The 54,652-nt window shown below is 45.0% G+C and overlaps 1 protein-coding gene across 1 annotated transcript; it reads right to left on the bottom strand.

Annotated features, from left to right (window-relative positions):
- Positions 1 to 817: 817 nt before the first annotated feature.
- NTSR1 (neurotensin receptor 1 (high affinity)) lies at positions 818 to 54,429 on the bottom strand. Its single transcript, XM_017815188.1, has 4 exons — positions 53,703 to 54,429; positions 16,031 to 16,232; positions 5,614 to 5,704; positions 818 to 3,251 (listed from the first exon to the last, which is right to left on the bottom strand). Exons 1-4 carry the CDS (start codon positions 54,369 to 54,371, stop codon positions 3,002 to 3,004), a joined length of 1,212 nt encoding a protein of 403 aa, XP_017670677.1. The 5' UTR covers positions 54,372 to 54,429; the 3' UTR covers positions 818 to 3,001.
- Between the last annotated feature and the right edge of the window lie 223 nt (positions 54,430 to 54,652).

Genomic DNA, 54,652 nt, shown 5'->3' with positions numbered 1-54,652 from the left:
TGTGACTTACATTGCTCAGCTCAAGGTGGTCAGATTTGGCCAGTGGAAGAGGTAGCTTTGAGCTGCAATCTCAGATTAAGGCCTTGGACCCAGCTCTGCTTTCCTGTTAAACTGAGGGACCAGAGCTGTAGAAGTCAGCAAACCACTTGAATAAATCCCCTAAATTCCCCCAGGTCTTCAACACTTGAGTGGCCCAACAATAGTGAGAGTTTAAGGTCTTATGATAAGTACATTTTTAATCCAGCTTTTTCCCATTGTCATGTCAAACCAAAAATAAACCTACCAGTTTCTCTGAGCTGTGATCAAGTATTCTGTAAGCTGCCAGTGTATCTTGGTAATGAAAATCAAAGCCAAGCATCATGTGTGAAACAACAACTTTTGTACAGTGTTTTCTAAGATAATCAAGCACATTTCAGCAGGTTGGTGTTGAACAAATCTAGTAATAGTGTTTAATATATCAAAAGCAACGGAGACATGCAGGGTGTTAAATTGTAATGAAAGTCAAAGCAACACACAGTTCCAGCTTCTGTGGGAAGTTTCAGAAACCACCTCCCAGATGTTGACTCTGTTTAGAGGTGAAGTTAAAAAATCTGAGTTCTGTCCAGAAATATTCGAAGTGTCTTGCCTGGAAGGCCAACACTGTGTGACATTGGCTTCTCTTCCTCTCAAGGAAGACTCTTCCCCTCTCCTGTTCATTGTACCAGGACTTTCCCACAAGGCAGTATGAACAGGCCTAAAGATTTCTTTTCCAGCCTGTCCAAACAATTTCTAACAAAGACACAGATAACATTTGCTGGTTTATCCCAGATTTCCTTCCAAAGAGAGGCCTCTTTTTTGCCTTTTTTTTTTTTTAATTTATTTATTTGTGTCCCACTACCTGTTTTCCTTGTCAAAGAGGAGTCAATAGTCCATAAGGAACAAAAGTGCTTTGTCAAATATAATCTCTGCCCTCTGTTTGGTACAACCAGGACAAGAAATCAAAAGAAGGCATGACAGAACAGAGCTTGCAGTTTGGTTGAATCAGAAGAAACTAAAGCCCCACTGATTTCTATTTTGAGCCCTTTCTTTTGGAGTGGTTCTGTACCAGACATTAAAATCATCTCCCATCCCCGGCTGGTGTGGTTGGAGTCGGTTGATGGTCTACCATGGTAGCTCTGTACAACTGCCAGGTTACAAAATGCCTCAGAAGTAGTCAGTCATCACCAACAACTCACAGGAAATGCCCCATGGGTGTTTTCTCTATGTCCTGAGCCCAACAGGGCCTAAATCACAACTCCAGGGAGTTGGGCTCAATGATCCTTGTGCATCCCTTCCCACTTGACATGTTCTATGATTCTATGATACAACATCTGTAGAAGTCACCAGCACCCAGTGATTCAGTAACTGGTCTCCATCATTTTGTGACAGTTCACTGGGGCCAGATCCACACCTCCAGCACTGAGATTTCTGTTAGGTGCCAGGGGTGATCGTTAGTTGAAGAGTGACATGGGATGGGCAAAGCCTGGAAAGCAGAATCGAGCCAAGTGACTCTTCTACTTTGTCATCATAAAGAGACAAGTCCTGCTCTCCTAATGAACTGTGGTGTGAAAGGGGCCACAAGGTCATCAACAGCAAAGGTTGCACAGGATGATAGGTTGGTTCCAGGTTTGTGCACATCTGGTGATGTGACAGCAGGGAAAGCCCTTCAACTTGTCCCAGAGCTCTGTGATTTCTGGTACTAAAGACTCTGGAGCAACATGCTGTATCACATAGTTAAAGGGCTGTTAGAGGTGGAACCATATGGGAGAAAAGTTCATGCCACCTATCGTGAACTGAGAAATTTCTTGTTCCTCTGGCTTGTTAAAAAAGTTGTTTTAGAGTTAAGACTCCTCAGGTTAGACCTTCTTGTGTTCTCCATTTGCACTACCTGAAGATTTTGGGTACAGATCAGTGTGCCAACAGGTCTGGCAGTAAAAAGAAATAAAAGAAAAGGTAAAACAAGAAGCCCTGCTGCCTACAGCTGCTATAACCTATGAGACATCAGCTTTGTGAAAATGGTGAGGAAACAGGTAAAACTGGAATAAGAATGGGAAAAATCTGAAGGTCTCACAGAATTGGAGCAGATTGCTCTTACCTCAGCAGCCTGGAGCACTCATGACCTTGAAGTTTTCTCACCTCTTAATGCAGGCCAGCAAACTGTTCTCCGCCGTAAAAAATAGGATTTGACTGGATAGAAAGAATAAGATTTTCCATTTCTGTTCATTTTCAGCACTCCAGCTGGGCACAGCCTCTGCATTCTTGACTTTGCCAGAGACTCTGCTATTTATTGGTGTTGTGACACCAAAACCAGCAAGAGAGGGCGTTTGCTGTGCCAGGCACTATGGATGCCCTAAAGCCAAAGGTGCCCCCCATTCCCCAAGGCCACAGCCACCCCAGGTAAGGCATCACCTGTTCTTATTTGATTTCAAGGAGCCAGAGTGGCTCTCTTGAGCACCTTGGTCATATTACTCAAAGTGTAGATATATTTCTAAAGTAACCACCTGGCTCCCTGAGCTTTCACTCCTTGTCCGTTGAACATCCCATAGATGAGCATGTCCATTCTCCAAAAACATCCCTCTCTGTTCAAAACTGCTTTCTCCTCATTGGGTTCTCTGCTCGGTGCCACCAAGAGATGTGATCTCAAACCCTTGGATGTGAACACGGCAACTCTGCACTGAGAAAAGGATGAAATGCAGTACGGTTTTGCCTAAGTTTAACATATTTTGGCTTCCCAGTTAACACCACATCTGGATTTATGCCAGACTGAAGTTACAATATGTGTAGACATTACTCACAAGAGGCAAGGCCAATGCTTTAAAATAACCTCAAAGTTACTGGCGGAACAAAGCCTATTTTTCCAACAAAAATGACTTTGCTAAACACATTTGTGTTATGTGAATTTGGAGACCATGCACGAGAGTCACAGAGGCCTCTCTCAAGTTTTGACTCCACGATGAATTGCATTTCCCTTCCTCCTTTGGCTTCAGTATGTGGTCTCCCTTGTGACCTGGCTGGAAAATGTGTGGTTGCTGGAGATACTGTTGGATTTCCTGGTGAAGGCCAGTCGTTTCTTCTTCTTCCTCCATGGCAGGCACACGAGTGTGAGTGTAGAGAGGAAGATCTGACGGAAGTTTGCCGACACCAGGTTGTAGAGGATGGGGTTGATTGCTGAGCTGACGTAGAAGAGGACATTTGTCAGCATGTAGAAGTAGTGGTAGAAGTTGTAAAGGAAACTGGAAGAACAGATGAAAGATAAATTTCTGAGTGTGGAGAGCTGAAAAAATTCAAAGGCACAAGGTAAAATGTGCACACGTGAGAAAAACATGAGCTGCTTTTCAGCCAACCTTTCTAGGCTGGGCACATGAACTTACCAGTGGTGTATAAGCCACCAAAAAGCATCTATATCTTGAACTGGAACTGGTCAAACATAGATCAAATGCTGCTATGAAGATATTACTCCAATCACTACTAGTTAAAAACTTACTGCCCTGGGGGCAGAGATGATATTTTCCTCATGTGTTCATTTTGTCTTTGAAAATAGACATTCTGGAAACTGAGCAGCCAGATGGAAATTTGTTTCTGTGTCACACATATACATTAGCCTGACTTTTTTGGCTGCAGTTCTGGTCTACAGAGCTTTTAGAAAAGCCAAACCCCCATGATAGATGCAGCTCTGTCCTCCATCTCCCGGCAGTGAAAGCAACATCAGCTCATTTGGTGGGTCCTTGGTTTGGGATTTGTCTGTAATCTGGGATAGCATTCCCTGTTCTGGGGGCAAGTTGATACTAGCATATTTTTGAAACACATCCTGACCACCACAATATAATGTTTTCAACCAGAACGGATTGAAAATGCTTAATTCCCTTTTTTCACTTTTGAAAATATCTTTCCTTGGGACAACTGAGATCAACAGCCCTGAGCTGGTAAAGCATTTACAAACAGTGTGGGTCTCATTTTCAGGAAGATGTTGCTCAGAATCATTTGTCTTGGTGGAAATTGCAGACCTCTGTGCTAGCCTGAGCAGTGTCTAACAAAAGATAAATAGACATGTGCTGGACTTCATCACCCATCCCTCCACATCCCCTTGGCACTGCCAAGGACTACACGGCCCATCCAGCTCTTACAAGCAGAGTTTCTCCATGTAGTTGTGAAGAATTAATATAGGAAAAAATTCTGTTCTTCAGGGGCAAGGCACATGCATTTATAAATGAATATGTCAACCTGCTGCAAACTCTCAGTTAACCACCAGACTGATAGTTCACCGTTCAACGTGCCTGCAGATTCAACGTTTTCCTAAAATTGCCCTTGGCTTTTAAAAAGAGAAAAAAATAACATGGGAATGCAACCAGGATGCATAAATTCACACTAACTGCAGACAGACTTCTCTACCCCTCTTGCTCAAAGCAAATGCAGTCATTACATAATTGAACACTGATTTAAGTGCTTTTCATATAGGAGAGCAAAGGAGAGACAACAGTTTGTCCCAGTATGGGCTTAGAGCTCTGTTTTCATCACTGAAGATAGATTTTGCATTTTACTATGGATGGATGTACAGTTCCATTCAGTAGACTGCTATATCCTAAATAACTGGTTTTTGGTTTGGGAGTTTGTGACATTTTGATGTCTCATAGTTGCTCTGTTTTTTAGTATTGCAGATTATTTTTCCTTTTCCTGTTCACTGCAGGAAACAGACCCGATCCCAGGGAGAACAGGGATGTAACACCATGGCAGGACACACACAAGTGCATCCCATGGCATCTCAGGTTCCCCAGACAGCATTAGTGTTAAAGTGCATATTTAGAAAGAATAACCAGTTTGGTTGTTGGTTTGCTGAGGAACCTGGCCTGGTGCTGCAGAAAGGGAGCTTCTGGGGTGCCCTTGCACATCTGTGAACAGCACACGTGTGTTCAGCACAGGTGTGCACATATCCCAGAACTCTCTGACAATCTGGGCATTTTCTAATCAGCAGCATCTGCTGGTATTTAATTCTGATCCACTCCCTGCAAAACACAGTAAATAACCTGCCCCAGCCTCAGCAAGCAGCACAGTTATTCCTCCACCTGTGTGATCTCTCCTGTCACTGAGGAAATGTGGCCTCATGGAGCTAAATCATATGTTGATGGGAGGTGATCCATCTTACGGCCGGGGATCGATATCTCCGGCACAGAGACAGAAATCCACTTGGGATGTATAAAACCCCCTGTCCAAATGTCATTTCATCAAGGGCTGTCAGAGGTGAACACCCCTGGCTGTGTCCAACAGGGGTGAGCCTGTGGTTGCAGCCCACAGGAGGAGGAGGGGCTGATGATGAATTTTGGTTCAAGCTAATGATTCCTTCAGCCCTGTCCGGGGGATTGATGTGGTAAAACTAAGAGTCTTAATCTGGCTGGTAAACACTGAGAAATCCAAAAGAAAAAAAACCAAAACAGCAATGAGGGGTTTGAGGCTTTAACCCCTGGCATGGAGAACACCTTTGCTCCCAGATCACCTCCTCCACCTCCACATCCGTGGGTGCCCCAGCAGCTCCAGCTCCAGCCTGACCCTCCCAACCCCATCCTGGCATGGGAGGACCTTCTCCCCCACGTTGTGACTCACTCTGTCCAGTGGCTGGAGGGGACGTAGCAGAACATGAGGCGCCGTATGTGGTAAGGGAGCCAGCAGACCACGAAGGCGATCACCACAGCACCTGCAAGGTATGGAAAAAAAAGCCCATTGCTTTGTGAGCAATTTATCATCAGGGTGAAAAAGGACCTGTCCGCGTGGGTGTTACTGCTGTAAACTGTTTTCCTAAAGCCCCAGTTGTTCTCCTGTTGCCGTTGTGCAAAGAATTTAATAACCCCGAGGGACAATCAGCCTGCAAAATCAAGCATAACAGGAGTAATAGAAAATAGCAAAAGCACTGGGGCAGCGGCGTGGTGAACGACGGAAGGTGCAGATGAAGGACTGGTTCAGATGCCTGGCTCAGACACCAGCTTAAATGAAACTCTATTCACGTCTGTCCCCTGTGTTTCATGCCCTTGTAGCACTGGCTATCTTGTCCAAAGTACTCATAGAGACAGTTAGTGTGTGTTTTTCATCCAGGTAGACAGAGAGCCAGGGACATGATAATCCCATTAGCTTGTTACATGGAGCCACTGGCTGCAGTCCCCACGGTGCTGAGGATCATTAAACAGCCTCAGGAGCTCTTTCTGGTGGCAGGGCTCGTCCTTTTGTTCTACGTTTGTGCAATACCTGAGATTACAACATGTTTTGGGTCTGGATTTTGCCATAATAAAAATGATTCATTAAAGGGTAAGCAGAGAAAGACACTGTTTTTTTTCCTTTCCAGATTCTAGCTGAGGGATGTCAAAGAATGCAAACAAAATGCAACAAATCTGAAGGGTAAAAGTGCTGTTGATAGAGTGCATTTGTCAGTTTGGATTAAAAAGGAGACATATCAGACAATCAAGAGAAAGATTTGTTTCCTTTTTTAATATACACTTCAACCTCTGTATGGAACAACAGGATCCTGGCAGAATCCTAGCAGGAAATAAAGAAATTTCAGTTAAAACATAACACAATAAAAGGCAAGAAGAAAATATAATAATTAAGGTAATTTTTTATCCCAAATTTGCTCTACAGACAACAAGGGCTGCATAACTCTTGTCCTCTTTGTGACCTGTAATGGCCTGGGAAGCAGCAAAGCTCTCCTGCAGAGTGAGGTATCACGAGTGCAATGTGGATTTGGCACGTGGAGCCAAAGGCTGCTTTTCCTTCTGCCTTGGGATTCAAAATATTTATGTGGATATGTCGGCAACCCAGACTCTGTCATCCCTCAGGGACTGTGCTGTAGCTCATGGAGAAGATGTGCAGAAGGTGTGCTTCCCTCAAAGAGTGCAGTCCAGAAGGAACAAGTCAGGCTGTGGTCACATCTCCCCATCAGCCAAGAGACAAAGGGGAGGCTTTAGTAGTGGAGTGGGGAGGGAAGAGTCTGTGCCCTATTTTTGTGGGTGTCATCATTAGTCAAGTCACTGCCTAATTTGTACAGAAATTAAATAATTCCTGGTGCCCAGCTCAATAATCACAGCCCTACTTCAATGCCATGTGCTCCCTCTCTTATTAAACACATAACTTACAAAGGAGAGGGTTCTATTCCTTTAGCACCAGCCTGCATGATGCATGACAGCAACTTCCAAGAATGCTGCAAAAGCCATTTATTTAATAAAGATTTAGGGAACTGAAGGGACATGTTTTGGAAAGAAGGGTCTGGTTTTATTCTCTTGTCCAAGTGAATATGTTTTTTCAAACTGAGTATTTTTGGCTGCTCTATGGCCATAGTGATCACAGATATAATTCATCATCAGACAGCCTGCAGCCCCTCAGATGGCATCAACTGAATGAATTTGACCTGTGTCTGATCCTTCCCTGAGGAGCTTTGATGGAACTGATTGGGAGAGGCCCTACATGATGTGTGGCACAGGAGAGGTGAGAAGATCCACTGGAAAGCTCGATGGGAGCGTGGATGCTTGCCTTGCTCTTTCACACTTCTGAGCACCTGCTTTTGACCACCTCCAGAAATTAATTTCTCTATTGGATAGACCTTTGGTTTGCCCTGCATGGAGCAGTCCCCACATGATTCTCCAGGAGGTCCCTTCCAGAGGCCACAGGAGAAGCAACACTCTCCAGCCTCTCCTCCTCCACCATCAGCCTCGGGACAACAGGAACGAGCCAACATCACAGCTCCAGCCCATCTGGTTTCCCAGCGCCTGCACAGGATTAGCTGCATTTTCAGGCTGTGAAAGCAGCTTCCCAAATGGCTCCAAGCACAAGTTCATTCAGGCACATCATAATTTTTGCAAAAATCTCCATGCACTGGCACTCTCAGCTGCTCACCCCTGCGTGCAGCTCCTTAAGAACGGCAGGATCTGGATTCTTTCTACAGCCAGTTTTAAGAATCTCACACATCTGCCTCTTAAATTTACCAACACGTTAAATGAAAGTGGTTTTGTCCTGGTTAACGATCTCTGCTTCTGTTGCTCAGGCAATGCTGTGCCAAATAATACAAAGGCAGGGATCTATAGCAGCAAAAACACATATTGAGAGAAATATCTGCTTAACCTCAGCAATTAAGTAATCTGTAGTAATTCTGTAATATCACATCCAATCACTCTGCAATTAAAATTCTATTAAACATGTAGCAAAGTGCACTGGAGACACTTAAAGTCTGATTTGGAAGTTCCCAGCTGGGTAACACACTTGCAGTTCTGTGTCACACAGATTAGGAGAACCTGACCTGTATTTGTCACCCTTAATCCTTCTGTTTCCATATTATCATACAAGGGATCAAGCAGAATTAGGGTGGCAATCCTGCCCTCTTGGGTTCCCTCCCCAGGGAGGAATGTGAAATGTGGGAATGTGTTAGCTTTAATCTAATACAGAATAAAAGTGTCTTTTTGTCCCACATACCTGGGCCTTTTGCTGCTGTTTTGTTCCTCCCTGAGCACGTACCTATCAAAATGGAAGAGCTGTAAGACAAATGCTGGGCAAAGTGGCTGCCAAAATTAATTTTTATCATTGTTATCAGCTCCTTGGATGTGTTCTCTATCATCAAAAGCTTGACACAGGGGTTTTTTTGGTGGAGTAAAATAGATCAGGTCAGCCTGCTGGAACTGAGTACTGCAGGGGAAGAATTCAAGCCAGTGTATGATGAGGTGACTGTCTAGGATGGTGTTTGTGAGGTCGGAGATCTCCTGCCTTTATTTTTTGAACTAAAAAAAACCAAGACCCATCCCTCACTGCTAGTTAATTCAATGAGGTTTTAATAGGAGCAGAGCTGCTCCATGAATTTCTGATATTTCCCATATTAGAGCAAATGAGGTGCCAAACCTCAGGGCTGGGGAGTGGAGAGAGGGCCCCAGGAAGGTGACTCTAGTGTGCTGTGGGTGCCAGGGAATGATCCTTCCACCAATATATTTTCATTTCCCTTCTAAATCAAACTACCAATTCAAATGTGTATTAAACCCTGGATTATTGCATCCTGTGTCTTTCTATTTTGCCTTATAATTCTCTGCCTGTTTGAACTGCATCCCAAGGAAGAAGGGGAGAGGAAGGAGGAGCAGCAAGGGACAAGCTCTGGCTTGTTTATCCTGCAGGAAGTCCTGCAGAAGGAACCATCAATTATGAGTGACATCTTCTTCATTGAGCAAAAGAAAATTTAAACTGTGCCAGTTTTGATTTTCAGACTAAACTGGATGTGGAAGTAATCCTGGAAGTTAAATTGTATTAGTTCACACTGAGTATTTTATTTTACCCTGTGTGTATCCTGGGAGACAGCCCTTCTCCAGGACCAATGTCTCAGAACACCCACGTTGGGTCAGCATGAGCAGGGGGCAATTTATCATGTGTAAGAAAACCACAGCAAGTGCTCGGTGGATGGTTTGACTGAGCACAGGAGTGATGCTCGGGAGGGATTTTCATCCCCCTGTCCCTTCTCTGGGGCCATCTGAGGCTCGGAGTGACTCAGAGCACTGGGACACTGGTGGGTACGGTGCCGCTGCTGCTGACTCACACGGGACCCCAGGGATCTGCTGCAGTACAAAAAAGCACTTGGCTGGTGTTTTCCTCCTCACTTCATCTCTTCTGTCCCCTCTGGGGTTGTGCTGAGTCACAGTCCTGTGCCTCCAAGGTGGCCCTCAGTGAGGGTATCCCTCTGTCCCCTTCTCCTGTCTCTCCAGGAGAGGCAGAAAACAGTTGCTGCTCCTTCTTATAACCAGCTCTGCTGTTCCTAAGGCCTCCAGAGAAGTTCAGACCCATCTTTCCTTGATGGTTTTGTTCAGATTATTTCGGCCAATTTACTTCTTTTTCTCTGCACTTCACAGGGAGCTGAGACACACAGGGATGGGGAACAGCACAGTGGAATTCCTGGGCAAAGGCAGGAGCTGTTTTGGGATGTACTGACCCACCTGAACAACAGCTCTCAGCCTTTTCTGTCTTTCAGCTCATCAGGGCCATGTGTCTCCAACACTGCCCAAGGGACACACACACACACCAGCTGGTGCTAATAGGGTGTATGACAGGTTATGGAGGCTCATGTCAGGGTAATCCTGGTTTTTGGAGAAACAATCCTTGTATACTCCAAGCTCCCAGGTTTTTTATACTTATTCAGTCAATGCCACTGCAAGAGAACCTCCCTCAAAGTGCTGTTTGATATGAGAGGTGGTTAAAACTGGGCCAAGTGTAGACACAGCTGGCACTGCCAAGTTAAACCTCAAGGCAGTGTTTATGTTAACATGATGTTCTTCTACCTGACAGGCTGTAGGCAATATTTATATCAGTGGGCCCCAAAGTGGGGACTGCAGAGGCTGCAAGGATAGGTATGAGCCCAGTAAAATTAAAACCAATTATGTTGGTATTTTGGGTCATAAGGCTCTGAAATAAAGGATTTCCATAAAAGTCGATATTATTGGCAAAGATTGGGAATCACCAGAATGCACCAAGTGCTCAGGAGAGCAAAGAAAAAGAATCTGGAAATAGCAATGAGCTTGGGAAACCCTCAGCTCCTTTAGACACCACTGAAAACACACGTCATTTGTTGGATACAATACCCCAGTGCTCTTGAATATATTATTGATAAGTGTAAACATTAGATTTGATTCCTTAATTTCCATTTCCAGCATATTTCCTACTTTTTTTTCTTCTGTGGGAGGATTGTCTCTTTTTTGGACTGTTGAGTAGACAATGCTATCTTGCTTGAAAGGAGCCGTGTTCCCCTAAGTACTTCTTTACTAGTGAAAGTGAGACAGCACACCTAATGGAAAAAGCTTTTGGCGTGCAAAATCAACATATTTTACTCAGACTATATTCTCCAGTCCTGATTTTCAATGGCTTCAGATGACAGATCTGAAAATAGGTGTGAATTCCTGCCCCAGCTCATGCTGCTGGTTAAATCGTGCCCTGGCACCACTTTCATCCATCAGGAGCAAGGCAGAAAATACTGGTTAGAACTGGCCCAAGAACAGGCTCCAGAAAGCAGCACATCTGCTGTCCCAGTGCAAACTGGGGTCTCTTCCCAAGTTTCCTTCTAAGAAAATTACTTTTTTGAAAATTAAAGAAGAAGTTTCTTGATTTAATTTAAACTTCATTCATGCCATTCCCCCTGGGAATGTCTGGATGTTTGGAGGAGAAGGAAGAAGGAAGGAAGAAAATTTCCCCTTTGGAAGATAGGTAAGGGCTCCTGTCTTCTTCTCACCAGGTTCAAGGCTCTTTCTTTTTTGGTAAGATCAGGTATAACCCCAACTGGCTTCCTCTGCAGCCCCTTTCTCCTTTCCCTCCCAGTTTTACATTTCATATCTCCTTCATTCCTCCCAAAGGGTTCCTGGAGCTGTGTTCACTGCGTGCTTCTACACTGGCTAAAGGTCCTGGCCAGACCTTATGTCTAAAAACACATTAGTTAACTTTTCAAACACTCACATTGTCAAGGTTTAACACCTGGAAAATCTGCTTGCAGGGCATGACTGGTCTTGGAAATGTCTGCAGAGATGGAGCCACAGAAGCCTGCATCCCAGCAGGAAAGCTGGGACAGCCCAAGCTGTGGTGCCAGCAAAGGGAGAGGGGAAAAAAAGAGTCTCCCTGCCCCCCCTTTTTTTGCTCCTTGGATGGTGTTTATAGAGCGCTCCAGTTCTTCTTCTTATGTCACTTGGCAGGCTGTAAAGTAAACCTACAAGTATAAACATCTCCGGGAAATATATACAACTGTTAAATAGGTAATTTATCCTCCCAAATTTCAGTGTGACGCTTCAGCTGTAAAACTCAGCTTCCACTCATGCTTAATGCCACGGAGGTTTTGCTGAACTCCACTTGGAGTTGCTCAGATCCTTTATTAGAGATACAAACTGCCGTGAATTTTGTTCCTTTCTTGCAAAAGATATTATTCCTGAATAAATAAATCTGTTTCCCTTAGAATATAGGAATTATGAAACACATCTGTTTGAGGATTTTTAGACTGCTTCTCTTCTGTGTATTGTGGCTGCAAAGTATGAGCTATTTACTATTCCTGTTTGTAGGATGCTTATACTAAATCTCATGGTAATATTCTCCTTCTGAAATGGATAACTCAGACTTGCAGCACCAGTGAGAAGAAAGGAATGAATTCTTCAAAGTATTTGTTCAGAAGAGGAATTATTAATGCACAAATTAATGAAATACATGGATACATCATTAATTCTTGGCCTTTGTCTTGTATTACTTGAAGAGATGCAGACCCCCCAGAATCATCATTTAAAAATTTATAGATGTTCAGCAAAAAAACGTGGTTTGACTTCATCTGCTAAAAAGCATTTTACTGAGGCATCACCCAGCCAGCTGTGGGAGACTGAAGGATATTCTTTTAATTGGTTAAACCTCTAAGTGCTTTATAATTGCTTTCACTAAGCAGCTTCTGTAACAGAGCAAATGTTACCTGGAACTGATTACATTTTAATAGGCTTAGCCAGCGTCCATCCAGGGACATGTAAAGCCTCCCCTTGATGTCCATCAATTTGTCTCAACGTCGTTATCAGAGCTCAGCTGTGCCATTCAATAATTCCTTCCCTCCATCCATGTGGGAACTGATCTGACAGGCACCTGGGAGGTGCTGAGGGCTGCTGGGAGGAGAACGGGCTCCAGGTAGGTGTGTTGGTGGGGATATAAATCCATGTCATAAAACTGACCCCTTTCAAGAAGATATTTTGGCTGAACAGCACTTCCATCCTGAGCCAACCTCAAATACACCTTGATTTTTGAGCAGCTGTTTGGAATGTGATAAGGTGGAGAAGGTTTATATGGCTTTCTATGTCTGCATATGGAATGCAATGGCCTGAGAGAGTAAATGAGGTTTTACCCACTGCTGAAGGCTGCTTGTTGGATGGAATTCCTCTCCTGTGAGGAACAGCTAAGAAAATAGGGGTTGTTCTGCCTGGAGAAGAGAAGGCTTCAGGAAGACCTTTTTGTAGCCTTCCAGTACCTGAAGGGGCTCTGAGAAGGCTGGAGAGGAACTTTGGACAAGGGCATGGAGTGACAGGACAAGGGGGAATGGCTTCAAACTGGAAGAGGAAAGGGTTAGACCAGAAGAAATTCTTCCCTGTGAGGGTGGTGAGGCCCTGGCACAGGTTGCCTGGAGAAGCTGTGGATGCCCCGTCCTTGGAAGTGTTCAAGGCCAGGTAGGATGGGGCCCTGAGCAACTTGGTCTAATGGAAGGTGTCCCTGCCCATGGCAGGGTATTGCAATAAGATGGTCTTTAAGGTCCCTTCCAACCCAAACCATTCTGTGATTCTATGATTGCTCTGTTGGGTGTGTGTGCATGTGAGTGTTTAAGAATTATTTAAAATTTTACCATATGATTGGCATATCAGGCTATGCAAACAGAGAATATTCAACTTTCTGTAAAGCATCACACAGCTCTGAGATACTCAGCATCCCAAGACTGTAATACAGCCAAGGAATAATAATACAAATTGGAGGTGGTTTATAGCTGGAGAAATGGAAGGAATTGGACGGAGGAAGGAAAGTGTGAAATCTCTTGGTGTGAGGTATTTTTAACAGCAGAACTGGCTGCCCTGTTATCTTCATAAAAGAGCTGGGAAGCTGCCAGTGCCTGCAACTCACTGAATTTGGATCCTCACACCTGGTGAACATTGACAGCAGAGAGGGAATTACAATCAGGAATCACATACTTACTGAATTAATGAGGTGGCTTCCAGGCAACAGGGCTGACACATGACCACTCTCATCCTCACCCTGATCCTGATCACCCTCATTATTTTATAGATGATTAAAGTCAGAAAGAGCCAAGAAAATACAGAAATGCTACCAAAGAGGAGGAAAATGATGCTGTGGATGTTTCGAATGAAGCTGTTAGCCTGATCACCTTCAGCTCCTGTTTCAGTGCAAACAAATACCTACTCTCAGTATGTTTGGAGCAAGGAAGTTTTTTTCTGCTCTGATCTCATCCAACAGCTCTGCACACCATGAGCTGCAAAAATTTCTTTTTTAAGCACTAGTTTTACAAGTTTGGAAACATTTCACCATTAATCCAAAGTCAGCCTCTTTGTTCTTCAGGCCAAAGTTCACTTTTGGAAACGGAAAATACTTTGACCCCCGTGAAGCTCTGATTTCGTGCCAACAGTTTTAATAGTGGGGACAAGTGTCATTTTTCTTTTCCCATCCTCTTCCATAAATGAGCCTAGACCCTGTACATGGCTTTGGCTGCCATGGATGCCCGAATAAATCATGAGCATCCTTGTGTATTTTTTGCTACTTCTCTGACAGCTCACAAGCCTGGGTTATTAAAAAAAAAAAAGTCGTGAGGAAGGGATGACAAAACTAAATGTGAATCAAGCACCTCCAGTAATCAAGTGCATCTGAAAAATGAGATGCAGCAGCATTTCACTCACATTTGGATAAAAAAAGCCTTTCTGCAGAGTGGAATGAATCACAGACAAAACTGAGCAAGGGTTTTTTCATCTGCTGGATCTTCCTCAGCACAGAAAAGCAACAAGCAGCCACCCTCTCATTGTCTTCCTAGCAGGGAGGGGAGCTCAATCCTGCTGCCAGGCTGGTCCTGCAGAGATGCAAAGATGCATGGAATATCTGGGCATCACTGCCTGGGGGCCCCAGGGTGCACCCTTTTGCACCATTTCAGGCTTCTCACTTTTGCCACCTGTTCTCAGCTTTTGCAGTACACAACAAAATCAAAAATTTGTCTGAAGAAGAAGAAGAGGAAAAAGAAAATTACAGTCATTGATCAGAAAGAGAAGAGCTGTTTTTCAGTGCCTTGGAGGAGACGTGGACCTGTGGGCAAGGGATGCACTTCCACCACTGCCAAGCAATGCCAGGTGTAAGTTTAGGCTTCCCTCTTATTATTCATGAAGAGCTCTCTCTTCTTGATGATCAAAGAGTATACAATGCTAAAAGGAGAGAGAGGTGTGAGGTGTTGTAGCAAAGTGAGAAAAGGCAGCTTCTCACTTAATGGCAGCAGGCAGAAGTGTTAAGAAACAGAAAAGGATAGCATGGAGTTGAGTCCTTGCAGGCTCTGAGCCAAAGCAAGGCTCCCTCCTCAACCCCCTGTGGATAACAGTTCACTGGGGTGCAGAGACAGTAAATAAACACAGTTCAACAAGATAATTATGGGGAATTTAATAATCCCTTTTCTCAGTAGGTGTTTCCCAGTGCAGTGTTTGGAGCTGAGATGCATGTGGTGGCTCATCTATGGTATGGGCATAAAGCGCTGTATGGGCTGCATCCCTTGTGAAAAACTGCTGGAAAAATCTCATGAAGGTTCTTGTAGCCTTCTCTAGGGATTTCTCTCCTTGTTGGAAATATGGCCCTGGGCAAAGCACTTCAGCTACCAAGATGCCTCACCCCTGGAAGTGTTCAAGGCCAGGTTAGATGGGGCTCTGAGCAATCTGGTCTAGTGGAAGGTGTCCCTGCCCATGGCAGGTGGTTTGGAACTAAGTGATTTTTATGATCCCTTCCAAACCAAACCATTCTAAACACTAGCCAGAAAGCTTTCTGCTAACAAACTCTCACCATATAATGTTTAAAACCAGTACAGACATACTTTGTTAGCTATTTTGGGTACTACTTTAGAACAGCTTTTGCTTTATCATCTATAAGTTTAAGCTACCAGATTCTTTGGTCTTTTCCTCAGCTTATTTAGTCGAGCTGTCTAGTATTTTGCAAAACAGCTCAATTCCTGAGTGCAGAATCTTTTATTTAAGCTCTGCCTGAACCAAAGCTCTGCAGAAAAACAACAGGAGTGATTACATGCAAGGCTTAAGTTGCTATTGACCAGATCATTAAAATGCTGGTTTTGCTTTTTCAGAGAGTCTCTGCACGCAAACAGGTCTGTTCTTTACCTTTGAGTATCAACAAGAGAAGGCAAAAGAAAGGGACGTTTTGAGTGAAAGCATTCACCGATTTCAGCTTGTTCCTGTTCGATTCACATTCACTCAGACCCCCCTGGCCCAGCCCCACGCCCAAAGGAGCCCGTACTTACGCAGGACCCTCACGCCGTGTTTCAAGGCCTGCACGCGGCTGGGCTCCATGGACATGCTGAGCATCGTCTGCTGCCCGCCGATGGTGCACACCTGGTTCTCCTGGGCCGCCTGCTTGAACATGACAATGAGCTGGTTGGCGATGATGGTGTTGAGCACGGAGATGACGACCATGGGGAACACGAAGGAGATGAAGGTGTTGACCTGCAGGGGAGAGACGCGGCACTGTCAGGGGATGAGAAGGATCGGCGGGACAGGAGGTAGTATCAGTTCCTGGCCTGGATCAGGAACAGTGTGGCCAGCGGGACCAGGGAAGTGATTCTTCCCCTGTACTCAGTGCAGGTGAGGCCACACCTTGAGTGCCATGTCCGGTTCTGGGGCCCTCAGTTCAGGAAGGACATTGAGGTGCTGGAGCAGGTCCAGAGAAGAGCAACAAGGCTGGTGAAAGGACTCGAGTACAAGTCCTATGAGGAGAGGCTGAGGGAGCTGGGGTTGTTTAGCCTGGAGAAGAGGAGGCTCAGGGGAGACTTCATCACTCTCTACAACTCCCTGGCAGGAGGGTGTAGCCAGGTGAGGGTCAGCCTCTTCTCCCAGGAACCAGCAGTAGAACAAGAGGGCACGATCTTAAGCTCTGCCAGGGCAAGTTTAGGTTGGATATCAGGAAGAAATTATTTACAAAGAGAGTAATCAGACATTGGAATGGGCTGCTCAGGGAGGTGATGAATTCACCAGCCCTGGAGGTGTTTCAAGTAAGACTGGATGTGGCATCAGTGCCATGGTCTGGGAACCACAGCGGGGCTGGATCAAGGGTTGGACTTGATGATCTCGGAGGTCTTTTCCAACCCAGCTGATTCTGTGATTCTATGGTTCTAGTGTTTTAATTTCTCAAAGCAATGGAGGAACAGCCTGCAGTGGAAATCTTTCCCTTCCTCTTACTCAGCTGGTTTTGGCTTTTGAAGGTTTATTGTGCAGAGGGAAAACTCAAACATCACTGACGCATGCTCTTTCATGTGGGTCAACACTCGAAAAAGGCAAATTCATTCACATCCAAATACATTCTCTTCCCTTTTCAGCGCAGTTCATTGCCTGAAATGTCTCAACTGAAACATGCCATTGATCTTCCCATCTCACAAACAGCAGGATGCTGCTTAGCTTTCATCATGCGTAGCATGACTTCTAAATAACAGTGTGTTATCGTCTTTTTTGCTGCATTATGAGCACTCCTTGTGATCTTCTTAACTTTAATTTTTTTTGTGTTCTGTCCTTTCCTTGTAGATTTAATGACAGCATTTTGTTATCTCGTAACTAAGTTATCCAATAAACCTTGTTCCTTAGAGGATTAAAATTGATCAGAATAAACAAGTGGAAGTTGTAATGTTTTTAGTACAAATTATTTGATTACTACGGTTTTGATAAAATTAAATGGAGGATCAAATTAAACAGTGATTGAATCAAGTAGAAGTCACTGTTCATGTCAAATGCAGGAAAGCTTTGTGAGGGCCTTTTGGGCTGTCTAGAAACCTCAATGGAACTGGGCTTGACAAATGGTAGCCCAGGGAAATACAGGCACGTGTAGGATTTGCCTACCCATCTGTGGCAAAGCTGCCATGGTGGGATGGTGAGCTGCTCTGCTGACCCCAGGGGCTCATCCTCTCTGCTGTACAGCTCAGAAGGAGACTTAACACATCACTCAGATGAGTGTGGGACAAATCAAAAGCCCTTTAAATATTTGAAATTTCAAAATATTGGCGAGAATAAAACTGTGTTGCAAATTGCTGTCAAAGCAATTGTATTAAAAGTGATAAAACGACAGAAAGATAAAACTACCAAACTCAAGAGGGAATTTGCCTGGTGGTAGGGCTCCAGAGCATTCTGACTTCTTCCCCAAGCCACTTATCTTGCACCTCAGTGATCTAAACCACAGAAGCAACCCTGCACTGCAATCCAACACCATGAACCCTCCTCAGACTGCAAAACCTCATCTACAGACTAGTGCTCCATCTGCTTGGATGGAGACAACCCCTCTCCACCCACCCACCCCTGCTGGCCCATCTCCAGAGTGGACAAGATTTGCTGTACACCCAGTGTCTAGTGCAGATTTGTGCTCTCTTTGCTCTGGAGGGATTCAGAAATGCCAGAGGTGAACAGAAACAATCCACCCACAGCCCCAAGATGCTACAGGGGATCTGTGAAAGAAAGAAGAAGCACATAAGCATATGGGAGCAGGTGCACTGGCAATCAGAAGCATTTCAGTTTCTCTGTCCATAAATTTGAAGATGCCACTCCTCTTTAGGTGGAGACAGGCTGTGTTGTTGTTGCCAAAGTTTTCTTTAGATGGATGAAGTGTCCCTACAGCTTTGTGCTTTGGATCTCAACGTGTTAAGCAAAAGTACCAGCTGGGTTTTGTCTCTGGCAACCCACATGGTGAGAACATCTTCTCTCCTCTAATAATAGAGCTCCTCTGGACTGAGTGAATTCCTAGATACACCCCACTATTACAAGCTGTTAATGACCTCTTTTGTTAAATATAAAGCAGTTTTCTAAGCTTCCAAAAGGTCTCACAGCCTCCTTCTTATAAAGAAGAGTTATCTTTTGGAGTCCTGCCTACAGGCTGAGACAGATCATTAAGCAGTAAGGACCAACTTCTCAGCTGGTACAAAATAAGAGAGTAATTTGTGTTTGTGAAGAACCTTCTTGGTTAACTTAACCTTCATGATGCAGCTGGGATGAGCTGGTGCACACAGGGGTAAAATAACTTGCTCAGACTTACCAGGTCAGACTAAGAAATGAGCCCTGCAGTTCTCACTCTTATTTCTGTGGCTTCAGCTGCCAAATGCCTTTCTTTCTCACTGCTGAGCAATGTTTGCACATCAGCAAAATGCAGCACTTAACTCTGTAAATGCTTCACTTTGTTACCCGAGATTCAGAGTTTATTGGTTTTCATTCAAAAAACTTTGCCCTAGCTGTAAATTAGTCTTGCTTAATATAATTTTACAGAACTCAGAAAGTCTTTCCTGAGCTTTCTTAAAAGCCTTGATTCATTCCATAATTGCACTGAGAAGTCTTTAAGGAGCTTGGGAAGTTGTCTAGAATAGCATTGACTTTCCCTCTTATGAATTGTTACAGTAAAAGTGTGAATATTGCATACTTTCTATCAAAGACTATATTTAAAGATTTTTACCCTGTCTTGATTTGTACCAAAACTCTCATATAGTTAAAAAAAAAAAAAATCAATATTTTCCCCAGTAGCAAAATGCTTTAATTTGTTGAAAGAATTATTTACAAACACAAACTCCTGAGGGCCATAAAGACTAGAAAAGCCAATTCTGCTCCTGCAAACCCCTTGTATTTCATGTTTTTCTGCTGAGCTGCTTGCTGGGCTGCATGAGCCCAGACCCCAGCACACTGTGCACATCAATGCAGCAACACTTCATTTTAGGTGACTTTGCACACTGCTGGAGCTGGTGCCTCAAACAACTCTTCAAAGTCAGTGGAAAATTTCCCACTTACTCAAGGGGAACTGGTCTGGGATCTCAGGACTACATTTGCAAAAGCTCGGGAGCAGGAAGACTTGTGGGGGTGTTTAATGGGATTTTTTACAGTGTCTCCTAACATCAGTGGACTAAGGTGGCCACAGCTGTCAGTGAACACCCATGAGAGCCTTTGGGTCCTTATGTATGTTTACAGATCACTTTGGCCCCAGGAAGGAGGATTTAGCCAGTGTGCAGGCTCATGTTTGACCTGAAAGTCTCAGGCTTTAGGTTGGCTTGCCATGGAAAGGACAGTCTGTGTGATGCTGGATCTACACTGATTCTTTGTTCAGGGTTGTTTGGATGCACAGGCAGAGGGGTCTGGCCTCATCTTTGCCATATCCAAGCACAGTTCAGTCTGATTCTGCTCCCCCTCAAAACTGATGTGTTTGCATCAGTGTGAACCCACCAGTCCCATGGTCTCTGCCCAGCAGAATGAGCTCAGTGCAGAAGCCCAAAGCTGTGCATGTGAAGGCTTAGCACTGGCTGCTCTCTAGTCTAAAAAAAAAACCCCAACACCACAAACCCCATGACTGAGTGCTAAATCCTCATTAAAAAAAAAAAAAAAGAAGAAGAAAATCCAATACTACAATGTTTGCCACTGGCAGGACAGAATGAAACACTAACCCACTTCCATGCTGCTGTCACTCCTGTAATCAGTGCAATCCTAAATGCCGTTCAAGCACCAGTCTGGCAGCATCTGTGGGATGGGATTAGTCCTCAGGACCAAATTGTGTTTTGTCTCGTACAGAACAGCAACCTTCCCTTCCAGCACTGCCTGAGCAGTGAGAGCCAGAGACCTGAATCATTTTTCTCTAGCTGCCCCATCTTAGTGGCCGTGGGGGTCCTGCCCTACCCAGGCACAGAGCCTTCCTGGCTCTCTAATGATGCACTATTAGTGCCAGCTTTCTCTTAGCCCTCTATTGCCAAAGGTGATTTTAAAACGAAATATGAATCAATAAAATTATGCAGGGTTTTGCAGGACACAGGAGAGAGAGCAGAGCTGGGCATGGGGCTTCATAAGCTTGTGGGAAATGGAAATTTATGGAAATTAAGTCAAACTCCTGGAAGGGAAAAAAATGCAGCTATCAGCCTCATAGTCAACAAAAATCAGACATTGCATGAGACTAGAGAATTCAGCACGATGTGAGTTTTCATCTTCCATTCAAATGGCAACGTGGGAGAAACATGGGGGAAGGGACCAGAAAAACCAAGGGACCCAAAACCAGAACTCAGTTCTCAGGTTTGCGACTCTTCCTAAATCTTATGTACAGAAAACTGCTCCCCTGGCTCTGCCAAGCTTCTTGCTGACGTGATTCACTTTAGTCAAGTTGTCCCTCAAATTATTTGACTGTGTGGTTTCCCTGGGTTACCACTGAAAGCAGCCATCAGCTCACTCCAACCGTGATGGAGACGGTGAGCACAGAACTTCTCACAGGGACTCCCCAGAGGGCTTCAACAAGTCCAGTAAATCAGAAGTTTAGTGGAGATTTATTCTTTTGTGCTCCAGGCTGACTTTTGGAGAAACACAGACTCAAAGACCACTTTGGAAGAAGAGGTTTTTCCATCCCTCCTACAAGCCCAGACTTTTGTCTTAGATACATCTGAAGAGGAGGAGGGGAAAATTTACAAATATTACACCTGTTACAGGCATTTATGGACAACCTTTGCTCCCAGCAAAACTCCATCACCTGAGCCACCTACAGTTGACTGTTCCCATGGTCCATCAGCACATGGTTTTGGAGAGGCTGATGAGTGAGGCCCTGAAGCACTTAAGTGGTTAAAAGTAAAAAGTCAGGCTAAAGGCTCTTCTGGAGACAGAGTAGCAAATTCAGCACTGGAATTATTTGTGATAAAAACAGCCAAGAAAGAGAACTACTCATGATAATTTAATTGAAAAAGTTTTGATGAGAAAATGTTCCATTACCGAGATTCATAAAAGATTTTTGAACATGTGTCTTGTGTTTTCCCTCGTGCTTTTTTTCTAAATAAGTAAATTAAATCCCCCAGAGCCAGTCACAGCAGCAGCACAGTTCCCATGGAGCAGCAGCCTGGATGCCCTGCCAGGAGGAGCAAGGCCTCTGGAGTGGACATCAGGGGCAACTAAGATTTAGGGATAATTTTAATCCTGGGTTTTGTAGCAGAGATCAGAGTTGTTCCCTTGTTGCCTGATAAATGAGGTGACAGCAGAGCTGAATCCTTGGTCACTGTCACTGCAACCTCTCTGGAGACAAGGCCCCTTCTAGTAGTGAGCTGGGATGCTCAGAGCAATTTTTTCTCCCTTCCTCTTCAGGGTTGTGGGAAGGACAATTAAAATGGAGAGAAGTGTGGATGATGGAGAGCTGGTAAAACCTCACCTGGTCTGACTAAGCTTCTCTCATACTTCATTTCCCTGCAACACACCTGGGGAATGTTGTGAGTTGGTTGCAGCCTTTCCATGTTCTGCTGGGGAGGATTCTCAGTGCAGATGCTCTTGGAGAAATGCCTGGGGAAGTGGCTGAGAAACCCCAAAGGAGAAGAAAACTATCTCAGGAGGAGGTGTGTCCTTGCTGGTTTCCTGGAAGTGATGACGGACATGACTGAGGGTGCAGCGCAATGTTTGATTCGTGGTTTTGAGCAAATCTATTAAACCACAGAGCTGCATTTTAACAATCTACCACATTCTGTTTCACCTCATTTCCAATGGAAATGGAAAGTAAATTATCCCCCCCCCCAACTGGGGAGGCAGTATTGTTAGCATATGTCAATCAGGAAAGCACATTCTGCTACAACAACATTTGGCTGCCAAAAAATCTTATTTGACTAAATGTACTTTACAAAATTACTGGTTATCGCACTCAGTAGCCAGAATTAGCATTTTTTTAACCACCCAGTGGATAATTTCAATTGTTAATAAGCACAGTACTGCATTCCAGGATACGGCAATCTGCGGAAGACAAAGCAGGAAAGGGGAAGGTGGATTGTGTTGGGATGCCAAAGGGGGCATTTGGCAAAGGCACTCGCGTTTGACGTCCACAGGGTGTGTCTGACGAAAAATCCAAAGGCTTTTTTTCCCCCCCACTACATAAATTACCATCTAATTAAACCCTATTTTTGCATAGCTCTCCAGATTTCTGTGTCAAGTGTCTCGTGGTTATCAGGTAAATACCATTCCTTAGATCCAATGGGGCAGGAGAGGTTTGTGTTTGTGAGTGATGGAAGAAAATAACCATTGATTTTGGAGCCAGTAACTGTTACAGGGAAAAATGTGGAAGCTGGAAAACTGCAGCCTACAAGGGAATTCAGCTCTTCTGGAATTTTTTGAGGGGACCTGTACTGCAGGGTATCAGTGCCAATCTTTAGCTTGATTAAGTGCATCCTGGTATGGGAGCACAGATCCTGGATAAATAGGAACAGGGCCAAGTGCCAAAGCCTGTGTGTGGATCTGGAGCTCTAACAGTGTGTTTGAACAGGAGCTTGACCTTTCCTCGTTGCCAGTTTTAACTCAGGCAGGTTTGCCTGTCACGTTTTATTTCTGGTGGCTGCAATCTCCAACAGCCCTGACAGTGTGATACGGTGTGACACAGCTGTCACCCTTGGAGAGAGGCTGGTGACGTGGATGGGTGGCACTAGATGCCCTCACTTGGCAGTTGCATGAGGTGTGGTTGAATCCTACAATCCAGCAGGATGCCCTCACAGCACCAGACAGTGTGACACAAACCCCACTGCCCTGACACACAGAAGGACTGTCCTCAGCTGGGTGAAGTGACCTTCCCATTGCCTCGTAATCAGGGGCAGTATGCAAATATCTGTGTAGATCCAGGTGATAGGATATTATATCCCGTTATTAGCTCAGTGGATAATCAAAGACAGGATACCAAAACCCAACAAATATTTTTCTCTTTAAAGCACCCTGAGAAATGGCTGCAAACCCCCCTGGATGTTATCTCACGGTACACCCTGTACCTCTTCTATCCAGCTAGAGGTGAGTACACATTCCATACATCTTCTCCAAGGGAACAGAATGTGGTCGTGTGAATTGCTCTAATCTCATCCCAAAGGCCTCCCCTGTTCAACTCCAGGAGCTGTGGGTGCTCAGAGAGACTGAGGAGCACCTTCCCTCTGCCTCAGGGAGACCTTTTCAAAAGCGTTGAATATCAAAGCCAGACATTTCAAAGAAAGGTTACGATGATGTGAGATGTTGTTGTCAGTCACAGAGGTCACACAGCCGAAGTGTGTGATCAGCTATGAATCACGGAGGCAAAGCTTGAAGCCAGGGCACGGCTGTGTGGGGGCAGGGGGATGGATGGCAGTCACAAGCGGCTCAACCTCAGGGAGCTGGGGCAGTGATGTGTGTGTGAGCCTGATCTAAACATCAGCACGAGCAGGACACCAAATGGGTGTCATTCAGGGGGGGGAAAAACCCAAAGAAAAGCCTGGAATACAGGTGCATCCTGCCCAATCCATCACTGATTAAATAACTCAGTAGGTTTTCCTGACCTCAGCCACAGGAGCTGGAATCAGCCAAATCTCTGTATTTCAGACCTCTGCAGGAGTCCCATTTTTATTCTGACTTTGGATGGGGTCTGGGAATGGGGGACTGCAGGTACCACTGCTTAGGTGAAGAAAGAGAGCAGACAAGCGTGAAGATAAATTATCAGATGGAGCTGATGGATGATCCCAAGTCACTGGACTAGTTCGTGTCCCCATGATGCTGCTGCCCTGCAGCCATTAATGTCAATGAGACTGGAGCTCAATTAATTGCATGGCAAGGACATGTGAGCATCTGTTACTGACACATCCATTTGCTGGCCTTACTTACTATGGGAAAACCCCTTAAAAGACAACACAGAGGATAATGCAAAAGACTTGTACTTGAGCTCTGGCTGCTTGATGCTCTGAAGGTGTTTCTGGTTTTGTATTGGTGGATATTTATATCAGAAGAAAATGCATGTTACTACAAGGCTCAGGGTGACAGCATGCACTGTTTGCAGTCTGTGCTGTACTTGGAGATCTACAAGGTGCAAGTACCTGCAACCTCGTGGAAAGCAGGACTCGCTCAGTACAAAGTGGAAATGGGCAGTGCAGTGGTCCTCTCCTCTCTCTGTGCTGGCTGGATGCCTCTGGATCTGTCTCCAGCTGGATAACACCAGCCATGAACTCTTCCAAAGAGCTTAATTTAGCTCTAGCATTGAGATCAGAATGAGGATCTGCTTAAACTCTGTTTCCATTAGCATTTTGTGCCTGCTGCATTCCTGGCTTCTCTCTTTAGATCCATGGTCACCACACAGAGAATAACCAGGCAGTGTGGATTAGGGTATTAAGAGTAACCAACGTGTAACATTTTCAAGCCTGTGTGTGGTCCCACGCTGATGAGCTATAATGGAAATGCAGAGCAGCTAATGATCTCGAGAAGTTGAGTTAATCACATACTCCACAGGAGTTAGTCAGATACAGAACAGATGGAAATAAATTGCACACAGACAAAAAAAAATCCATCATATCTATGGCAAAAAACATTCCACCAGCTTTCCCATTCATAAACTTCCCTCTTTGGAGAAAACATTTGTACATAAAAAACAACATCTGATGCAGAATAACTCAAATGGGCGTCTTGCTCATGATGGGTTGGCAAAGATGTCAGAGCACTGAATAATGGTGTTGTTCCTGAGTTTGACTGGATACCTGAAGGATCATTCCTGCTTTCCTGATATTTGGCCAGCAATCTCAAACCTGAATAGTTCTGCTGATTCCAGACCCCAAAGAGAAAGAAAAGCTGTGAAATTCAGGAATCCTGGAAAAAACAGGCTGAAGAATGGGCAAATGAGAAGGTTTTAAGATTGACCTCTGTGCACTGGAAATGCCATGTATATCATGGATATTCAGCTGTTTCACTTGATAAAACTGAAGGATAAATGTTTATTTAGAAAAATGAAAGAGTAAACCAGTAACCAAAAGAACCCAATCCCAAACAAAAAAAAAAAACAAAACAAAAACAAAACAATGCAAATTCTCTCTAGGATTATGTTTGACGAAGATGATGATTTTGGGTCTTGTACATCTCTCTTCAGCTGATCTAGGGCCTCCTGCCACCGATTTAAGAAGGATAAGTGGAATATACAACTGAAGGATTTTGGCACAGATTGGTTCCCACCTTCCTGTACCTGGTGAAGGACGATGGAAAAAGTGACAGAGCAACAGTGATGACCCTCCATCTTGTCATCATTAATCTGAAAGCTGCAAATCTTCCCCCTTTCCTCCTTCAGGAAATCTTCCTTCTTCATTTCCTGTGATTGGTACAGTGAGCTACAAGGTAAATTAATTTAATTTACCCAATTTTGTTTGCAAAAAAGAATAAAGTCAATTTGTATGCTGTCAGTTCGCTGGCCTCTGCCTTTCTCCTCAGATCTAGTTATCCATTGCACTATTTAGGGCAATATTTTTGGTTGAACAAAAACTCAGTGAATAATGTTCTTGATTTTTCCTTTGAACACGCAGATCTTTCTCACCATTTCCCTCTCACCCTCCCCAGCAGCTATATTCTACAGGAGGGGAAATAATACTTCAGCTTCAAATGACAGGTTGGAAATAAGCTTTACATAATTTACCAGTGCAGTTGGACTTCAGTTCTCACTATCTGCTGGTATTTTGGTTCCTACTTGTTTTCGCCAAAGGGATATTGCCCATCTCCTATCACAATATATTTGGGGTTCTCCAGTTCTGCTGCTTGTCAGCCCTCTAAATAATTTAATAAATGTTCATACAGTGCCTAATGGCCCTGACATCTGAGTAATCCTAATCCAGATTTTGCAGTTATTTTCTGTCTGTCCTCTTCTGTTTCTCCTTTCCCACCAAGAGTTGCACAAGCCATGGGAGCTCACGTGGTGGACATTCATCCAAAGAAAATGTCTCCATGGCTCAGGGCTTCCCATGGTGCCTTCTGTTGAGTGTATGTTGAGTGTAATGATGTCCTTGTCCACCCAGAAAATCATCCTCTTTGCTGTGCTGTTGGGCACAACTCCAAGTGCTCAGCACATCTGACGCTCCTGCTCCTGCTGTGTGGGTTTTGCAGCCTGGGGTGGGTGTGGGAGGGGAAGCCCCCACAGCCTTAAGGAGAGCACAGAACAGCACATGTGTCTGAGGGCTGTATCACCACATAAACAAATAACAGCAGCTGATTTTGTGACCTAATATGCAGATCCTTGGTTCTCTAACATGTCCTTTTTGATCCAGAATTCTTTGGTTCCTGCTGGGGATAGTTGTTGTCATGAATGAGACTGTTATAGGTGGATTCACTCACAGACAACACTAAAAAAAAAAAAAATCAAACCATGGTGACTGTCAGTTATCCCCCAGCTTTTCTTGTTCTGGCAATACTGAGTCATTTTGCCCCTGGTAATCAAAATGGAAGGCTTTTGCCTACATAGATATGAAATCACTCACTTTCAGGAGCCTAATTAAAACAGTCTGTTTCATGAGTAAAATAAAGCCAAAGACACAAGCATGGGAGTAAAATAAGCAAAGATTTATGACTGTGAAGAGCAGTAAACAGTTAAATCAAGCGGTGCTTGTGTTCTTCCTTCCCACACTCTCTTGGTAGGTGGATCATGACAGAGGAAAATGTGGGGCTGTTTGGCTGACGTGGTGCCTGTCAGACTCCGGTTTTCCACATGGACTGTGGCAACACAGTGTCTGAGCACCAGCATGGAGGAGTTGGGTTCTGAGCTCCCCTTTTGCTGCTGGTGTCTGAGCCAGGTCCCATCCTGGGGCCAGAGGGTGGGTGGGCAAAGCTGCAGTGCCCCCACCCTCTGGCTTTTTGTGGGGGAAAAATGGGGATGCAACCAGCAGCTGGGTGACAGGCGAGCACACACTCCTCAGAGCGAGAGCTCAGGGTAATTAATAAACCAGCTCCATCTCCAGGATGATACTGAAGATTTAAGAGAGAGACTTTGTTATAAACCAGCCAGCAACTGCAGCCTTCAGCCTGATGCATGAGGCACACGCTGCACAAGGATTCAAAGGAGAGTTAATTTAAAAAAAAAACAAAAAACAAACAAATGGAAAGAACAAATCATTCTGCTATTGAAAAACACACTGGCCCCAATTCTGGTTTTGCATTTCTGCCAGGTGAGGTGGAGGTAGAAGAAGGTAATAGATGTCTGAAAGACAAGTAACATAATGACAAAAAAAAAAAAAAGAAATCTGTTGAAATACATCTCAGTATCAAATTTTCTGAAGCTTTTTGTAATATTTTGCATATGCTGAAAAGTATCATTAATATAGCTGGTAAAATAACAGCTTGTCTACTTAAAGTAATTAGTAGTTGACAATTGGGTTGAATTTTAAATCCATGAGGAGCTTTGGTTAGCACTAATAAATGTTGATTAAGGTAGCAATTAAAATCTAACAATCTCTCTGGGGGTCTGAACTTTAAAGCTGAAGTGTGGAACATTCCTCAGTTTACAGAGAAAATGCTACAGTTCTTCCCCAAGTTGCTTTATTAAGCTGTTGCAGTGTGGATTTTCTGTCTTTTTCCTTTCTTCTGGGTTGTTTGTTTTTTTTTTTCTTTCCAGTTTATACAAATTAATTGCAGTCTAAAATAGTGCCCCACAGCCAAGGCAGCAACCAGCACCTCTCCTACTCGCAGCCGAGCGACACAAAGGCTTTGGCACAGTGGTGACATTTCGCAGTGTGAGGTTTTAGCTTTCTCTCGGGTAAGTTAATGCTGTAGGACCCTCTTGACATCCCTATTTCCATAGCAGTCTGTCCCAGGAGGCAGTACCTGTCCCTCTCCTCATCAGGCTTTGAAGTGGGCTGGAGAGATCTGCATCTCTCCTTCAAGATGTTCTGCTTTGGAAATGTAGCTGACCTCTCGAACACAGGCGATGTCAAGTAGCGCCGAGTGTGGGCTCATCTCTCCTGATCCTCTCCCCTACTGCTCTGAGAGACCCAACTATGCACCTCTTAATCAGGATGATTGGATGAGCTCCCAAGAAAACACGTAGGTAGTGTCTTGAGAAAGGACTAAAATTATCTCCCTTTGTTGCACTCGAGCAGCGTGACCAAGGCAAATCAAGAAGCACATTTTGTTTATAGATTTCTTTTACTGATTTAGGGACTATTCATGATTTAGGGACTTTACTGATTAAGGGACTGTTCATGAAGGTCTCAGGTTCTTTGTGATCTTACTAAACTTGAGAAATTTCACTCACTTCCCTGCATTTTTCTATCTTTGAATTCAGAAAGCGCATTTGTATTTCGTGGAGCACCTCCTTTATGCTGGCCGAATCCTCTTGTGTTTTTACCACTCTTGCATTGGGCAAGACATAAATTGAACACAAAAGCAGATTTGTCTTTATCACACACTAGCTGTGTGTCACCCACTAATTACATTTCAACCCCCAGATTTTAAACTGAGTGCCAGTGGGAAAAAAATAGAAATACAATGTGTAATGAGAGCAACTTGGTCCTCTCGTGCTCCCAGTCGAATGTGAGTGTGTTGGTACTTTTGCTTTTTTCATGCCACTTAAATCACCAGAGATGTCATTGTATTTTTTTCCAGGTCTGTTCCTGCTGACTTTGGGAGCAGCTGAAATGAGGTCCTTTACTTGCAGGGTACTTGTCCTGGCTGTTATTGAAAAAACAGACCAGCAGAAAATTTGTGCACATCGCAGTCACTCAAATCCAGAGACTGTTCCTTGGGGGGAGGCAGGGAGGTCGGAAGGAAACGGTGTCCCCTTGACGTCCCAGGGCTCCTACTCAAGGTGGTGGCTGCTGCTTGGTCCTGCTTCTGGCTCCAGCATCCCCAGCATCCTCAGCAGCTCTTGGTTGTGAAACAGCCTCCATCCTGAACAGCTTATCATTCTGGGAAGGACCTTTAATAATCTGCATCATTTTCAGATGCTTTCTTAGCCCAGCCAATGTGATCTGAGTGTGTCTGTTGGTTTATCCACGGCTCTGCGTGTTCCTCAGCACATTTTCTGAGTCCATCCATTGTAAAGGATATTTACAGCAAAAGAGAGATGGAGAACTGAGGATGTGAAGAGCTGGAGGAGGAAAGTAGAGACTATTGATCCAGAGGGTGGAAAAAAATCCCATTCACTCTCAGTCGATGTGTCTGTCACTTTTCCCCCCCTTTTTTTTTCCTGTGTTATAAGGAAAAAATACAAATGGCTCAAATGAATGTGGAAAGGGATGAAAATGAAAGCTTGATAGCCAGAGATGCTCAGAGTCATTTTTTTCAAAGGAGGCTTAAGAACTGGATGAAACTGTGCATTTATATTTGAGGGAGCAATTTCCCTGCCTGAAGCTTTGGGACAGCTCATTCTCTGTTCAAGACGGACACAAGAGATGAATCAGCCAGGAACTGGGGCCGCAGTGGGACGTGAGTGTGGACATTGGTCTGGAGAGTTTGGCACTACAATTGGGCTTCCAGGGAAAACAGCAGCTGCTGTGAGACGTTCCCAGGAAGACACGAGTCACCCGGACATCTCCATCCACAGCCAATACCACCTTCCACATGGATCTACCTGTGCTCTCAGGGCTACCATGGGCACTCAGGGCTGCTGTGGAGACATCACCTGGGGTCTTGAAACATTATTGTATGGAAAGCCATGAACTCCCGAGGAGAAACCAGGAGGATAATTCATGCACAAGCTTTCAGACTACTTAAGAGGGCCTATTTAATATTTTTACAGTAATACTGTGCACTCTGCTGCTCTTACTGTAGAATTACAGGTGTCATCCTGGGGGGGGAACATATTTTTGGAGAAAAGCCATTTTGCCAGGGAGATGAGACAGAGGGACTGCAGAGAGATCTGACATCTCCAAGGAGCTCAGAGGATCTACTGGTTTCAGGCTGCTGACCTGCCACCTCACAGAGACAGGAAGGTAAATCAGCAGATAAATACACATATAATGGGGACATTATGGAAGTATATGTTGGCTCAACTGACCAGCAGAGAGAGAAATCCTAAGTCTAGCATAGACAGAGAGGAAAGCAGATATGAGCCATCCATCCCGGGTGACAGTGTCTCTGTGTGCTGATTAAACCCCAGTGCATTGAACAGGTCAGGTCCTAATAAGCTGCAGGTCCAAAGCCTAACTGGACAGCTGGAAGGCACCATAACCCCAAATCCACATGGTCTCTCAGAAAATGAACTCAAGGAAGAACAGATAGAGAAGGTCATGGCCCTCTACTGTAAACCACGGCATGGACAACTCCTCAATGCTTTCCCATTTCTCAAAATTGATTTTCTTTTTTTCAAATTAAAGTGCAAAATGAACACGTGAGACCAAATGCTATTGGATCAGACTGCAAATGAGGCTAATAGGTCAAATGTCAGATTTGTTTCTACTGAGGAGTCATTACTGAATGCAGACTTTATGTAACCTGCTTTGCTCTAAGGCATAATCCAGCCAGCAGATGACTGGCATGAGGAAGATGTTTTGCCTGTGGAATGGCTTCTTTCCTGTTATAAATTTCTTTGGACCTTACCCCAAACAGTAGGGGTACACATCTGTTTGTAGGCAGCATCTCAGATTGGCTAAAACTGTGATGGATAAGGGAAGTTTGAGGATTAAGTAACTCCTTAGATTCTGTATGGAGCTGTAGTTGCCTGCAAAGATATGAATTGCTATTCCTGAAATCAAAATTCTGATTGCAGGTTTAGAAGAATCTCTAACTATTTCCCCATGGCAGTTCAAACTCCTGGAGTGCAATTTGCAGGCTCTCAACAGTAGGATTGGTTTTCAGATTTACCTTTCTCAAAACCACAAAGATCCATGGAGGGATGGCTGAGAATGCTGACCTGGAGCAGGTATCCAGTGTCCTGACTTCTGCAATGCAGGGGATCAGGAGCTAAATCTCTGCAGGCACCTCATGGTCCTGTTGAAGGATTTGAGCCTGGCTGCTGGTAACATCACCCTCTGCTCACAGAGAAGTTGCAGCTGCTGTTGCTGGCACTTACTTACACTGACCTTTGCCATGCGTTAACTGAAATAATTTCCTTTTTGAAGCACAAGAATTTCAGTGAAAAAAATGCTGCTTTTATCCCTGGGGCAGGCTGCCCAGACACGAGACTGTCTCAGGTTAAAACCACTCCTTTCCAAATAGCTGTGAAGGCAGACTCCTTGCAGAAGAGGAAGTGATTTAGCAAGATGAAGTAATCGCAGTGTCATGAATGCAACCAGGATTCCCCTGTTAATTACCTCACCGTTAATTAAGGGGCTATTTTTTTTGATTAAAATTAATTCTCACATTTTTAAAATATATGACTTAAAAAGGGGATGTACAGAAGTGTTTATCACTGATACCCTAAGATGCTAATTTTCCAATGTTATGGCTTGTAATCAAGTTTAATTTTCTGACTTATCCTCCAAAGGAAAGACTTTACACCAGTTTTGACATTTAAATTACCTTTGATTTGCAAGTCCAATATTGCCATAAATATTCATAGCCAAGAATTGAGTATTAAGTCTTTAATTTTTTTAAAATTTTTAATTCATTACTAAAAACTGGTTTCGGAACACGCTGAAGGAGTGAAACGAAGCACCTTTCATTCGAAGCACTGGGAGCATCTGGCTTTGCTACGTAACAGTGAACCGACACACCACACTTGTGTTTGACGCTGCTGAACAAAATTTGACAGCGAAATCATCCTTTGATCCTTTTCCCCGCATCTGTTCGCAAAAAGCTACTTTAATGTGGAAGCTGTCGCGCAGCACCGCCGTTGTTTTGGCATGTGCCACGTCCATCTCTGCAGGAAACCAGGGCAGGGCACTCCAAGCCACAGAGGCAGCTCCACGGGCGGCCGGCAGCTGCCGGCACAATCTGCTGCCACGTGCCGTAAAGTTGGCATTGCTGTGCCTGGTCTCTCTTCTCGGGCAGGCAGAGCACTTAGGCTTTCACAGTTACACAAACGGAACATGCTTGGCTTGCCCTGAATGCTGTCCCTTGTGGGCACAAACCCCAGCTTGGCGCGGGCGAGACGCCTGCTGAAAGGATGCCCAGGGACTGGGGGAAAAGAGCCTTTTTGGTGCTTCCTGGCTTTCGCCCTGTGAGCTCGCTGACCCTTCCCTGACAGCATGTCAGCCTAAGCATGTTGCTCACAACTACCCCAGTTAAAGCCAGGAGGCTCCTGGCTCCAGGAGGATCCTTGTCCCCCCTGGCAGTGAAGGCAAAGTGTCCCCTTGCTGCTCTTCTCCAGCTCCGCCATTCATTCAGTCTCTGACAAAATTTCCCTGACCAAGGAGAAAGCTGAGTTCCTTCACCAGGACTCTGGCAGCCTCCCAGGGGTGATGTGTCAAACTTCCTTCACCTTCCCTGTGCAGAGGGTCACTTGCTGGCAGGAATCCAGGTGAGAAGCAGAAGAGGTGAGATGCTCCAGCCCCTGCCATTCCTGATGTGAGTCTCTCCGGTGGCTGATTTCTGCCTCAAAATGTTTTAAAGACACTCCATTTTTCTCCAAGATACTGTGAGAATGTGGGTCAGTGTGGGATGGGAAGAGGGACAGAATCAGTCCATATGTCAAGCAGAGGGCTCAGAGCCTCACAGCCAAAGGCTGAGCAATACAGCAGGCAAGCACCTGCACACGTCAGTCTCAATAAAGGGCATATTGGCTTCAAAACGAAATATTCTCCTCATTTCAGTGACTGATGACTTCTTCAATTTTTTTTTTTTTTAATATCTGATATCTTTCAAATGTAATTAATATCTCCAGTCTTTTTTCTCCCTTCAACAATAAGGCAGGAATGGAGAACCAGCACTATCACTATTCCTGTCTCAAAATCATTTCTACTTGCAAAAGGCTAATAAAAAAATCAAGACAGACAGTGACCCTTGCTACCCTTAAACCAAGGAATGAATTTTAAGCATAGACACCTACTTCTGTAAAAACTGAGAGTCTTCTAAAAGACATCTTCTCATAAATAATTCCATCTAATGGAAGATAGTTTGATAATTGTGAGATTTTAATTTTAGCCCTTTAAGTGCAGAGAATTCTCATTAGCCCTCAGCATTCAGGTACAGCAATGAATTTTCATGGAGAGAGAATAGGATACACAGCACTGAAATGGTGGAAGTATGATGCATTTATCCATCATTTTATGGACAAAGACATTAAGTGATTCATTAAGCAAAACCATCCATTCCCTTCTGGGTCCAAGAAAGTTTTTATTATTCCTGTTTTTCAGGTAAATAAATGGAAGCAGCAAATGACAAGATCTAGCCTAAACCTCTTCATACCAAGCGTTTTCACAGTGACTTCCTCTGTTTTCTAGCAAGGTTTATTTTTAAATTAAGCCTTCAAGTGACCCTGGGGAGTCTGACTTTCCATACCTCAATCTAACTCCTGTGTAATATTGCCTTGACTAAAGGCAATAAAAACATCCACAGGGGACCTGAAAAGCCAGGCTGGCAGACTGAGTGCATGAATATTATAAATGAATAAAGCAACATTTAGATTTCAGGACAAAACCTGCCTTTTCACTGATGCAGAGATAATTTAGCCTGGTCATGGTTGTTAAAAGGAATTCGTGGTACCTTAGAGAAGTGATTCCTCTATTTGCTGTGTGTTGCCAACTCAGAAATTGAGTCATGGAAATTAAAACATCTATGTTCTCAATTATTCCACCGGTACTGAAAGTGCTGAAGAAGGAAGAGGGATATTAAAGCAGAGCGTGCAAGAGCAGAAGTGCTTATTTTACCCTGAACTCTGAGCTCTCTTATGTGGCAATGGGTCATAGTGTCTCAGGCAAGCCAGGCTCAGCAAAGGTGGCAGCGTGGGCAAAGCAAGAAGAGTGGTGGCACAATTTCCTTCTGATTGTCTTTTAAGTGGTTTCAAAAATAGGTGTACACAAGGATGCAAACGCTGCTTCCTTCGTGTCTACTGCAGTTAAATGGAGCTGGTAAAGGTAAAGCATTGCAGGTAAGGTTGGTGGGAATCACAGAATCACAGATTGGTTTGACCTTAAACAGCATCTCATTTCAAGCCCCCTGCTGTAGGTAGGGACACCTTCCACTAGCCCAGGTTGCTCCAAGCCCTGCCCAACCTGGCCTTAAACACTTCCAGGGATGGGGCATCCACAGCTTCTCTGGGCAACCTGTGCCAGGGCCTCACGAAGTGAGTCATTCCCTCCATTTAGATTGTATTGAATTACCAGCTCAGAGGCATCACTTGATCTTATTTAAGGTAGAAATTAAATGTTGCCAAAACTCAACTCCCTGCTGAGCTGTTGTTTACAATCAACATGTGAGTGATAGGATAGAGGACCATGGCCAAAGCCATGGCCACAGCCAGCCCAGAGGATTGCTGAGCATCCCTTTGTCACTACTGTGAATGTTTTCCTTTGGGGATGGTTTAAACACACTGGTTCTCCTTGCTGACATAGGCAAGGCACTATGGCTCCCTTGCCCAGATCCAGACATCTCCACACCAAGATGCCTTTCTCTTGCCTTCTCTCATCATCTTCCTTGACCATCTGAACCTTTCAGGTTTTGGGTTGGTAACCTTCATTTCTCTCTCTTCAGATCCAGCTCTATTTGATATTCTGTTTCTAATTTGCTCATACAGTAACTTTCCATCCCCGGCTCCAATCACACTGCAATCCCCCTCTGAGAGTACCCAGCTGGTTTTTGAAAATATCTCTCTTCTCCATTACTTACAACTCTTATTGATTTTACCTTCTATTTCCTGGTACTTCATAGCTACAATGACAGGTCGATGCCAACTTTGACTACAACAGATTCACAGCTTATAAAGGGACCTGAGAAGTGCAGGTCACTCCTCACTCACCCCAAACCCATCGGCATCCGGGTACATCAGGTCTCTGCAGCTGCAGTTCTTACAAGCAGCTGATGCTTTTGGCTCTGCAAAAGCCCCTTCAGTGGAATTGTAAAGCCATTTTGCATGAAGAATGGCTGTTTGTATAAATACATGCATGTGATAGCAGGACCAGCTTTAATTCTAAAGGTAGAGTTCAAACCTAATTCAAGTGTGCCAAAATGTTTTACAGGTGAAGACCTGCCTGTTGTTGCAAAGGCATTCAGAAGTTCTGCTTTGTGGCACAACTCTTGGTAAAGCAGGGATCATATAGATAAAAAAAGGGATTTGTCTGATCTTTAATGATACAGACAGTCTCACAACTTGAGAACAAAAATAAAGAGCCTGAACCAAACAGAAAGAGGGAGAGGCACCAGCCATTTGAGTGCTATTTGGATTAATTTATTTAGAGCCAGTTAGAGATCTTATTAAACACTCTTCCTCCAGAATCTCCCTGGAACATACCTGGCACAGACAAGGAAAAACATTTGATCTTTAGCAGTGAAGAAGCAAGAACAAAATAAAAAAACCCAAAAGACACACTGGAAGACAGGCACTTTACACAAAATGAATCACGAGAGAATGCCTAGAAGATTGTACCTAACTTCTAGGGGACAATTTGTGTATCAGTTTCCTTATTTATTGTGCATTAATTAAAATGTTTAAAAGAAATGGAACCTGGCTCAGGGTGTGATGAAGCCAAATCAGATTTGCTTTGACTCATCACGGTGAGACAGTGAAAGCTCCACAAAAATATTACCAGCAAGATCTGTTTGGAGAATTTAAAAGCTTTTTGCATTTAGGGATATATTCCATGCCGTTGTAAGGGAATGAAAACAATTGGAAAATGTCTTTGTCCTGTAAGGAGTTTCTAATGGTTGAAGCAGTTCTATTTGCCATGAAAAAATGAAAGAGCAGATGTCGTGCTCCTTGAAGCCTCTTGTACCTGTGTTGTGACCTGTGAGTAGCTGCTATACACGCCCTCACAGCAAATGCTGTGTCTTTTCAGACCCCTTCTGCAGAATGAAGCCTCTAAAGTGAGTGATAACATGCTGTGCTGGTACTTTTGGAGGTCCCTGGTTCAAGCTTCAGCAGCCCACACAAGGTGAAGGCTGATGCAGAAGGGTGGGTGGTACAGGACAGACATAGATATCTATATCTATATATACACATTGCTTAGGTATGCAGCAGTTATAGACAAATAATCTTCTTATGAGAATGGTGAAATTCATGAACAATGAATTTTTGGAAGGAAACCAAAAGCTGCTTGTCATAATTCAACACACAGTATTGACAAAAAAGAGGGAAATGTTGAACTATTTCAGTGTTTTCAAATAAACACTCGTTTTCTCCCTGAAAACACTAACACATTTCATTTCAAAATATTAAATAAGAAAATATGCTTTATTTCAGAATTGTCCTAAGCTAAAAAATGCAGAAGAAAAGGATGTGTTATAAGTCCAAAATGAAGCAAAGTGACCCACCTCAGCTCGAACTAGAAGTTTTATTTGCACACAAAGTGCTGTAGGTCAACCCCAAATTAACTGCTTTGTTTATCTCATTCTTCTTGACTTGACTCAAACATTTTTTTTTTTCCTTTGAAAATGAATTATTTCACCGTGAAACCACAAACCCCATCATTCTCCCAAGTGCAGAAGGAACATCTCCAGTGGAAAGGAAGGATGAAGGAGAAATAGTGGCTCCAGCCCATGAGCACTGGAAGCAGGAATGCAGCTCTTGCTTGGGCAAGAATTTGCATCTTGCATCTCCACAGACTTGGATCCCAGTTTTCCTGCGACAAGCATTCATGAATGAATAAGTGCAATAGGGAGGACCAAATTCTCCTGCTGCTGCAGCCTGGAGAGACCACACCAGCATCTGGAGAAAGCCAGGGCAGAGATTATCACCCTTCTCTGAGCGCCAGCAGTCTCTGTATTCTGTAGCTCTGCTGGGCAATTTCAATAGAATTAGGCAGAAAAATCTCCAGTACCACATCTATGCAAATGGCAGAGGACCTCTCAGTAGTGACAGCTTTAGAGACACTCATGACAGGCAATGGCTTAATAACAACTGGAATTTTTCATGAAAATAATTACATTGATGATGCACAAGGACATTTTAGTTTAGAGTCTCTAGCTTTTCAGCCAAGCCCATCTTAATGGTTGACAGTCCTAACTACTGGACCCTGAATGGCCAGCTCTGGACCATCCACACTCATGGCAAGCATTGTTTGATGCACCATCAAAGTCCTGTCAATGAAATCAAGCCAGAATCCCTGTAAACACAAATACAGGCAGAAAATCCACCATCAGATTACAGAACATCCTTGGACATCGCAGATGAATGTCACAGGTCTTCCTGGCCCTGTACATTCACTCCTCTCCAGGTTTTTGTGCCTCCTTTCTGTGCAACATGCTCTGATCTCATGTGGAGCCTGCTTATCCAACATCTCTCCAGGCTCCTAACATCACACAGAAGGTCAAGATTTCTCCCAAAGCATCAGTGCTTTTGTGAGGCTCAGCATTTGGGGGCAGAAGTTATGACAAGAAGGCAACCTTGTTTTCAAGTGTAAATCAACAGTGCCTTCAGAATATTTTTCCTCCCTCCTCAACAAAAAAAAAAAAAAACAAAACAAAGCAAACCAACCCAAACAAAACAAATAGAAATCTAGTATTGGAAGAAAGGAAGTTCATCTGGACTGAAACAAATGAGGAGGAAACAGTCTGTCTTGTCATTTTGATGGATCTTTGCAGGGAGCATTGAATATCTTTGTTTTCCAGGTGTTGTTTGGTCTTAGATTAGTCATTCTTGACACGGGCATTTTCCAGCTAACAGATTCAGCTTCTCCTACTGGGTGCAAAGTATTTGGATGTTGTCTTGCAAAATAAGCAATTTCCTCCCCCACCTTTTGGTCAGAGCAGTGATTACTGTTTGCTGGTTTAGACAGTGAAAGAATGGGTTCTTTTGGAAAGAACAAAAAAATAAAATAAAATCTGGGAACATTTCCATTTCCCTCAAATCTTCCTTAACTTGTTTTAAGGTTTTATTAAGGGCACAGAGTGGTTGGCAATAAAATTATTTCTCTGTGCTGGGAGAGGTAAAGCAGATTGTTACACACTGGGAGGAGGGAGCTGACTGCTCTCATAAATAAGTCAATGTGTTACTCCTGCAAGACTGGAAGCGGAATGACAGCTCTTCCAGATGCTGATGCTCTACTTCTCTGTGACCCTCAGTAAACTGAAGTTTGCTAAAAATACCCTACAAAAGCACACGTGCTCCAGGGCTGCAGAAACACTTGGAGCAGGGGAGGTTTTAAATGCTCAGATTCCAGCTCCCCACCCCAAACCCCAGCTGTGCTGGGCATCACAACTCTGCTCCCATCTCATGTGCCCAAATCTCCGTCGTGGCTGACGGGCTTTGTGTCCGGGAAGTGGGAAAGGCTGGTGGAGCCTGAGCTGCTGAGCCTCCCAAGGGTGGTGAGGATGGTGCCTGCTGTCTGCTGCCTGCTTCGGGAGCAAATCCAGGCTCTGAGGGGCTGCTGAGCTGCGCCACGTCATTGATGGTGAAGATTATTTCAAATTCTGTTTCTAATAAGGAGGTTTGTGTACATGCCCAGTCTTACTCTCCTCCCTGCCCTCCCTTGAGACAGTGAAGAGGAAGGTGATAAAACAAAACAAAAATTAAAGGCAACAGGAGGTGGAAGCCCATTAAATTTCGAAGCAGGCAGCGGGCAAGGGCATGGCCCTCCCTGAGACCCAACAGAAGAAGCTGATCAGGTGTCACCAAGACCCCCTTTTTTTGCAATTTGATATCTGAGGTGCATAAGGAAAAGGAAAGCACAAGTATAACAGGGTGATTAACGCTTACCTTTACCCACACAGAGAATAAGTTACCAATCAGACACTCTGTCCCTATCTCCTTATTTAAAATGCAAACTAAAATGAATGAAACAATAATATTTTAATTAGATGGAAATAGAAAAGCTACAGGAGAATGATATTGTTGCAGCAGTATGAGGTTCCTGAGCCATGTGTAACTACTTTGATAGATAACACACCAAAGGGAGAGTTAAACAGCACAGTTTCCACAACACTTTTTGCACCATTCTGTCTCTTCTCACTTACAGTGATAGAAGCCAGGGACAGCTAGGGTGGGAAATGATATTCCTTCCAGTGCAGCAAGGACAGCCTTCTGGGGAGCAGACCCAGCCCTCACTCCATCCCTGCCTGCCAAGTTACCTGTCTTGCTTCAAAAAAGCAGCAAAAAAGCCCCACAGCTCCAAAGCAAAGGATGCCCAGAAAGCATTAAAAATGAGGGACAACGTGTAAACCAGGATGGAAATCTACGTGTGCAGGAACACAGATTCATAGAATTGTTTAGGTTGGAAAAGACCTCTGAGATCATCGAGTCATGGTCTGACACGGAGCCACGGTGATGAAAAGAGGAGCTGGGTCATGTTGGGAGGTGGTCACACCCATCACTGTCCAGGGCTAAGCAATGGAGTTACTGTATGTATGAGGAAGGGGTTAAAAAAAGGAATAAATTAAAAAATAGAAGAAAAGAAAGGAAAAACTGGTAATAACGTGACCCATGAAACTTTTCACAAGAATGACTCTAAGAAGTAAGACTGCCACAGACAGCTCTGATGCCAGCTTGCACTCTGGTGTCAGGGATAAACTTGGTTCCCCCAGAGTCACTGAAACTAAAAGCTCAAAGTTTGGAGAGGCACAGCCAGGCTACACGGTGTATTGAGGCTTTTGAGATGAGGCCTGTTGCCAACACAAAATGTGTCACTGTGAATCATCTGCACACCAGTTTCAGAGTACAAAACTCTTCCCTGAATCGTGGTGAGAAGCACAAATGTTCTGCTCTGAAACAGAAAACTCACTGACTCCTTCTTGAACCAAAAATAGGGAAAAAGGTTATGTAATCCATTTACTTTGAAAAATAAGCATTTCAAAGTTATCTAAACAGCACTAATAACAGGGAAATCTCTGTTTATTTAATCAGTCCGGCTTTGCTGGGATTGATGCTTGTGCTCCAGGCAAGTTTGAATCTTTCACCTTAAAACAATTTAAACATAAAACTTTATCCAGCAGCTGGGAGAGGCTGGCAGGGCAGCAGCTCTATTTCACATCTATATTACCACCATAACCACGTGCTCCTAAAAAATATCCTATTTTTTGTTGCATGCCACATTGTGAGCAGAAGGAGAAGCTGGAAGCATTTTTTGAGTAAGTCTTGGCACAGCTGTTTTCTTAGGGGTGACCAGTGCACATTTCATCACTGATTTGCCCCATTTCCAGCCCAATCAGCTTGGGTGGAGACACATTTCTGACACGTTGCAGCTAGAATTATAAATGAAAAAAACATGATTATTTTCAGCTGAATTTCTTGTCTCCTTGGATAACTATTCTACTTCCTGCAGCGGTCTTTGCAATTCATTCTTTGTGACCAGACACAAAAGCTCTGTTTTCCATGAGATCACTTTTCTCCAGCAAAGCTTCAATGTAATATTGAATGAAGGCATCACAATTCTGTCAAAACAATCACTGTCACAGCTTGGAAAGTAATTTTTCAAGTCTTCTTTCTTGATATTTGCTGGTAATAATTTTCATGAAGTTCATTGCCAGAAAGGGTTGGGAGATTTTTTCCCCATCAGCCTCTTGGGACACTGGGCACAGCCAGTGTTCAAGGCCAGGTTGGCCTGGACCTGGATCAACCTGGTCTAGTGGAAGGTGTCCCTACCCATGGAAGAGTGTGGAATCAGATGGTCTTTAAGGTCCCTTCCAACCCCAAACATTCTGTGATTCTATGATTCCCCACTCGAGAAGAGGTCTTTGATTGCCAAACACATTCCTGGTTGATTCCCGAGAATATCCCTATCAGTTCACTATGTGCCCATGATTTATGAAAATCTTGGTGTGACACAGGTGCACACTAAAAGCAGCTTGACAAGGTGACACAGGGTTGATGGTGGAAGCACTGGGATCACCCAGCTCTGAGGAAGGAGACCAACCTTGCCCCGCTGCAACACCAACCCTGTGTTTGGGGCCCGTGTGTGTTTGTAAGTGGAGGCAGCCAGGCAGAAACCCTCTTTCTCCACCTGAGTGCTTTCCCACTGCTGAGATGCTGACCTGAAAGGACCCAGTCACGGGCTAGGTCTTGGCAGGAGAGCAGCACTGCTTCTAAAGGGATGCTGGGTCTGAAGAGGAGGATCCAGCCAGTCCATGCAATGGCTCCGGGCGGCACGAGCAGGTTTTGCAAGTGTGCTCATGTGAAAATTGTAGGACAGAAATAGAGACAAATCTGCTATCTATTAAGGTTTTCACAGGATCATCAATGTTTGGCCACTGTTTTGGTGCAGAAATTCTTCCTGATATCCAACTTGAACTTCCCCTGGTGCAATTTGAGGCCGTTTCCCCTTGTCCTATCACTAGTTGCCTGGGGGAAGAGTCAGACCCCCAAAAGCATAAGGAATAGGGGTGCAGACCAGCCTCACAAAGAGGAGAGAAGCCCATTGCTGAAAAGGAATTAATGCCCAGAAGATTTTCAGCTGCATTTCAATCTTGTATCAACTGTACCCACAGATCACAAGTCAAAATAATCTCTACAGCTGGATCGATACACATGGCCTTTTAACCAAGCTTCTCTCTTCTGTCAGGAGGCTGTCTCAGCAAAGGTGTTAGTGCAAATCCACATGGGTAATCAGGGATTGCATCCTGACAGACACAGCCCCAGCAAAAGCCACCTGTCAGAGCCACACTGGTGCAGCTCTGCAGAACAGGAAAATAGGAAAAGTCTTGCAAAGCACCTGAACCAACTCCTTCTCCTGAACAAAATCACCTGGAATGTTTGTTTGTTTGTTTTGCTGAGTTAGAAGGTACAGCTTTGATTTACAGCACCAAGGGAAAGCATTCCCTGTCTTTTCTGAATTCAGCTGGGAGGCAGGGGCACAGGGTGAGCAGATGTGAGGAAATCAGTCTGTTCGCAGGCAAGTGCCTTCTGTGCAGAGCTCCAGCTGTAGTTGTAGAGCTCCAGTCAATAGTTGCTTTACAAAAAAACAGTTTTGTTTTGCAGGCACAAAGGCTTCTTCTATCCCTACCCAGCAGGAGGTTTATAAAACTGTCATTTCTTGTCCTGTTTCTGCCCTTGTCTCTTTGCTTCTACTTCTTACAGACTGCCAGTAGGTTTTTTATTGCTTTTAGATTTTTGTTTTAATTGAAACTGAGTAAATTGCATTTTTCCCTAAACAGCTTATGGATTTAACAAAGTTTTCCATTATTTAACGAGGAAGAAAACAGTAACCTTCAGAACAGAAAATAGAAACATTACTTAAACTTGGTTAATTCAAGAGCACAGAGACATAACCTTGCAATGAGGGGAGCACCTCTTGAGGGACCTTAAAAGCAGCTTTTGCTTGGGCAATATTTAAGGGATAGTGTTTAGCGCAGGATATGAGAAAACCTCTGGAGTATGCCCAGCAATTTTCCCTTTCCCAAACACATTTGTTTCAAAGGAATGAAAACACCAGCCAGCTTCATTTCTGGCTGTAACATCTTTCATGAAATATCTCCATTGATAATGGGGGAAAGAGGGGAAAAAAAAACATTCATGAAAGCAGAAAACCTTCTGTCTCATCTCCCTCTGACAAAGCCATTCTCTGCAGATCACATCTTTAGCCCTTTTTAGAGGTACTCAGGCTAGGCAGGGAGTGACAGGAGTGGGATACTCATTTGGTGGAAGACACAAGAGCTGGAAAGCAATAATGCACCTGGCATCTCATTCTCAAAAGAAATAGCTCCTGCCATGCTTCATCTTCTTTCTTTTTTTTCCTAGAGGACCCCTAACATTAATATCATTAGTGAACAAGGTGCTGGTCTTTCTTGTAAAGGAGCAGAGCAGCTGCCTTGGGCACAGCTCAGCTACGCTACCCTAAAGCCCCATATCCATGTTTGTAACCTGAAACACTCCTCTTGCTTCCAAGCTCTCCTACAGCTCCCAACCTGCCCCTAATGCAGTGGGAGCCACCCTAGAGAGGGGGAATTTAAAGAGCAGGTTGACAAGGGATTGCACCAAGCTGAAACCTTGTTGAAACAGAACGAGACTGTGGGAAGCACCAAGGGGAATCTATGGGATCTCGGAGGAGCAGGGAGGATTTGTGGCTGGGAGCTGAACTTGGGCAGCTGGACAGTGGGTGCCACAGTCTCTTTGTGTTTTGCTGTTATTACCCCCTCTCTACCCTGGCCCCTTTTAGAAGTCCATTTCTGTGGTGATGGTGGGTTTGTTTTCACTGGCAGCACTGCCCTGGGAGTCGCTGTCAGTGGGACCCTCGTGCTCTGGCTTGTGACCAGCTGAGGGAAAATGCATCCATAATGGAGCTCAGTTGGAAACTCTCTGAGCTTTTTGCTGCTCCCGAGCAGAGTGTATTCAGCACTGAGACAGAAGGTCTAATAGGCTTCTGCCATTTCCTTTGACTCAGAAAAATGGCTATTGTAGCTGCTAGTGCTCTACTTTCACACAAATCCCCTTTCTTACTAGATACTAAAGAATAAATCCTATTTGCTTGGGTCCAGGATGCCCTTGGAAAAGAACCAGCAGATCAGGCAGTGCTTCTAGCTATGCATTGACCCATCTCTAGTTAAAGCTGGGCTGGTTATTCCCTTCTGATACCCCAGTGCTTCCCTCAAGCAATAGCTTCCTTGGGAGTATCATCATTGCCTGACTCCCTCCTGGAGAAACAGGGGGAGAGGTTTCCCTTCTCCATTGCCACAAGAGACAAGCTCTTAGCAAGCAACAAGTACACCAGGAACAGAGACAGTATCTGTACAATGACACAGGGAATGAGTGGCATTGCTCTGTGAGCTCTTTGGCACACAGAATCAAAGAGTCATTTAGGTTGGAAAAGACCTTTAGAGATCAAGTCCCACTGTTCCCCCAGCACTGTTAATCTCACTACAAACCATGTCCCCAAGTGCCACATCTTCACATCTTTTAAATACCTCCTTGCACCACCCTTTAATGCTGTTTGTGCAAGACCAAGTGTACAGGGACCAGGGCAACTAATGACTTTGGCTACATTCCACAGTGTGATGTTGGTTGCATTTCTCCTCCATGAAAGGTGAACAGTGACCTGAGCAGGGTGTTTTGTTCTCTGTAGAGTGGGAGAGATGGAGAAGAACCAAAACAGACAGAAACCTACACAAACCTATTAATAAATTCCACAACGAGGTGCTGAGCCCCTGGCATTACATCTCACAAATCTGCCACACGAAGATACCAAGGAATTAAACAGCTCCAGATAATTGCAGGGCATAAATATATTCAGTATGATCTTAAATTTGGCGAGATTAATTTTCCTGACAGCTTGTTTAAAAGAAAAGTGGGTTATATAATTAAAAGAAATAGACCCCTCTCAGGTGGCCCATTGCGTGACCAGCAGATACTGCCTTTTGAGATTCTCACCTACCTGGATGTCAGCATTTCCCAGAGGTTTTTATGCCTCCAGCCCTTTCATTTGGCTGTGGAGTCACAAGCAGGCTCTCAGGCACTGATTTTTGCAAAACAGCAAGCTTGGATATAGATTTCTGGATTCAAATATTGTTAACACTTGCCTATAAAGCACAGGGCACAAATCAACACTGTGTAAAGCAGAGTAATAGAAAATCCAGGACGTTAATCTTCATAATGTGCCTCTCAGCAGGGATTTCACTTGAATGTTATTTGTATTAGACATGATACTGAGTGCAGTATATGCAGTTATACATAAATTAAAGGGGGTATTTAAGTCAAACACCATCCCCCTGTTGAGTGCAGACCCAAGCATGAGAGCTGTTAACAGTGGACTGCACAGGTCTGTTCATCTGCCTGACTTGCTGGTAGTGGCATGCTCCACCCTTGGTGCCCTGAGAAACTCATTTTGGGGGAAAATTAACGTCTTTTTAATGAGGTTTGTGGTGCCAGCCCAAGGTCTAGGAGTGCTGGTTGTTTTATGGACACTTTTTCTTTCCTCTCCCCCTCCCCACGTTCCACTTATGGATTTTCCCTGCAAAAACAGTGCAGGCAGGAGGCTGTGACTGAGCCTCCTCTTGTGTGTTGAGGATGGGAGCAAAGAAAATTCAATCAGACTTTCAAATGAAAAAGAAAAGGCTTAACCCAAAGGGGCAGTGAACTTCTTGGTTACTTTATTGATGCTTTTCCTCAGTGTTTTTCTCTGCTGCAGCTCCTCTCGGCGTCATGGAGTCTCAGGTATAACAGGTTTTTTTTCCCCAGCATGACTTGTTCTCCAGGCAAGCCTCAGACTGCCAGGTTGGCCATGTGCCCTGCTCCTCTGGACTGCTGCACTCTTATATGCTTTCTGACCAAAGTCCTGCTGGGTTTTTTTGCCCTTTCAAGGGATTTTCCATTTCACATCTCTCCTGTGCTGGCCAGGAAACACCTGTGAGCTGCCAAAAGGCTGGGGTAGAGTTTGCTCCTGCAGTCTGTTAAGTGTTTGGGACATACACAACTCCCCATCATTGTATCTTGAGGTCAAATATCTATTTACTAGTCTGAACCTATATTTCTCTTTCTGCCTGTGCTCTGTGAAACTTGACACACTTGAATCTCAGGAACAAGTATGACAGTGTCACAAGCCCATGACTGACAGTGATATAAAAATGAAACATGGACTTTGGTGAGGGGAACTCAATCCTTTGAGTTTCTTTTTTGAATGAAATGTATAAATTATCCCCGTGAGGATAAAATGTCAAGTCTTTACAGGAGTAATCAATAGTGATGTGAGCAATGAACTAAATGTTCCCAGCAGCTGAGTTGCATTTTTATAAGATGGTTTTGCAAAAATCATAGAATAGGTGGGAAAAGTGGGTTTATTTCTTGTTGAACATACTTATTAAACAAATTCTCCAAGGGAACAAGGTGGTACGACAGTCCTACCACATATTAATACCACATTTACTCAATTCAGCACTGAAGACCTGCTTTGTTCTTGATTAAGTTAAAATTAATAGGATGTGGCATTGCAACGACTATATTAATTAGCTCCTTGGAGTCCTGATCAAAAATAGGGGTCTGCTGAGCCAAATGCCACCCTGCATCAAAGTGCTCTCAGCTGATCTGCTCTGCAGGTCTGGGTGAAGCTGGTACATTGGTAGACCACTTTTTTCAAGGTTATAGGAGGAAGAAAAAGAAATGATTAATGGATGAGATTGCTCCTTCATCTGCTAGACACCTAAAGAAGCCAGGGCAGTGGTGACCATCTGTCAGGCTGAGCCTGCAGGGGCAGGAGAGGACCCATCAGCAGGGCTGAGCTGCCCAGGATGAGAAGGCAACAGGTACATCCATTGCAGGCAGAAACCTGAGTACAGGACAGTGAGGGGCTGCTCCACTGGGGCTGACAACACGGCCACAAGCAACACCACTCAACCCAGGGCAAGCCCTCCAGCTTAGCTGCCCCTCCAATGCCTCCCTGATATATTAATACTGAATATGCTTTTAGCTCTGTGCATGGCTTCCCAGTTCAGAGGTATTCCCAGCTTTTTCACTAGCATTTTGCATGAGATGCTTTTTTTTCCCTTTCAGATGCTAAAGACTTTGTGAAAGTTTACATTTTTTCCTTGCTGTTTTTTTCCATTTCTACTTGGAGAATGTCTTCTCTTTGATTTCTGTCTGCAACTGTCACTTGTCTTTAGTTCCTGAGAACTCAAAAGCTTCAAAGAAACATTACTGAACTTTTTCTCAAAAGAAAAAGTTCAGCAAAAAAGACCTTCTTCATTCTATTGGTTTTTTTTCTCCTGGGACAGTAAAAGCCCCCATGGAACTTTGCCCAGCAATGCAATCTGCTTTGAGAATTATTGAAGTGAAAAAGCCACAGGAGATAAGGAGCAAATCTCACATGCTGAAAACCACCTGCAGTTGACCAGCTCCTTCAGCCCTCCAGGTTCATCTTCTTTAAAGGTCAAAGATGAGAATTTCACTCTCTGTCAAGGTACAGCCCTGTCCCACAGCATCCTCTGTCCTGGCAGGAGCAGAGGTGGTGACAGGCTTCTGGTACCCCAAGGAGGGGGGAGGAGGATGGACCTCCACACACACATGTATCAGGGCGGCCCTTAAGTATAGGGATACAAATTTGTCTCACTACTATTTCCCTCCCACCCATGCAAAACTTAACAGCTGGTACTCTGAATGCAGGAAAATACTGGGAAAGAGCCGTCAGCTCAGAAATTTGCTACCCTGTTAGAGTTACTACTTGTTTCCTCAATAACTCATCAGCTCAACTGATTTATCATAAATTTTTTTTTTTTTGTTAATCCCACACCTAAGAGACTTCGAAATTGGGTAGAAGAGATGGTATCCATGGGAAGCAAGACACAGGGGTGATGTTATTGGAGCACAACGAGTTATCTGGGCATTGGAAGCGTCTCCAGCTTCACACGGTGCAAGTGGCTTGTACTGGGAGGGCAAAGAGCAACCAGACAGATTGGGAATGTAATAACCCAGCTTCATCTGCTTAATGCGAGGGAAAGGAGGGATGTCAGTGCTGGGGCTGATGGGTTTGGCATCTAAACTCTCTGCTTTAGGGGTAGATGGTCACAATGTTCAGATTTCCCCCCTCACCAGCCCAGGACCCCCTCACGCTCCTCAGCCCCTCCAGACACCTTTGTTCACCCACCGTCCTGTGCCACTCAGAACGGGGCAATTCCACAGCAGGGAAGAGGCAATGGGGACACCACAGAAGCCTAAATTCCCCTCTGTCCCCCACCCAGGCACCCCCATGTCCCACAGAGGGATGCTGGCCACTGTCCACACCTCGGGCAGGACACAGAAGCGTTTCTAAACGTCAGGAAGAGAAAGTGCCATCTGTGAGTCTTGAGCAGATGCTGCACAGAGACGAAAGCCTGGTGAAAGCCTATAAGGGAAAGGAGGGGGGAAGTAGGGAGATGACAATTAAATAGCTATTTTAAATGATCTGGAAGAAGATTAAAGGCAGCTGCAGGTTTGGGCTTTTTCTTTTTTTCTGGGAAAAGCAACTACGAGATTACCTTCACCTCTTCTGCCTTTGGAAACTGCTGTTAAGAGGAAAACCTAAGAGCTAAATTGATCAGCCGCATTTCCCTGGTTCTTTTATTATCCCTCCAGCTGACAACTCGGGAAGGGGGAGGGAAAAGGAAATCAAGTGAATTAAAATCAATTGGGGGAAAAAAAGAGAAGAAATTATGTAAGAACTGGCAAAACACAGCAGGCCAAGTGGTTATGTAAAGCAATGAACACAAGAGCTTATTTAAATTAGATCTAGCTGCGAGACAGACCAGAGTGTAAACGGGCTGGGATTAGGCAGGCTGGGTTGTCGTGCATATGCTGAGTTAAAGCCCTGAGTTCCCTGAATAGTCCATGAAAAAAGGCAGCTTTTTAGGGATTCTTCTGCCACCATAGATGGGCATTGATGCTGGGGCAAGGGTTGGTCTCTCACCATCACTGTGGGGATGGATCCAGACACATTTACACACCAATATTTTCATTTTCTTGTCTACCTGAGTGTGTGGCAGCACCATGACCTGATGGGGTGCAGTCCTGCCACAAAGGTGCTGGTTTGTGGTGCTGTCGGAGGGATGAGTGCACCCAAGCCTGGGTTTCTCTGATGTAGAGAGTGATTTAGAACAGCACTGTTATTAAAAGCCATAGTAGGAATTTGGCTGTGACTTAAGGAAAAGAAATCAGCTTCAATTCCTCTAGTCAATACCAGTATAAACACAGGATTCCTGAACAGAAGCCACTGACTAATCCTGGATAGGATTTGCCAGCAAACCTGGGGAGAATTCATCCATTTGGTTTTATGGGTTGCTATTTTTGTGTACTATGGAGAGATGTTTGTCATATTTATTTACCTGGCACCACAGATCTGACGGTGGGCAGAGCCCTGCCATCCACAGCACCAGAACAGTGAGCACATCACACCACCCCACCAAGATGCTCCTCACCAGAGGAAGGTGTAAGGGAGTGTCTACAGCAACATGAACGGAATTAATAGCTTTGTAAGCCTCCCAGACTAATGGGAATTCAATAGATGACCTTGGAAAAGTGTGTAGAGAGCATTGTGATGGATGCCAAGAGGACAGGCTGCACCTTGTGTCTCCCAGCTCCAACACCTAGTTCTTCTTTCCCATTCCCTTCAGATCTGAGGCTCTTTTGCATCTTCCTTCAAAGGCATTGCAAGAAGAAATGTAGGCAGGAATAAAGCAGAGGAGCCCCTTGGGCAAGCGGTTGTTTCATGTGCAGAGTTATTTATTGTACAAATCATCCAAACTATGAGCAGGCTTCATAAAACATAATAAACAAGGGAACTGGAGGGATGGATGAGCTGCAGCCATGCAGGGTGGGATGATGCAGAGCAGGACCTCAGTGGAACAGCAGCCTTTCCAAATGGCTGAGGAGGTCCAGAGCAGTTCCCCATGTGCTGCCCTAGCAAATGAGCAACGTGGAGCTGCTGGAGCTGTGGCAGTTTCTGGAGGCACAGGGCCTGCTGCCATGTGTTTTAATAAATGGGTTCACACCAGCTGTCCGTGCAAATAAAACATTAGCATGTGTCAGACACTCTACCCAGGCACTTGCTGTAACTTAGGGGACATTTTTCAGCAGAGCCACTCAAGTGCAGGCTGTGGCACGACAGTGGGAAAACACCTCCCTCTCTCCCCTGTGAATTATGGCGTGCCAGAGAGCTGCCCACACCCAGGCTCCCCTCACGTGTGTGCCCAGTCCTGGCTCAGATAAAATTCCAGGCTTTTAGGTTGAGGGGCTGCCGACTCCGTGTGTTGGGACTGATGGTGCACTAGGACTGTAGGTATTTCTTTCACCTTCCCCTCTTTCCCCAGGTCCACTATTTTTCCTCCAGAAAACAGGCACGAAGGTAAGAAAGTAAGAAGTGAAAAAGGAAAATCAAATTGCACAGCATCTGGCCATTAAAATTCAGACCTTGATGAAAATCAGGGCTGAGAGTGTACAATGTTAGTGGCACACAGGGCTGCACATGGTGGGACAGGACACTCAGCGGGCTCCTGTTTCAAGGGAGCTGGTCCCAGAACCAAACCCACAGGTACTGACCCACAAGTGAACAGGGGAAGCATCTCATCCTGCCTCAGAACTCTCTTATCTGTTGCTACCACAACGAGGAGCTTTTAAAACCTCTCCAGCTGAAATGGAGGAGGTTTTAAGTGCAACCATGAAAGCATGAATTTACTCGTATGGCTTTAAGAGGTGTTTAATTTATGTGGAAAAAGAACCTAAAATTGGCTGCAGTGTGTTTCAGAGGATGTCTGCCAGCTAAAGCATTGACTAGACCGGAATAATGTGGCTATAATGGACTTACTGCTGTTACCAGATCTCATGTGGATGCCAATATCCAAACCAGACATCCCTAACTGACAGAAGCAACAGGCAAGCTTGGCAATGAAGAATATATAATAAACCAGATTCACAGGCTGATTTAAGCAGCAACAGGGACAGTGACAAACAAAACTGGGCAATAGTACTGTTCTAAAGAATTCCGTGTCAGGGGCCACACAGAGAGTCTCGATGGCATGAGGAGAGATGTGCTCAGAGTACAGAGCATGGTGACACACAGTGTCGCCCTGCAGATCATCTCACTTACTGCTTTTCCTGATTAGCAGTGTGTGCTGCCCTGAACAATTTGTAATTGGTAGAGGAATATCAGTAATTGCTTCTTACAGTTATTATGGAGCTTAAGTGGTGCAAGTTAATATGTGCAAGAATCAAATATGCCGAGTGTTGTTTGAATAATAATTTTTTTTTTCTTATTACAAGGAAACCTGGTTGTTCACTCAGTCTAGTTTCACTCAGGAATGCCCATTAAAACTTAAATACTCAAAGCAAATACAGAGGAACTTTTTGAAAATCAGAAATGTTAAATTGCTACAAAAAAAAATAGGCCCTTCCAACTCAGAATATTCTGTGATTCTGTGAAATATTCATTCTGGGAAGCTTGTTCCAGTCCAGGGAGAAGCATTGTCCTACAGTGATCCCAGCAGAACCAAAGCTCACAGTGGGCTCTGAGGATATAAATGGTTACAGTGGCCCTATTCTGGGACTGACTTTCAATCAGTCAACAAATAAAACCACTTGGAGAACTAATGGCTTCCAAAAAAAAAAAAAATTCCCAATTTACTTTAGACAGTTTGCCAAACAGGAAGAGGAGTGAAAACTGTCGAGTGATTTATTACAAATGATTTGCCAGCTCAAGCAAGTGCATCATTCGGAAAACGAATGCAAAGAGATGCTGTAAAGCAGCATGAACCCACCACGAAAGACCAGGGCTCCAGACTGCCAACCAGCAAGACATCTGCACGTCACTCTCCACATCACCACTGCCCTTTCAGTCACAGATCTTCCATCATTTGTCTTTTTTTATACCTCTGCACAGCTTACGACGTGAGAATGCCGGCTCACACGCTGTGCAATGGTTTCCATTAACGCACTTCAAACTTGACTTGCAGCTGCTTTGCTTATTCACTCTGGAGCCTTCCCCAGTCCAGGGCCCTGCATCACATTGTGTGCTGCTTCCCTGTGCTTGGGGGAATGGAGTGAAACCATTAAAAAAACCTCCCTATCTCGGCAAATCTACTTTTGCAGCCAGATCCCCCAAGGAAGAACAGGTTTGCACAGTCTGGGGTTTTGCTCCTTCTCGCTCCCCAGCAGCTGCCTCTTTACTTTTAAATTAATTCAGTAGTTAAATAAATATATATATATATATCTGAGGAAAAGCCCACAGGTGAACTTCACATACTGTGCATTCATGTCTGCCTACTCCTTACTTGGCTAATGGGATAAGGTACAGCCTGAACTGCAAGACTGTCAAATACATTGAGAATTGTTTAAACTGTAATCTCCAAAGATATGGATAGGAAGTAATCCGCTGGTTTTAGCCCTACCATGGTAACAATGAGCATCAGTTTAATCCTAAGAGGAAGATGAGTGGAAATAATGCATTTCAGTCCCATTGTTCTCAAATCAGATGGCTCATGTCTCCTCAGAGAGTGGAGAATTTGGGTTAAGTACACTGGGCTGCTGCTGACAAAGCCTTCAAAGCATTTACAGGAGAAATGCAGCCCCACCACCTCAGATGAAAGTTAGGGACCACAACAAAATGCAGAAGGAATCCAGGCCTTCTGTGGGGGATAGATTCTGGTTTTCTGGAATAGTACAGAGGGAAACTGGGAGAGACACGTCTAAACATTCACTGGCTCTGGGCTTAAATCTAAATGCATGTACCCTCGCCTGCTTTTAGTGGGAGAAAACGTTCTGATTCCTTTCCCTGTAAGTTCCCTCTGACTCTGGGAACATCTCAACCACTCCAGGACACATGCAGCTTTAAATTCCAGCTGCCCTCTGATTAACCCCACCTGAAATTCATGTTCCAAATAAAAGATTGAGCAGCTATCACATGCGAGCCTGGCAGCAAAGGGACTATGGAGACTGGTGTCTTGCTCTCTCTGTCCCTCCTTCCGTGTCTCTTACATTTTTCAAGCCCAATGCTTCAGTAAACAAATGCCTCAACCTGTCAAAGCACTGGAGCACAGCAAGTGTTGATGCTGAAATCCGTTCCACGCATGGGCGTGTTGGATTTAGCAGTGTGTGGAGACCAGCAAAGCCTTGCTGAAGTCAGGAGGGGCTGCTAGTTAAACCAGCTATGGATTTCCCCAAAACAGCAAAAATAGCAGCCTCGGGCTTTGACGATGCAGTTCCTTTTCAGATGCCTGTGCTACACCCTGTGTCCAAAACTTTCTGAAATTAGGAGCTGTCACTACACTGAGGAAACGGGCTCTGGATCAACACAGGGAACTGAGGGAGAGATGGTTTTACTCCCCTGATCTTTCTGGTCTCTTTCCAGCAGAAGGGAAGGAGACGCAGAAGACACAGAGAAAGGATGGAGATTTGGGTTTTTCTGGCGATGAACTGCCACCTTTGGGTGAACGTCCCTGGGGCGGCACGGCGGAGCGGAGCCGGACGCCCCGGGCTCAGGGGGGCACGGGAGGGTTGCGCCGGCCCCGGGCAGGATTATTCGCGGAGCAGGATTTATGCCGGCGCAAGGTCTCAACCCGGCGCGGTGGGGCAGGAGGGGGTGCGGGGTGGGGCGCAACAGGAGGAGCCCAGACGTCCCCAAATCCCTCCTGCCCGCACCTTGGGCCGGTCCGTCCCGTCAGGGCTGCCCGGAACATCCCCATTCCTGAGCCAGTCCCCCGCTCCAGCCTCCCCCTCCTGCCCCGCCCGTCTCCGCAAAGTTTGGCCAACCCGGGAAGGAGGAGGCGGCTGCCCGGACCCTCCCGGCCCCTCACCTGGATGACCGTCTTCAGCGTGGAGGTGTCCACGATGGTGGTGCAGATGAGGGAGTCGGGATCCCGGTCCTTGGCGTAAATCTGCCCCATGGTGAAGATCATGGGGATGGCGAGGAGGAAGGAGGCGATCCAGATGCAGCTAATGAACTTCTTGGTGCGGCTGCGGGACATGATGCTCTTGGCTTTGAAGGGGTGGCAGATGGCCATGTAGCGCTCCATGCTGAGGCTGGCGATGTTGAGCGCCGTGGCATAGGTGCAGGCGTCCCGGAGGAAGTAGTAGCCCTTGCAAACGGCGCCCCCGAAAGCCCAGGGGTGATGGACCCAGATGAAGTTGTAGAGCTCGATGGGCATGCAGAGCAGGAAGATGAGGAGGTCGGAGAAGGCGAGGCTGGCCAGGTGGTAGTGCACGGTGCTCTGCAGGTTCTGCAGCGACTTCTTGCGCACCAGCGTGTACGCCGTGATGGAGTTGCCCACGGTGCCCACCAAGAAAAGAGCCAAGTAGATGACGGTCACCATCACTTTGGAGTAGATGTCGGTGTTGACGTCCAGATCCTCCTCGTCGGGCACTTTGGGGAGCAGGTCGGAGCGGTTGGAGGCGTTGGCATAGCCGCTGGGGTGCGGGTGCAGGGGCCCGGCGGGCACGGCCGGGGCCGTGGCGTTCGGGTGCATCCCCGGGGCCGGGCAGCACCGCCCGGACCGGCCGCACCGCCCGGACCCGCCGCTGCCCCCGGCGGGGAACTTGGCTCGTTTTAATGCGGCGGGAGGAGCCGCCGGTCCCGGGGCTGCCGCGCGTGTGCGTGTGCGAGACGCGTCCCCCGCCCTGCGAGCCGCCTGCAGCCCCGGCTCCCTCCTCCCCGCCGCTCCCACGGCGTCCAGATGTGCCTTGGCAGCGCGGGAGCCGCCCCGCACACACGCACACCAACACAGACCCGCACACACGCGCACACCAA

This window comes from Lepidothrix coronata, unplaced genomic scaffold, assembly GCF_001604755.1.
Source record: "Lepidothrix coronata isolate B3197 unplaced genomic scaffold, Lepidothrix_coronata-1.0 Scaffold49, whole genome shotgun sequence".
NCBI lineage: Eukaryota > Metazoa > Chordata > Aves > Passeriformes > Pipridae > Lepidothrix > Lepidothrix coronata.
Note: the sequence above shows the minus strand (reverse complement) of the source record. Positions and strands in the feature narration are given on the sequence as shown.

What these genes read in the sequence shown, in the direction of transcription:
- NTSR1 (XM_017815188.1), bottom strand. Translation starts at nt 54,371, where the DNA reads ATGCACCCGAACGCCACGGCCCCGGCCGTGCCCGCCGGGCCCCTGCAC. An exon ending in ACACGGCGTGAGGGTCCTGC is followed by an intron (nt 5,705 to 16,030) that starts GTAAGTACGGGC and finishes CATACCTTGCAG; the next exon opens with GTGCTGTGGTGATCGCCTTC. An exon ending in CCCTCCAGCCACTGGACAGA is followed by an intron (nt 3,252 to 5,613) that starts GTGAGTCACAAC and finishes CTGTTCTTCCAG; the next exon opens with TTTCCTTTACAACTTCTACC.